Source organism: Cydia splendana, chromosome 26 (genome assembly GCF_910591565.1).
Source record: "Cydia splendana chromosome 26, ilCydSple1.2, whole genome shotgun sequence".
Taxonomy (NCBI): domain Eukaryota; kingdom Metazoa; phylum Arthropoda; class Insecta; order Lepidoptera; family Tortricidae; genus Cydia; species Cydia splendana.
Window position 1 is genome coordinate 7,494,014 of NC_085985.1, and position 72,089 is coordinate 7,566,102.

The 72,089-nt window shown below is 38.1% G+C and overlaps 1 protein-coding gene across 1 annotated transcript; it reads left to right on the forward strand.

Moving 5' to 3' along the window:
* The first annotated feature begins 28,882 nt into the window (after nucleotides 1–28,882).
* LOC134803073 (D site-binding protein-like) lies at nucleotides 28,883–33,071 on the forward strand. The gene is made up of 4 exons (XM_063775779.1): nucleotides 28,883–28,892; nucleotides 29,165–29,257; nucleotides 31,292–31,443; nucleotides 32,928–33,071. The coding sequence occupies exons 1-4, from the start codon at nucleotides 28,883–28,885 to the stop codon at nucleotides 33,069–33,071; spliced, it is 399 nt and encodes a 132-aa protein (XP_063631849.1).
* Nucleotides 33,072–72,089: the final 39,018 nt, after the last annotated feature.

The window sequence follows — 72,089 nt, forward strand, 5'->3', positions numbered from 1 at the left end:
GAAGTATAAACTGAATAAATTAAAACTAATAAAATAAATAAATAAAACTTACCCACCTACCTTAGGTCCCCCAGATCTGTACCCTGCGGAAGGGTGCCCATAAGGCTGGCTACATTCCCACGTTGAATAGCTATGCCTATTCTTTGGCCTAGAAATGAGCCAGCCCTAGGGTCACCCGAGGTTTTAAATCGTTTTTTTTTAGGCCCTTAAAAAGATTGTGAGCGTCACGACACCACGGCCCCAGGGTATCTACCGCGTTAATTATTAAGTACTTTCAGTTAAGGTGGGCAAGATGTTTGTGAACTCCATTGAACGCAGGCAACTTCCGAATTTCGATGTCTATAAAGTTAGACCAAGAAAAGTCTGCAGCGATTTTGATAGCCCACGCAGTAGGTACAAAGTGTTATTATAATACGTCATAATTTCATAGAAGTTTGACAGCTGAGCTGAGCTTAAAATAACACATGCACTGCATAGGCTATCAAAATCGCTGCAGACTTTTCTTGGTCTAACTCTATTAGCCCCCGATTTTATTTATCGGACCGTAGGAACAACCGTGTGTCGCCGAGCGGTTAAATAGTGATCAGCCAGCAATTACCGCGAACAAGAACAGGGGAGCTGGTGGACACCGCCTTGGATTTATAAGAGTTCAGTTTAAATAGGTCATATATTAAGCCTTTAATACGGTCACGCTCTTGGAGCATTTAGTAACTGGAGACCTCATGGCTGTCATTTCTTGTACAAAACAGTCTGCCGATTTATGCGGGGGAGAGGACGTCAAATGTATTGCTATTTCTACATGATTTGTACGTAAGCCATGTCAGTCCATAAAAAAGTTTGCACAATAGGGGATATTACTGCAATGTTATGCCGCCAGAGTGCAGCACTACCGACTCAGTAAATTCATAGACTAACTTATACATACTGTGCCGTAAACTGTTTTTTTGACAAGTTTTCACAGACAATAAAATATGACATTGATGTGCATCAAGGCGGTTTGTTAACAAGGGCCTACCGGTAAACGCGAAAATCGAAATTTAGTTATCTGCCTCTTTATCGCTCGAATATGCAAGAGTGATAGAGAGATTAGATAACGAAATTTCGATTTTCTCGTTTCGCGGTAGGCCATGTGATTGACGTGACGTGTGATGTGTCAATGTGGTTCGTTTACTGTATGTGCCACAAAGGTGCCACCTACGCAGTGCTTTGCCTAATATTCCCTATTGTGCAAAGTTTGCACAATTGGCATGTTGGCTACGCGGCCTGTGTCCTGTTTACCAAAAGCTTGTAACTTGTAATACAAGTGGAAGTCTCTTTTTGACAGCTTTTGTTAGAAAGGGACTTCCACTTGTATTAGAAGTTACAAGCTTTTGATAAACAGGGCACTGTATTTGGAAATAAAGAATCTCTTCACTTTCTGATCACTCATTAATTTAATCTAAAATCTGTGTCGTCTCCACAGGCGCCGCTGTGCTGTTACCCGCGCTCGGCGTCATTGCCACGCCGCCATATTGCCTTCGTTGGGTGTTTTATTGGACACACTTTGCTTTATAACCAATAACTCCATAAAAAGGTCAAAAATGTGACAATTACACCTTGAGGGTTTGTTCACATCTCAGACTTAACGCTACTTGCACCATTCCATTAACCGGGGTTTAAGCGGTTAAACCGTTAACCCAGTATCAAATTGTACTGGTAACCATGTCAACTCCAGGTTTAACCGGTTAACCCCGGGTTAGTGAGTGGTGCAAGTGGCCCTTAGTTAGGTTAGGTTAGAATTTTTTATATTTTACCATACTTAAGTCAAATAGACAGTATTTTAAGGGGACTAAGTTATTATTTGACCCCTCGTGCTAATATTGATTCCCGAGCAAGTTAATCATTCTAAAGTGGAATCTTGAGCGTTGCCAGTTCCAAGTCACGAGGGTTAAATAAAATTTGCTGCCGAGTGAAACACAACATTTTTCACCACATCAAGACAGTATTAGTATAAAAGCGACTATGTATAATCTATCATCTGTATCTTTAGATATTTAAATAAAAGTAAACAAAATCTACCCATAAATGGCTCCTTATGCCAGTTGAGGGTAGATGAAAACATTATATGATCAAATAATGTAGGTTAAAGTCAGGTCGTTCAGTGACAGATCCAGGCGATTTTGTATTTGGTTGGTTAACCAATAAATGTTATAAACAAAAATAAATCGAAAAAATTGTTTATTTCAGATATTTTTTAGGGTTCCGTACCCAAAGGGTAAAACGGGACCCTATCACTAAGACTTCGCTGTCCGTCCGTCCGTCCGTCTGTCACCAGGCTGTATCTCACGAACCGTGTATTAGCATTTTATATTCTGTACTAGTTTTATATTATATAGTATTATTCCAAGCTTAACAACGTAACGGCTTAATAAAACAATATGGCTAATACAGTGTACCAACATAAGATGATTGTAATATTAGTTCTAATGACAGTTATTGACAGCCCGCCAAAAGTATACTTTTTGAGCGTGTAGGGCTGATATATGTTATCTGTGACTTTTGACTTTGCCTATCAACTTGTGAAGGATTACCGCTAAAATGAGAAACCAGCTTTGTAAAACTAATATTAATTATAAACCTGTCAAGAAGAACATCGTCTTTATATTTGAAAGCAGTATATGAATCCCCAGAACGAGGCTCACAGGGTGGGCTATCAATTCAGAAGCCGGGATAAGTTGGAGAAGCTTGCTTTGAAACCGACGCCCGCCAGTTGGAAAAGACGCTATTTTTATAAATTGGGAGCCAGAGGTCTGATAATTCCAGTTATTTTCATCTGTTTTCACCGTAATTTGGCAGTCAGAGAAGTGATTGCTCACTAACAAATCTGGGAGTTGGAGAAAGTGATATCCGTTTAAGGAAAACTAACCTATCTGAACAAACTACGTAATAAAAGAATAAAATAACATAGCGCGTTTTGTGTCGTAAATCTACTAACAAGAGCATGTTTCATGTGTTTAGCGTTTGTTCGTGTGCGTAATTTCTTTTTTTTTGGTGATTGAAATGCTTACAGTAACTCCAATAGCTATAATAGTACCAAGTGATTAATAGTATGTGTTAGGCTTCTCGTGAGCGTATTGATTGTGAATGGAATTAAATTTTAAGGAAATTCTAGTTCATAATTGTTACTTTTGAATTTCACTCTGAATTACTGGTTGTAACTATTATGTTATGTTATGTTATGTGTAAGTATGTGGATTTGTTTTCATATTGTCAGTTTTAATAGTAAAAGTGAAAAATGAGAAGATTCCATGGTTGTAGTAGAAAGTGTGACAGAAGAAGTAAGGAAAAGTCAAGTGCAAGGCAGTATTATATCAAATATCAGTATACACCATAATATAGCCAAGTGAGTAGGTCTCTTGATATGGATTGTTGTAATGGTCATTCATGCCATTCACATAGATGGTACCGAGGCCTGCCATCAGTTATTTTCACATGGCATAGAAAATTATTATCACAATAAAATGGCATTAGTTAATAAGTGAGATATCCAGTAAAAAGGCTGGTTCAGGTAACGGGTAGTTAAAAAAATAGGTAATAATTACATGTTAATTTATATCAGCAGGGTACAATACTAGGCATATGTTGATTTTGATAACTTGAGCATCTAAGCATCCTGAGAGAGAGAGAGAGAACTGATGCTTGAAATTTACTCATGGACCCAGTCAGTCCATGTCAACTTAATAATTTTATTGTGGGGCTTTTGCAATTTGTTAGTTAAACATGTAGGTAGGAAAGTAGTGACCATAGAAGTAGACAATGTCAGAATGATAATTAAATTTTTTTAATTATTACTGTAGTATGTTATAGAATGTTGTTAAAATGATTGATGACTTATGTTTGTATGAAATTAGTAAAAATGTTTTCCTGTTCAAGTCCTGTAATGTTTATGTATGGACTGCAGCATTGTACACGGTTACTTCTGATGGATTATGTACAATTCATTGGGCTCACAAGCTATTGCAGGCACTTTAGTCGCAGTCAGTTAGCGCCTTATGAAAGTAAATTATACTCTACAAATTATTAAAACACGGACCGTTGTGTACTTGTATGTGTATGTGTCCTTTAGGATGATTTAGGAATATATAAACCTTGCTAGACCCTTAAGGTAATAAATGGTTGAATTGCCATTTGCAGCACAGTTAGTAAATATGATTTCATACCTAGAGTTGCGCAATGATATAATTTTATGTCCGGTACAAGTTGATGTAGAACTTAATAGAGAGGGTACTAAACTAATAAACAAGGTGTTAAGGCTTACAAGAAAATTTATGTGGGAGATAAGTGTTCTAGTATACATACATAGTGATTCAGAGTGAAGGCAAAAGGGTAAATATGTTTACTATGAAAGCAATTGATATATGTTAATAATGTTAAAGATGTTATTAAATAAAAAAAAAATAATGATGATATATGTGAAAAGTAAGCTTGAGTCAGTCATTAACTATAGGAACTAAAAGACCGAAATAGTTCTTTTGACCGAGAGCAGAGCGGTCTCTGTAGTGAACGAGCAGGCGCAAGCCTAGGGAAAATGTGTGATCATGATCAATTTGAGGTTTATTAATCATAATTTAAAATAAAGTAGTATTCATAGCTGTTGCAAAATATTAATGCTTAGCAAACTAATATTTGTGATAATAACTTGGTATTTGGAATTCAAGAGAGTCAAGAGATTAAAAAACTTAAATGTTGCATGTGACTGTTGAAGATATTAACTATTTATCTTTATGTTGAAATTGTGATGAGATTACTACTAGAGTAACAGTAATATGAATATAATGAAATTGTGAAAGATATATTCAATACATCTTGTTAAGAAGTGAAACACAGAAACCTATATTATTGAAAGAGATAATTACCTGATCTGTGTAAGATGTTCCCTAATATTTATTTATTTTATATATAGGTACTTATCCATGATCATTTTTTTAAAGTGAGTCAGAGTATTTTGTGACCTTAAAGAGAAAAGGTATTGTATAATAATAATTTGCAACACAGGAGTAATTATAAAAGCGAATTTATAAAGAGTAATATATTTTGTGACCTTAAAGAGAAAAGGTATTGTATAATAATTTGTAACACAGGAGTAATTATCAGAGCGAATTTATAAAGAATAATAAGTTTTGTGACCTTAAAGAGAAAAAGGTATTGTATCATAATTTGTAACACAGGAGTTATAAGAGCGAATTTATGAAGAATAATGTAGCAATTTGGTAATATTTCAAACAATAAAGAGTGATTTAGTATTAAAGACATGCAACTATTGAAATTGAGTGAGCTATAAATGGTACATACATTAACAGTGAGGCATTGCAGGTAAAGAGCTGCATTGAGGTAGTAAATGAATAACAGTGAGTCAATGATATGTAAATCCATGTATTTTTGTATTAAATGAGTAACAGTGAGGCAATGGCATGTATTATGTACTTATTGATATAGTAAATGAGTAACAGTGAAACCAATGACATGCGAGTCCAAGTATTGATGTATTAAGTCAGGAACAGTGAGTCAATGACATGTTTGTCCATGTATTGATGTAACAAGTAATAGTGAGCCAATGATATATGTGAATCCATGTATTTTAGTATGAAATGAGTAACAGTGAGTAACTGACATGAGTCCATGTATTGATATAGTAAATGAGTAACAGTGATTCAATGAAATGCAAGTCCATGTATTGATCTATTCAGTGAGTAACAGTGAGTCAATGACATGTTAGCCCATGTATTGATGTAAGGAGTAACAGTGAGACAATGATATATGTTAATCCATGTATTTTTGTAATCAATGAGTATCAGTGAGTAACTGACATGAGTCCATATATTGATATAGTAAATGAGTAACAGTGAGTCAAAGACATGTAAGTCCATGTATTGATGTATTAAGTGAGTAACAGTGAGTCAATGACATGTTAGTACATGTATTGATGTATTAAATGTTTAACAGTGAGTCCATGTAATGATGCATTTAGTGATTAACAGTGAGTGAATGACATGTGAATCCATGTATTGATGTATAAGTATCAGTGAGTCAATGACATGTGAACCCATGTATTGATGTATTAAATGAGTAAAAGTGAGTCAATGACATGTGAATTCATGTATTAAGTATCAGTGAGTCAATGACATGTGAATCCATGTATTGATGTATTAAATGAGTAACAGTGAGTCAATGACATGTGAATTTGAGTCCATGCATTGATGTCATTTATAAGTAACAGTGAGTCAATAACATGTGAATGCGTGTATTGATGTAACAGTGAGTCAATAACATGTGAATGCGTGTATTGATGTAACAGTGAGTCAGTGACATGTGAATGCATGCATTGATGTAGTTTGTAAGAAACAGTGAGTCAATAACATGTGAAGGCATGTATTGATGTAGTTTATAAGAGTGAGTCGTTGCAGGCATTGGAGAATGCCTGTAATGATGTAGTTCATAAGTTGAGTAATATTGATTCTATTGTTCTGTTGTGTATAATGTGGATTATTTATGTTTAACTCTTTAAAACGCAGAGACGCGTTGTACTCCAGGATTGGCCGAATATTAGCATTTTATATTCTGTACTAGTTTTATATTATATAGTATTATTCCAAGCTTAACAACGTAACGGCTTAATAAAACAATATGGCTAATACAGTGTACCAACATAAGATGATTGTAATATTAGTTCTAATGACAGTTATTGACAGCCCGCCAAAAGTATACTTTTTGAGCGTGTAGGGCTGATATATGTTATCTGTGACTTTTGACTTTGCCTATCAACTTGTGAAGGATTACCGCTAAAATGAGAAACCAGCTTTGTAAAACTAATATTAATTATAAACCTGTCAAGAAGAACATCGTCTTTATATTTGAAAGCAGTATATGAATCCCCAGAACGAGGCTCACAGGGTGGGCTATCACGTGATAGCTAGACAGTTGAAATTTTCACAGATGATGTATTTCTGTTGCCGCTATAACAACAAATACTAAAAACAGAATAAAATAAAGATTTAAATGGGGCTCCCATACAACAAACGTGATTTTTGACCAAAGTTAAGCAACGTCGGGAGTGGTCAGTATTTGGATGGGTGACCGTTTTTTTTTTGCTTTTTTTTTTTGTTTTTTTTTTTTGCATTATGGTACGGAACCCTTCGTGCGCGAAGTCCGACTCGCACTTGCCCGGTTTTTTTGTTTTGTATTTGGTTGGTTAATCAATAAATGTTATAAACAAAATAAAATATGTTTATTTCAGATTTTTTTTAACAATCCATATTTGTGTTAGTCTACTTATATCTAAACTTAAAACACTACATGTTAGTAAATTATATATTATACATAATTAAATTAGAATGCTATGCCCTACCCGTCACAATACTGACCCAATATTTTAATGTTGGACAGTCGAGGCGTCCAGCCACCATCCTCAGGATGTTGTTATTACTGTATCTCACTCGTCGCAGCAAAGAGGCAAAGAAAGTTATAACTACCCGAAAATGTACAATTTTTTTTTATTTTTATTTAAATACCGTAAAACGGGGTGAGTAGGTTTCCCGGGAAGAGGTGGGTTATGAATGGGGAGAGAAGGTTTGAGAGGGGGTGAGAAGGGATTTTAAGGCTACTGCTACAAAAATAATGTATTCCAATTTAAAATGGAGCTATAGTAATACGCATAATAATAAAAAAGATCGATCCAACAATCTTCCAAAATCACCTTTGTATGAAAAGCCCTCTCACCCCAAATACGAGGCACTACGGGGTGAAAGTTATGAAATGGTTATCAATTATATACACCATTCAGTTTTCATATGTAAAAATAAAATGTTATCGAGGTTTCAATTTCAGTTTTGACCCTACTCACCCCATTTTACGGTACCTAAAGATACAGAATATAGATTGATTCATATTAGATCATTTTGAAGATAGCTTTCCTTTCAATGGTCATATTTACTATCCTCTAAGTATTTACTTAATAAAGTACTTAAATCAACAAATTTATTTAAACCCTGCTCACACTGTTATAAAAGCAATCACACCAACAAATACCTTAACAAAAAAGGCAAATATTAGCAAAGTTCCCCCTACAAAGAACCCACACAAGCCGTTAATAACACTTCATTAACAATTCAAAATGATCGTTACATTCTATGACACCGCGTGTCATAAGGCGCGAGGGCGGGGCCACACGGGCCAATCAGCGCCCGGGAAATGATCTAATAATTAGCGTAATAGCCAATCGGAGGAGCCGTGAAAATTACCTAACGACTAGCTTTCCTTTTGTAATTTAGTTGGTGTGAATTTTAGTTCGGTGGTGGTGTTAAAGTGTGGATAAAAACTGTATCAAGTATCAAGAATATAAGGTAGCAGGTGTTATATATTGTTTACTTTCGGCAAACCAAACATTAAATAAAAACAAATAATATAAGACTATTAAAACTTTAATACTAATTATTAAGTTAAAACTACCAACGATATATATAGGTACTTTATGAAGCTTGCTTAAGGGGCCCACTGATTAACGGTCCGCCGGACGGTATCGGCCTGTCAGTTAAGCCGGCCACTGACTAACAGTCCGCCGGACGGTATCGGCCTGTCAGTTAAGCCGGCCACTGACTAACAGTCCGCCGGACGATATCGGCCGGTCAGTTGTTCGGAACTGTCAAATTTTTGTTCTAAAGCCGACCACTGACTAACAGGCCGCCGGACGATATCGGCCTGTCAGTTAGAACAAAAATTTGACAGTTCCGAACAACTGACCGGCCGATATCGTCCGGCGGACTGTTAGTCAGTGGGCGGCTTAACTGACAGGGCGATATCGTCCGGCGGCCTGTTAGTCAGTGGTCGGCTTTAGAACAAAATGTTGACAGTTCCGAACAACTGACATGCAGATACCATCCGGCGGACTGTTAATCAGTGGGCCCCTTTAGACTCTAATAGGACAGGAGTCTAATAGGTCAGGTATTAGTCTCCTTTATATTGAGCATGCAATCCCTTAAAAATTACAATCGATACCTACGCTTAAATTCACTACAATAGTTTGTTTAACTTAGAATCTTGAGCGTAGCGATAGACTCAAAAACTATGGAGTGCGAGGTAGGTAGAAGTTAGACCAATAAAAGTCTGCAGCGATTTTGATAGCCCATGCAGTGCATGTGTTATTCTTTGTAGGCGCGACTCTTTCCAAATGATATTACGTTCTCTTTCGGATAAGGGGGATCGAAACTAAATTGAATTACAATTAAGATAACTAAAGCTAAAAAATTAAAAATATCTATCAAAATTTTGCTCCCTTGGTAGGGTGCCCATCACGCATGCAGCATTCCCGCGCTGGATTGCTATGGCCAATCTTTGTGCGAGGGTCACCTCACCTGTGGCCTCCCTTAGGCGTTTGCTGAGCGCCTTATTGTGGAACCCCGGAGCCCCCCTACCCCATGGACCTAGTGTTTCGGATAATGTTCGGCGATACTTTTTCTAGTGTCTGACCGAATCGAATAACTTGCCGAAACGGAAGCCAAAGGTTTCGGCAAGGTTTCGGTTATCCTGTCATTTTTATTAGTCTAGTTTCAGTGTGTGAGTATGATGACTCCTCTATACGATGGGCCATGATATTGGCCCACAAAGATGGGCCAGCGTGTAGAGGGTAGTGGTGTCGGATGGCTTATGGCGCGGCGGGATGGCGATGGGATGGCCGCGGTGTCGGTTTTTCGTCCGCACATCAAAGTTAGTGGGCCTGAAATGGCGCGTACGCATCTACACGTGGCCCATTCCATTAGTGCGTGCTCTCAACCATCGCACCCTGGCCATCTAGTTGGTTCAGCTCTGGGGCATCGTGTAAAGGAGCCATAACTATCGCATGCCCGTCTCGCTGGTCCAGCGCTGGGCCATCGTGTAAAGGAGCCATAACCATTGCATGCCCGTCTCGCTGGTACAGCGCTGGGCCATCGTGTAAAGGAGCCATAACCATCGCATGGTCATCTAGCTGGTACAGCGCTGGGCCATCGTGTAAAGGAGCCATAACCATCGCATGGTCATCTCGCTGGTACAGCGCTGGGGCATCGTGTAAAGGAGCCATAACCATCGCATGGTCATCTAGCTGGTTCAGCGCTGGGCCATCGTGTAAAGGAGCCATAACCATCGCATGGTCATCTAGCTGGTTCAGCGCTGGGCCATCGTGTAAAGGAGCCATAACCATCGCATGGTCATCTCGCTGGTACAGCGCTGGGCCATCGTGTAAAGGAGCCATAACCATCGCATGGTCATCTAGCTAGTTCAGCGCTAGGGCATCGTGTAAAGGAGCCATAACCATCGCATGGTCATCTCGCTGGTACAGCGCTGGGCCATCGTGTAAAGGAGCCATCTCTATTGCATGCCCATCTCGCTGGTACAGCGCTGGGCCATCGTGTAAAGGAGCCATAACCATCGCATGCCCGTCTCGCTGGTCCAGCGCTGGGCCATCGTGTAAAGGAGCCATAACCATCGCATGCCCATCTCGCTGGTCCAGCGCTGGTCCATCGTATAGAGGAGCCAGACGGCGAACGGCGAGCGATGCGGTGGTAGAAAGCGGGCGTCAGAGCAAAGTCTTTCCTCCCTATATGTGCTGCTACGCTAAAATTTCCATAATATTCTTAAAAATATAACTAAGTGGATAGAGAGACCAAGATAAGTCTGCAGCGATTTTGATAGCCCAGACTGTGCAAGGGTTATTTTAAACGTCAAACTTGTATAAAATTATGATATATAAAAATAACACTTGCACAGTCTATGCTGTCAAAATTGTTCCAAGAGGTCTAACTTTAAAATGTCAGTTTTCCGTCAGGTTTTGAAGAATAATATCTGGGAGACCGAGCTTTGCTCGGAAAACGTATAAAAACTCAAAAATGCGCGTTTTCCCAGAGAAAAGAACTAGCTAGATCAATTTATCGCCCCCGAAAACCCCCATATAGCAAATTTCATCGAAATCGTTAGAGCCGTTACCGAGATCCCCAAAAAATATATATAAATAAACATACGGCAAACGGCTGAAGGAGGCAACGGGCGACCCCCGCGCGGGCAGCTTTCTCGCGCAGAGAATTTCAATCGCAATCCAGCGCGGGAACGCTGCCTGCGTGTTGGGCACCCTCCTGAGAGCACCAAATTTTGATAGGTATTTTTAATTTTTAGTTTTAGTTATTTTAATTGTAGTTAGTTTTAGTTTTATATTCCTGTTTATCTTTTAATAATAATTATTAATAAATATCATTTATGAACTAGAACTACTAGAATTAAAGTTGAATTTTATTAAACAAAAAAAACATATAAATAAATAAATAAACAAGAATTGCTCTTTTAAAGGTTTTAGATAGATTTAGATAGAGAGCCTTTACCCTGGCTCCAATTTCACCACGGTGACAGGTGCGACAATTGTAAAACATCACTGTTGCTGACGTCACAGGCATCCATGGGCTACGGTTACCGCTTACCATCGGGCGGGCCGTATTCCTGTTTGCCACCATCATTGTTTTATTTAAAAAAACTTTATTATATCGGAAAAAAACAGATATTTCTCTTGCTAAATTTATGACAATTGTCACAAGAAACACTACAATTGTCACGAAATTCCGACATATAACTCATTACCTGTCAAGAATTACCTACAATTCTTCTAAATCTTGACAATTGTCAGAAACTTCGCAAAAGAAATATCTGTTTTTTTCCGATATAATAAAGTTTTTTTTAATAAACCAATGATGGTGGCAAACAGGAATACGGACCGCCCGATGGTAAGTGGTAACCGTAGCCGATGGATGCCTGTGACGTCAGCAACAGTGATTTTACAATTGTCGCACCTGTCACCGTGGTGAAATTGGGGCCAGCTGGTGTGATGAAAATAGAGAGGATTTTGATTACGCCTATATTATCTGCCAAAAACTAAAACAGAAATTTCGGTCGGACTATACTTAATTCACTTTTTTTTTCATTCTCAAATACGCTACGAGCTCTACGCCGTAGCTCGTAGCACCTGTAGTGAGCAAAACTCCGTAAATGTTTGTGTAAATTCCATGAGAACAGTTTTATTTTTCAAGAACATGTTTTTAAGGTCTTAAAATAGGAAAAATTTGATCTTTTTGTAGTTTCGTCGTATCTGTCCGTCCCCTTTTCATACAACATGAAGGTCCTCATTTTCCTCTCTTGATAATAATATAAATTAATAAGCCTGACATCGTGCTGATAGACCGACAGCTTGTGAGGGCGAGTCACCGTCTGCCGGAAATAAAATTGCATACCGTTTTATTAGGCAGGCGTCCGGTTTTTTACCCCATAGCTCAGTACTTAGTCCATCGCTTTCACCCAATAACCTAGTTCATTTTAGATTCCATCAACTCTCAATAGCCCTTACACCCTGGCGGGTGCTGCCTCTGCGTGCGTCCCATGACACGGGCAAGGGCAGCATCCGCTCGGTGTACCCCTTACATTTCATTAAAGTGTCAAAAGGGCCTCTACGTGTTGGCTTCGGCTCCACGCACGCCTCTCAAAGGTCCGGAACACCATTGTTCCGTGATGGGAAAGACATATAAATTAATAATATCTGGGAGACCGAGCTTTGCTCGGAAAACATATAAAAACTCAGCAATGCGCGTTTTCCCAGAGATAAAACCTAGCTAGATCGATTTATCGCCCCCGAAAACCCCACCCCCAACCCCATATAGCAAATTTCATCGAAATCGTTAGAGCCGTTTCCGAGATCCCCGAAATATATACAACGTGTTACATCAGCCACTGAAAGTGGAGTGGGTACTCGTTGTACCTATATATATATATAGGTCATACTGAGCATCTTTTACTACGGGACTAACCCCGAAATTGCGATAAAAAAATTGACACTCCCATAGAAGATATCAACATCAGCCAGCCAAAATGTATGGGAGAGTCAATTTCTTTTTCGCGATGTCGGGGTTGGTTCCATAGCAAAAGTTGCTCAGTATGACCTATACAACGTGTGCCTATCCCACTTTCAGTGGCTGGTGTAACACCTTGTATATAAATAAACATATAAATAAATAAATAAACAAGAATTGCTTGTTTAAAATTACATACACTGTTAAAAATTATGTAATTTTAAATTAAATTATGTAATTTTACGTAATTCAATTTTTACGTAAATTTCCCAGATTTTTCGGGAATTTTACAGGATTATGTAATTTTTTTGCATGTAAAATTACATAATTTTTAACAGTGTAGATAAATTAAATACCAATTGATTGAATCGAGCCCTATTTTAAATAGAAATATACCTATGTACTTTTTAAAACTTTGAACTGAAGTGAACATTGAAAAGTGCCTTAGTGAAGTGAAGAAATGGACCAAAACATAAACAATATGAATATGAACCTGCCTCTCTACGACTTGGAGCCCTGTTCGGCGCAGCACAGCGGCGCGCTGGCTGCCCTCCGCCTACTACGGAGCTACAACCACTTCTTACCACCAGGTAAACATGAACAATATCAACATGAACCTGCCCCTCTACGACTTGGAGCCCTGTTCGGCGCAGCACAGCGGCGCGCTGGCTGCCCTCCGCCTACTACAGAGCTACAACCACTTCTTACCACCAGGTAAACATGAACAATATGAACATGAACCTGCCCCTCTACGACTTGGAGCCCTGTTCGGCGCAGCACAGCGGCGCGCTGGCTGCCCTCCGCCTACTACGGAGCTACAACCACTTCCTACCACCAGGTAAACATAAACAATATGAACATGAACCTGCCCCTCTACGACTTGGAGCCCTGTTCGGCGCAGCACAGCGGCGCGCTGGCTGCCCTCCGCCTACTACGGAGTTACAACCACTTCTTACCACCAGGTAAACATGAACAATATCAACATGAACCTGCCCCTCTACGACTTGGAGCCCTGTTCGGCGCAGCACAGCGGCGCGCTGGCTGCCCTCCGCCTACTACGGAGCTACAACCACTTCCTACCACCAGGTAAACATAAACAATATGAACATGAACCTGCCCCTCTACGACTTGGAGCCCTGTTCGGCGCAGCACAGCGGCGCGCTGGCTGCCCTCCGCCTACTACGGAGCTACAACCACTTCTTACCACCAGGCAAACATTGTTTTACAGTACAGTATTAATTATTAATAACGAAAACAAGATAAGAAAATAGGTATACTTTTATCAATAATCACGATACAATGTTAATTTGCCTTCTGCGAAGTGTTTTCGCTACAAAACCGAGCATGTCTATAGCTAACACCATAGTCTAATAAAACATGGTCTTCCATTCCCAGAGTGACACGGGGCTACGTCACAACAACATGGCCGCTATATATAGCGCTATCGCATATTATCATATAGCGCTGTCGCATGATGACGTAAGCCCGTGTCAGTTAGGTGACCTAGAAAAGACGGGAATGGAGTACCAGGCGGAGTATATATTATACCATGGCTAACACCATAAAGCTATCAGAGCATCTACGACCGCGACCGGAGCTACTTAAGCGTTGTGTACAAAATAAGTATGTCATTCGTATTTTTAGAGTAGTTGTTGCGTTCACTGTGGCAACACTTTGTCACAGTTAAAATTCAAATATTTAAAAAATAAACTGTCGCTCTGTCATACAGTTGACAGAACCAGTGTGTCAAAAACCTACCACCCATGGTATAATAATAATAATATTATGGAAGGTAGAGTGTTTACTTCTACACTCCATAAATAATATACTCCGCCTGGTATTCTCTTCCCGTCTTTTCGTGGTCACGTGACTGACACAAGCCTACGTCATCATGCGGCAGCGCTATATGATAATATGCGATAGCGCTATATATAGCGGCCATGTTATTGTGACGTATGCTTGTGTCACTCTGGGCAAAAGACGAATAAAGTCTAAGGAAAAAACGTGCCTCGGAATTCAAGTAAAAGTCATTCTCGAATAGACGCCGCACACACCTTTAGCCTATCCTCGGCTAGATGGCGTGATGACACCGTTTCATATTTAACAATTTTAACACATAGATATCAGTGAATGAACATGGATCAAAATGATATAAAAATAAAAAAATAATTTATCCATATACAGGGTGGAAAGGCACGACGATCCTTTCCGGAAATGGGAGATAGTTTAGCCTAAGCTCTATATTTTCTCCATAGAAACTATGTTAATATGGGCAACCGTTTCTAAATTATGACCTTTTAAACATCCACGCAAAAAACTACTTTGTTCTAACCCTAACAGGTGACAGGGTCAATGAACTTACTTGTAAACAATCAGTATTCGACAGGAAATTATGCTAATTTGTTGCCATCTAACCATTCTTAGGTCTGCTTACAGCACCGTAAGAATCATTGCAGGATTTTCGCTTTCTTAGTGGTTCCACTTGTTCAATACTTGAATGAAATAGTTATGTTATTCCTTAATATTAATAATACTAACCACAACATTGTTTACAACGACAGTTCAAATGGTGACATTGACAACCACTCAAAAGTACGCAATCGTCTTATAAATATCTCTGGTTTCCTTGACTGATAAAAAGGTTTTAGTTTCTTAACACGTTTCACAAAATTATTTTCGAATAATTGGAAACTATTTAAAATAATAAAAAATTACATGTAGGTTGTGTTAGTTGCACCAAATGAACTTGCAAAAATGAAATACTAAGAATAAATCAAGAATAAATACTTCTTCAATACCAAACTAACAAACCTTCTTGCGTGGTAGGAAATAGACAAGACGTCTGATGTTTGAAATTAAATTTTCATTGAACTATACTTATTGAATGTCATATTCTTCAAATAAAAATGTTAGATGCTCGTGGCTATTTAAATTTGTGGGGCTGTGTAAAAGATATGGTGTACCAAACCAAACGGAATGTGAAACTGCGGACGAAATGAGACAAAGGCTAATTGGTGCTTTCTGCGGAGGATAAATGACGAAGAGCATACACTATATCGCATGTGCATCGACATACTCGGGTACGGGCTGCGGCGGCGTTGTAATACACGGAGGTACATTTGAACACCGTATGTGAAAAGAAGATAGTATTAAATATTGGAAAAAAGTAATTATCTAAGAAAGTAATAAAATTGTTTGTAATATTTTTGCATGCATTTGATTTATTTGACATTTATGCGTCATTCATACATCATTGCGATACTGTCAACGATCGGAAAAAAGTGTAAAGTCCCGAGCTTTCCCGACGGAAATCCTTAATCTAGCCGTCATGTGCACATGCTATAGGGTTATCACCACAGTTAAAAAGTAGTATTTTTGCAATTTTTATTTTTTACTCAATTAACGATTCTTACCATTACCAATAGTCTCTGTATCACTTAAACGACCTAATACTTCCGGGAAGGATCGTCGTGCCTTTCCACCCTGTATATACATTTTTTGATAACTTTATACGTTTTCATTTTGAGTTTTAGTCGTGTGTCGATAGATGGCAGTAAATTTACAGTGACTACAAAATTTACAATGACAGGACCCCTCTATACTATCTATTCTTTTTGCTCTGGGAAGAGAAAACCATGTTTTATTAGACTATGCTACCACCAGTTCACATCCCCTTTCGTTGTTCTCGTCTATTTTCGCACCTTTCATTTAAAGCACCACTATACCAAAGATATATATAACTCCGTATATACCCTATATACTTTCTGACTATACTAAGTACCTTTATATTAGTACATTATTAAGATCAGTGTTGTGATCGGAGGACGCCGAACTCATCCGTGGAGTGGAAATCCGAGGTCTAAGTTGGGCGACTGCAGTACGGCTACCACCAGTTTTGACATTGACATAACGCTCACGTTTACGTAACTTACTTTCTATGCATCTCGCTCGTACTCGCATATGCGAGCAATAGTGCAAGCGAGATGTACATAAAGTAAATTACGTAGACGTGAGCGTTATGTCAATGTTAAAACTGATGGTAGAGGCTCTGGTAACGATTTTACGCTTCCTCTAGCTTGCGACAGAAAGCCAGAATCACCACCAGCGGTCTTCAACGGTGACCAACGGTTTGATTCCCACAATTTCCGGATCCAAGGTAACTTCGTCTACACCTATACACACTTTAGTTTTAATTTTCATTTTATTTATTCCGACTTATCCCAACTTTCTTGCTCGGCCCTAAATCTCACTTTTTCTTTCGCCCCTTTCTCGCTATACAGTCTACCTTCGCTATCGAACACGTTGATTTAATCATTTTGCCAATTTTATCCTTGTTCGTTACGTTATTTAATTGACTACATTTCATATCTTCGAAAGATTTGAATTACAAAACAATTTCAAGAAAAGTATTATGAAATGAACTCAAATAACATGGTATTGAATTTTATTATGCAATTTTGGAAAAGAGATTCCGGCGCATCGTTTCCTATAGAAAGCATAACGTGATCGCCTGTCATTGCATAGAAAAGTAAGCGCCGGAAGCTCCGGCCCGGTCTAACGTGAGTCATCCTTTACTTTGCACCCGGATGTTATTTTCTGACCTTTCATTTTGACACCATGCCTACTTACACTGCTTTCTATCACCGCACCGGCTCGCCGTCGGCAGGGCGTTTATCATCAAGCCTAACCACCATTTGGTCGTGTAATTATGCTGTTTCAAAGCAAGTTCCTTCCGCGTATACGCTCCGGCTCTGAATTTACTCCCTGCCGAGGTTTTCTCGAGGGATACAACAATGGGGTTCTTCAAAAATTGAGTGTAGTAGGTACGGTCTACGGTTTTCTAAAGTGTCGGCAACGCACTGATTTTTTTACCTATTTTAAAAATATATATGATATACAGGGTGGAAAGGCACGACGATCCTTTCCGGAAATGGGAGATAGTTTAGCCTAAGCTCTATATTTTCTCCATAGAAACTATGTTAATATGGGCAACCGTTTCTAAATTATGACCTTTTAAACATCCACGCAAAAAACTACTTTGTTCTAACCCTAACAGGTGACAGGGTCAATGAACTTACTTGTAAACAATCAGTATTCGACAGGAAATTATGCTAATTTGTTGCCATCTAACCGTTTTTAGGTCTGCTTACAGCACGGTAAGAATCATTGCAGGATTTTCGCTTTCTTAGTGGTTCCACTTGTTCAATACTTGAATGAAATAGTTATGTTATTCCTTAATATTAATAATACTAACCACAACATTGTTTACAACGACAGTTCAAATGGTGACATTGACAACCACTCAAAAGTACGCAATCGTCTTATAAATATCTCTGGTTTCCTTGACTGATAAAAAGGTTTTAGTTTCTTAACACGTTTCACAAAATTATTTTCGAATAATTGGAAACTATTTAAAATAATAAAAAATTACATGTAGGTTGTGTTAGTTGCACCAAATGAACTTGCAAAAATGAAATACTAAGAATAAATCAAGAATAAATACTTCTTCAATACCAAACTAACAAACCTTCTTGCGTGGTAGGAAATAGACAAGACGTCTGATGTTTGAAATTAAATTTTCATTGAACTATACTTATTGAATGTCATATTCTTCAAATAAAAATGTTAGATGCTCGTGGCTATTTAAATTTGTGGGGCTGTGTAAAAGATATGGTGTACCAAACCAAACGGAATGTGAAACTGCGGACGAAATGAGACAAAGGCTAATTGGTGCTTTCTGCGGAGGATAAATGACGAAGAGCATACACTATATCGCATGTGCATCGACATACTCGGGTACGGGCTGCGGCGGCGTTGTAATACACGGAGGTACATTTGAACACCGTATGTGAAAAGAAGATAGTATTAAATATTGGAAAAAAGTAATTATCTAAGAAAGTAATAAAATTGTTTGTAATATTTTTGCATGCATTTGATTTATTTGACATTTATGCGTCATTCATACATCATTGCGGTACTGTCAACGATCGGAAAAAAGTGTAAAGTCCCGAGCTTTCCCGACGGAGATCCTTAATCTAGCCGTCATGTGCACATGCTATAGGGTTATCACCACAGTTAAAAAGTAGTAGTATTCTTACCATTACCAATAGTCTCTGTATCACTTAAACGACCTAATACTTCCGGGAAGGATCGTCGTGCCTTTCCACCCTGTATAATATAAGATATACACGGTGACCTTAGCCATTGGACAAACCCTGAAATCGGTAATATTTTTTTAATTAGAACAAAAGAAAAAAAAATGATCAAACAAAAGTTATTTCCAATAATCGACAACAAAAAGAAACATACTGTGTTAATCATTGGCAGTGCTTTTGACAATTTGTTTGAAAATGTGCGGCAATGATGACATTTGTCAAAAGTCAGAATCTTATTAATGTCATAAATAAAAAAGATAATGGAAACGGTATCATGACGTCTCCAATTACAATAATTATGCTCTAAGTTATGTTACTTTTGTAATAAATTAATCTTGAACTTCAATTACATCAGCGAACTAAAACTTGGCACCCATATACTTATCTCATATTTATATATATGTATATCTTTTGTGGTGCACGTGCCGCGACCGCTGCAGGGGACCATCGAGTGCGCCGAATTCTGGCCGAAAGCGTGTCGTGTTTCGGAGGTTCCGGGGCAAACTGCCGAATCCGACACAAAAGCAGCCGATGCAACGGACCCACGCCGTTTTGTCGAATAAATAGTGTTTAGTTTTAAGTTTATAAAATACATATATGTATGTCTGTAAGGTATTTGTAATATGGGCCTTGTTGCCTGAATTAAATTTCTAAATTTCTAAATAAGTAATATAGATTTCAATTAGTTTACCGGCGGAGTCAAAAACGACGTAGGTATATTCTTAATATTGAACTTCGTTGGTTGACCTCGAGGCCTAGTCAAGATGACAATGTCAAAAATGTATCGGGATGACAGATGCTACCAAAACTCACGTGTTTTCTATCAAAGATTGTCATGTTGGCTAGGCATCCTGTGCTCTACAAGCATTTTCAACACCACCATTGCCGCCGCCGGACTCCTACCTGCCAGCGCCTGACTGACTCGCCTGCTCTCTAATAACACTTTAAGGCCTGTGCACATCGGCTTGCGTGTGCGTGACGTGCACATGTGCGTGCGCTAAAATGTTGGAGCCGCACACGCACACGTCACGCAAGCGGTGTGCCGTCTCTCAGAAGGATCTGTATACTACAAAGCCGCACGCGCACGTGCACGTCACACACATTAAACTTTAACGGGTAACTGCAATTTCTTTGTCTACCCCGAACATTTTTATAAACTAATTTCGGGTAGTTTAACGGTGTTTTATTTATATCTCCATCGACATTTGCGGGGACGTCAGTCTCTCCGTGACCACAGCTGGTGCAACTCAGCTGAAACGTCGGAATTTAAGGTAAAAACAATGAAACTATATCGCGGTAGACCCGCTTGTGTAATTCAATATGTCGCCTGCTCTCTGCAAGCAATCACAACAAGCCGTTTACCTCTGTTTTACACCGTCTCCCTTCCTAATTACGGGAGCGTCCAGGTGGCCACCGTAATGACAGGGCGCGTAATGACGCACTAATGGCTCGGGTCGGTAGCTTTGGTTACCTGCCACGGAGTTCAGAGGTCAAACATCACCCTAGCAGTGATTTTGCGGCAATGGAGCACTGTCTGTACAGTCACCTGCAATAATATATTACACAACGGAGGCCGCAAAAATATCTGACACGATCTTACTTGTAGAGCCATAAGAGCGTGTCACATATTTTTGCGGTCTTCGAAGACGTTACATATTATTGCAGGTGACTATGCCAAGAAAAGGGTGTGCTACTCTGCAGCGGCGCCACCATAATGAATACCAATGAATCATATGGTGAAATGATGTATCTAACTGCCAAACAGTCTCGTCTTGGTAACAATTCAACCAGTTAGAGTTAGACCAAGAAAAGTATGCAGCGATTTTGATAGCCCACGCAGTGCAAGTGTTATTTATATGTCATAATTTCACAGACGTTTGACCTACCTACTGACCTAGCCACATGTATGTAACCTCCTAGTCCCAGCGTACAATTTTTTGTACATATTTACAAAATCTATTTTGAACTTTTATTGTGTAAATAAGGGTTCCAATTTCAAAAACAAAACAATTGCTTCTGGGTCTCAGGAGATTAAATGTAGAACAATGGCTATAATACCTAATTACAGCCATTGGCTAAAAAATAAGTGCATTCCCGTTGCCAGGGAGGTTTTGGGATTATACTGTGCAACTTTTACTATGGGACGAACGTCGAAATCGCGACGTGAAAATTTACTCCCATAGAAAATGGACCAGCCAAAATGTATGAAACGGCCAATATTTTATTTCGTGATTTCCGGGTTGGTCCCATTGTAAAACTTCCCACCAAAAACATTTTCATGTAAAATGTTGCGAAGACGAAACCGTAAGGCTCGCACTGTCAAAAAGTTATCAGATCTCTCGGTGAGCCAAGCTTCTAACTCTACAAGCCCTAACTTCAGAAACTCTACACCTTAGCCAAAATATGTGGCTTAGCCGTTTCGTTACTACAAGAACTATTGTATAATAAAAAATAATGAACAGTGAATACATTTTTCACCTTACACCCATGTCACGGTATAGCCTCAGACAGTAAAACCTCCCTGGCAACGGGAATGCAGTTAAAACACGCACTGTAGAGATTTTGCTCTATTCTTCAGTTTTAAAGTTCAAACACTTATAGTTAGTAACAGTAGCAACACTTAGAATTTAGATAAAACCCTACAAGTACTTTCTTAAAACCACAAAGCAAAATTTATGTTTTTTAACCCTCTTGATCACTTGCGTCAAATATTTGTTAACAATTAATGAGTTCAAGTGATTGCCGTATCGTAGCGTCATCGCCGCGTGGCACAGGGCTCCGAGGGGCGTGGAGGGCTATTACGAACCCCTGACAGGGGGTAATGACGGCCTGTGCAAATGTTTAACCAACTTTTAAGGCAATTGTCGACTATCTATCTGTTTATTTATAAGGAGATGTATTTTATTTATAATAAAAATCATTTATTTACATACAAGATACATTTAATTACATCATACCTTTAGGTTAATTGGAAGAGATCCCTCTTAGGGATAAGTTCGCCCTTGTACTATATTTATGTTCTATCGGATGTACCTGTATTCCTCACATCGGTACAATAAAGTGTTACTTACTTAGGTACTTAAGTACAAGATAATCAAGATATACATAAATATACAGTGGTAAGACTACTAAACGAAATTAATAAGTTTAATAACTAGCTTTAAAAAATGTAAAATAGGCCCTTGAGGCATTGTACCAAGGATGCTGGCGGCATTTCCTCGCTGTACGCAATGCTGATACGTTGTGCGAGGTAGCCGCCAGCTCTTCGGTCACCAGTTACGTCAACGCGATTTCTGCGAACCATAAAATAAAAAACCGGACAAGTGCGAGTCGGACTCATTATCTATAAAAACGGTCACCCATCCAAGTACTGACCCCGCCCAACGTTGCTTAACTTCGGTCAAAAATCACGTTTGTTGTAGGTATGGGAGCCCCACTTAAATCTTTATTTTATTCTGTTTTTAGTATTTGTTGTTATAGCGGCAACAGAAATACATCATCTACTTATGAAAATTTCAACTGTCTAGCTATCACGGTTCATGAGATACAGCCTGGTAGGTAACAGACAGACGGACAGCTATACCCTTTGGGTACGGAACCCTAAAAAGGGCAACGGATGAAACTGCATGTTTGTATCATCACCTGTTACGGTACACGCTACAATCATGACACATGTTGGTTTAGGGATCCGGCCAGGTGCCGGTACCCACGGCCCGGTCAAAGGGTTGCCCATACACTGGAGTTAATGTCGCTTAACGAGTAGTCCGCTCAGACATACCAGCGTAAATAGATCTAAATAGGTTAGTTCGTTTTTTTAGCATTAGAAAGAAGGTAAGCGATCTTGACATGTCTTTTAATTGAAAACGCTTTTTAAAAATCAGTAACTATTGCTTATGAAAGCTGAAGAATATAAATGACCGTATTAGATTCATAATTGTTACATATTTGCCGTGACTTATTTTAAAACGTGTTTTTCAATTAAAAGACATGTCAAGATTGTTTACCTTTTTTCTAATGCTAAAAAAAATCAACTATAATACTTATACTCTGTATATTTAGGTAGGTAGGTACTTCAATAAAAGTTTGATAAAAGTAAACAAATAGTTTGTACATTTTCGGGTTCAAATCAAAATCAAATCAAAAATATTTATTTGCATAAATAAGGGTACAATGGGTGGTATACAAAGTTTTCAGTCTCATTCCTTATTTTACCATAATATGGCGTACAAATATTCAATACGTTACCCATAGAGCTATATTCTGGCTATATTTACATACATGCATTCTTATAATCTAAGTATATGGCACAATTTTACACAAAGTCAAAAAAATAATAATTTAAAATTAAATTGATAATTAATGTCTTACTTGGTAAAATGTCTAATAAATATAAAATAAATAATTTCATAATCAATAAATACTTTATCAGGCTTACAAATTACAATTTTTCAAAAACTCATCGATCGAATAATAGCAATGTTCAATTAAATGTGTATATATATATTTTTTTAAATAAACTAAATGTCAGTTCCTTAAAACTATCAGTAAAACAATTAAATATTTGTATTGCCATTCCATATACATTCTTCTTAGGTAGAGAAAGATTTGTTGTCGGCATGAAAAGTTTGTAAATGTAAATGTTTGGGTTGTAAATGTTATACATTTATTGATTAACCAACCAAATACAAAACCACCTGGATCTGTCAGTGAACGACCTGACTTTAACCTACATTATTTGATCATGTAATGTTTTCATCTACCCTCAACTGGCTAGTGGCTTAAGAAGCCATTTGAGGGTAGATTTTGTTTACTCTTTTTTAAATACCTACCTAAAGATACAGAGTAGGTATAGCTATATATACTCTTAAAAAATAAATAAAATAAAACCATCTTCTTCTTAAATAACTGACCATCCGTGGATGCGTGGATCCGGGGTTTACGAAATGTGAGTTACTACAGGACAGGTAGGTATCTTAGTCTTATAGAAATATAGACGATAGACAACTAACAATTAAATAAATATTTTTTCCATGAAGTATTTGTCAATGGGGTGGTAGGCCCCTATTTCACCACGGTGACAGGTGCGACAATTGTCGAAATCACTGTTACTGACGTCACAGGCCTCCATAGACTACGGTAACCGCTTACCATCGAACGGGCGGTGTGCTTGTTTGCCACCAACATATTAATTAAAAAAAGAAACTCCTTTATATCGCCAATAAATAAGTACCTACTTATTTTTCGAATGACAATTGTCACAAGATACACAACAATTGTCACGAATTCCGACACAGAACTCATTTCCTGTCAAGAATTACCGAAAGTTCTATTAAATGTGTGACAATTGTCATCATCATCATCATAAACTTCGCAAGGGAAATACCTGTTTTTTGCCGATATAATAAAGTTTTTTTAAATAATACAATGATGGTGGCAAACAGGAATACGGCCCGCCTGATGGTAAGCGATAACCGTACCCCATGGATGCCTGCATGTGACGTCAGCAACAGTGACATTTGTCGTATTGTCGCACCTGTCGCCGTGGTGGAATAGGGGCCGGTCGAAGTTTTTTAAAGATGGCGCTTTGATGGGTTTCTCCTATCAATCCTACGAATCCTTGTTTTTTTACTTTTAAGCGAAATCACATACAACAAATCTAAAAACACGGGAAATCTATTTTAGCGACATATATAGAAAAACTTTTGACAGCAGCCATCCACATTTAGTGAATGGATCGGAAAACCTTTTAGACCCATAATACCTTACGTGAGTATCTAATCAAATATAAGTTGAATTATCGAGAAGATGGAATTGCATTTGTAGTGGTTGTATGCTGATAGTACAAGAAAATAGAAAATTCAAATATAGAATGCCTGTAAACAAACAATACTACTACATATGCAATTCCACGCTCTCGATGATTCAACATACCTTTAAACGAGCAATTCTTGTTTATTTAATATATATCGACGGCGAAGTCCCATGAACTCCTAACTAACATTTTTAGTAATACACATTTTCATTCGTTTAGTAAAAATAGTTAGGAGTTCATACGAATACACATTTATTAATATAAATTACTAAAAGACATAAACAGGAATATAAAACTAAAAGTAACTACAATTAAAATTACTAGAACTAAAAATTAAATATACCTATCAAAATTTGGTGCCCTCGGGAGGGTGCCTAACACGCAGGCAGCGTTCCCGCGCTGGATTACTTGCGATTGAAAATCTCTGCGCGAGAAAGCTGCCCGCGCGGGGGTCGCCCGTGGCCTCCCTTAACGGTTTGCTAAGCGCTTTGTGGAGTTCATGGTACTTCGCCGTCGATAATATTTCGGGGATTTCGGAAACGGCTCTAACGATTTCATTGTGCTATATTATGGGGGTTTTCGGGGGCGATAAATCGATCTAGCTAGGTCTTATCTCTGGGAAAACGCGCATTTTTGAATTTTTATATGTTTTCCGGGCAAAGCTCGGTCTCCCAGATATTAGGGCGTTTCTCAGAGATGACCTTCGGTGCCTGACTTCGGTGCCAAATTTTTTTTTTAACTTATTTGATATGCGACTTTATTTCCTAAAATCTAGCCTTAATATAAAAAATATTGGTAGTGGAGGCCTCCATTAGAACCTTATAGTTTTTAAGATATTTGAGATTTAAAAAACACCGAAATCATGTGCAGGCACTGAAATCAATTGGCGTCACCGAATTCAATAATGCATACACAAAAATCACATTTCAATTTTATATCTCAACCATATTACATTTTAATCATATTTTTCATTCTTATTTGATTATAAGCGATGTAACAAGGCTAATGATGTCGAAAGCTTACATAAATGTAATAGATATAGACCCAAGATTTTAAAGTAATCTAATTACGACTTGTAAAACAACATCTCTAGAAGATATCCCACACTATTTGACTGTCCTCATATAATAGGGTGATGGGCGATGTATGGTCCTGGAACGAGTTTCAGACATGTCGACCACAAATTCGCACATTAGTGCCATAAAGGAGAAGGTGTTTGTTTCACACAATCCGACCGCACACGCATCAAAAAGAAACTTATGTTACCTACACCCGATAAACAAGAAACTTTTGATCAATGCTCAAAAAATATATAAAGCAATGTGATGCAATACGGAAAACAAGTATTTTTGAATAACAGAGTTTTAACGCGTGAACTCCATCAATTTAAAACTATTTGAAGTGGTCGACTAATGCCTGAAGATCTAATTACCCGTTACTTATTTGAGGGTGCTGGAGATCTCCAGCACCCTCAAACACTTGAGCTAATTTGTAACTCCTATATTTAGACATAAAGACATAAGACATTGAGGATTGTTAAAACATTTGCTATGTTCAATTTGGGTCTATGTCTAGGTCTCATTGCCTTTGAAGCGATCTCGACATTAGAAGGCCACTTTATTTTTAATCCCTTGTTCTGAACATCCTGTCCCTTGGGTGTGCATAGTACTTACATATACAAGTTATTGTAAAAGAAGTGGGATCTAATTGACTGCATTCATTTAACATGCCTGACACGTTTAAAGGTATCGAGGTGTAGGGCCTCAGGTGATACAGAGGACAATTAACATAATTTACTTCATTGGTTTGAAGAGAATATCAAGACAGAGAAAGAAACATTGGGTCTTCAAGTTTCAACACACGTCTGGTTTAAAAAACTACTCATAGTAAACTAGTGATCTTTTGTACCTATTATGACTTAATTTATTTACAAACATAATTTTACGTTTATACTACGTATCTTGCACTTTTTAAGTGTGATAAATTAGTACAACAAACTAGGTTACAAAGCAGGATTTGAATTCAGTGATCACTTTTTTGATATCGGTGGTCAAAAAATCCACCGAATCCAAGGAAATCAACACCAGCGATGTCAAAATTAATCGCTTTTTAGCAATTACAGAAATAGCATGAGTGATACAGAGGAGATGTAATAATGATGGATTTACGTACTTTCGAGGATTTCTTAATCACTTGCATAACGATAAATGCACTAAAACTTTCGGAGTAAATTGCACCACCGATCTCAAAAAAACATAGAACCAAACCCACCGAAGGACGGTGAAACCTTTAAAAAATCACTTTATTATACTGTGACTGTACCTCTGCTCTATTCAACGGTTAAGGCACAACTAAAGCATACTATGTTTGAGACACTGAGTTCCTGGTTTACAACTTTGAAGGAGTACCGACATGTTTTGCAAATTACACCGAAATCAGGCACTAGCCCGGGACACATCGTAAATTTGGTTTTATTCAATGAGTTGAGCAAACACATTATTGTGATATAAAGAATATGATAAGTTAACTAATACCCTATGCGTGAATACCCATAATAACTCCGATCTAATGCCCCATCTTGAGTAATAATTTTTTGTTTCATAAAATCTGGGTGCGGGACACTCCCACCGAACATCATTTTGGGCATTTGAATTTTTTTTTCTTGTATTATATAAATAATAAATAAATAATTTGATAGTGCCCCAGACAGAATATAGGCTGAAGATCATGCCTAAATTAATTCAGATTTATTGAACAGTAAATTCAATCATTGATTGCCCCGGACACGTAAAAATGGCCCTCCTGCGAAATGCCCATTAATAGTAATACGAGGTAATGCTTATACTGGTTTGTAATCATGGCTTAGTTAGTGTAACAAACGGGAATAGGGGAGGCCAGGGGTCGATGCCGCGGCGCTAACAATTAAAGGAGGGTTAATACAGGTGCATCATTGACAGACACTTTAGAACTGTATTGATTCTGTTCCAAAATTTGTTTTTGATTATGAGGATCTTCGAGCAACACGGAAGGGAGGCGGCATTCGCACAATTTCCCCTCTGCCGAGGTACAAGATTAGCGCGTCAATCTAATCTAGCGCGGGTAATAAAACTAGTTGCACTTGGATTTTTCACTAGACCGAGTCCAGACGCGCGCGTGAACACTGCTGCACAAAAATGCCTGTTTGCTCGGTTTTTTGTTATAAAAAGTGGTCGGGGACATCAAATTTACAAAAAGAAAGTGTTACATTTCACATGTAATATTTTTTTTTTACATATCATACGTTTAATTACATTCAAACACAATTATTATATTTTAGTCTCATATAATTGTTGGATTTATCGATTTTGCTCGCTCAGTACAAATTGCGGATCGGTCGAGCGACAAATCCGACTTCTCATCTCTCAGAATACAATAACATACTTCAACGAAAATGTGTTAGTGTGCGTGTTGTCACTCGTCCGTACACAAAAAGAGATCGAGGTTTGCAAGATTTGTCTTTGACGTGTGTCATTTTCTATGTATTTGTGTCGTCATTACAGATTGGATTTTGTATGTAAGTGCGTGAGAAGTGCGACTGTGTGCACCTTTCCCCCCGCGAAAAATGGCAGAAAGATTTGTACGGTGAGATATCGCTTGGGCCCCTCCCTTCCGATGTGTCGGAAGCCGGTGTTGCTCGAAGATGAGGATTCATTTATTAACATTAAAGATATAAGGTAAACGTGTGTGCCCAATAGATGACACCTTGCTGACACCTCTATTTTCAAGACGATTACGTAGTGACTGAGGAATTAGCTTCGTAAATGTCCCAATACTGGACACTAAAGAGAAGTACCTACTAAGCCGTCTTAAGATTCTAAAGAGAAGTACAGTTGGCAACAAAGCGAATTTGAAATAGAGGAATATTGTTAAAGTAAATTATATAGTCAGTACATTTACTGCCATCTTTTGACACAAATGATTAAAACGTTTAGAACGTCATTTGACTTTGATCCTTATTCTTTCATATGTGTTAAATTTGTTAAATGTCAAAAAGTATCGCCATCTACTCGAGGATAGGCCAAAGGTATGGCGCCATCGCTAGAATAGAGGGCGATAAAGACTTTAATTATATATATATTACATCGAATTTGCTTTTGACATAAACTTATGACTTTTTGGTAAAGGTCGCGGGAGTCCGCTGGATTTGGGTGACGCAAGACCGGTCATTGTGGCACTCTTTGGCGGAGGCCTATGTCCAGCAGTGGACGTCCTCTGGCTGATATGATGATGATGATGATAATGATGATAAACTTATATTGTTTTAGATGTGCCCAGCGTGGTGGGTCCCCTGCTAGCCGCGCTGCCGCCGCCGCCGTGCCTGCCCTACTGCCAGCACCTGCCCTTGCGCAGCCCGCCACGTAAGAAAAAGCTTACGGCTTGGCCACGACATTACGCAACTGGCGACGGCGGCAGCGACAACCATAGATGGGAACGAAAGGTCCGATCGCTGTGTCCCCAACTTACGGTTATCGCTGCCGCCGTCGCAAGTCGCTCAATATCGTGGCCGAGCCGAAGCGTATGCTGAGACGCAGGCGACGCAGTTCACACAGCGCAGCGCAGAGCAGATTTTGTAAAGTATGGAATCCTTGCGATGCAGCGTGCGTAGCTAAAGGACGTTCTATACTTTACAAAATCTGCTCTGCACTGAGCTGCGTTAAATGCGTCGCCTGCGTCCCAGCAAAGATAATTTAGTTAGACTAAAGGAATATTGTCAAAGTAAATTATGTAGTAGTCATAAGGTATTTACTGCCACCTTCGACACAAATGATTAACACTTTTAGAACGCCATTTGACTTTGATCCTTACTTTTTCACTGATAATACTGATATGTGTTAAAACTTGTTAAATATCAAAAAGTATCGCCATCTACTCGAGGATAGGCCAAAGATGGCCAAAGGTATGGTGCTATCTTTTCGAGCGATGGCGCCATACCTTTGGCCTACTGTCGAGTAGATGGCGATACTTTTTGACATTATGTGTCACTTGGTGTCACACACATGCTTTGGAGTCGGTTCGAACCAACTCCAAGCTCTGTTAGTTAATGAGCTAGAGTTAGACCATGAAAAGTCTGCAGAGATTTTGATAGCCCACGCAGTGCAAGTGTTATTTTAAACGTATAAATAACACTTGCTCTGCGTGGGCTATCAAAATCGCTGCAGACTTTTCTCGGTCTAACTCTATACATATATCTAGTTCGGGCCTATCGTGTCTTTTGACACTGCTGCCACAGAATAAATAACAGTACTGCCGTACAGAAAGAAAACTTCCTGCAAAACCGAAGTTTGACAGCGGTTCAGGGTCGAATCATGCTATCCCTTTCTAATATATGGCACTATCCTTTTCGGCTATTTAGGGTTGTCAAAATTCAAGTGATTGTCTTATCTGTGGTCGTGCACGCAAAAGGAAGTCAAGTGGTGCCAACCCTAATAATTGCTCGGAGCAATGCTGAGCCGAGCGGAGCCGAGTTTGGCCGAAGTCAGGAGTTTCGCACCCCTGCTGCTGCTATACTTCCTACTTAGGAAGGGTAGTATTCCAACTGTCCAATTTCTTTGTCCAATGTCAGTGCGTCTCACTCTCTCATTAAAGCAAAATGTGAGACGCAAGACGTTCTAGCGAGGGTCATCCTTCAGATCCCATTCACACGAGCGCTTTTTAAACGCGCGTTAAAAAAGCGCTTGATTCCGTCCGCACGCTAAATTCGATTTAACGGCCAACGCTTACAATCGAAAATCCAACAACGCTTGATAAAAAGCGCCACCGCCAATGAGTGAATAAATATTAGCTAATAAATACACATGTAATATCCATTTGTGTCGTTCTAACGTTCGCGAGTTGAACGAGCCTCGTGCCTATGGGCAGTGGGGAGACACTCCTCCTTTCGGGCAAACTCGGCTCCGTTCGGCTCAGCATTGCTCCTAGCAATTCTTAGGGTTCGCACCACTTGGCGTCCCTTTGCGTGCACGACCACAGATAAGATAATGACTTGAATTTTGACAACCCTAAATAGCCGAAAGGGATAGTGCCATACATTAAAAAGGGATAGCAATTATTCGACCCTGAATCGCTGTCAAACTTTGTTTTTGTAGGAAGTGTCCTTTCTGTACGGTAGCACAGAATAAATAATAGTACTAGATTCTTTTTGGTACTAGGTACAGAAGACTCACTCTCTAACAAAACGCGTCTGTTACGATCAGGATCAGGACAGATATGGCCGCTAGGTGGCGACAGCGCCACGCGCGGCTTATGGCTAACCATCAAAATTGGTGTGGAACGGATGTACTTGTAGCTACCTGTTGCAAAGCGACGAAATCGCGGGGTGAGCCACGCCTGACGGTAGTACTATTATTTATTCTGTGGTATGGGGCCTTAACGTATCCCTGTTTTTATCCAAGCGCTCCACGGACTGTCAGAAGAGGCCCGTCGTCGCGGCGAGAAGCGACCAATCCCCGCCGAGCTAAAGGACGAGAAGTACTTCGAGCGGCGCCGCCGCAACAACCAGGCCGCCAAGAAGTCACGAGACGCGCGCCGAGTGCGAGAGGACCAGGTAATGTGTCTCTCTATTATAAGTGTCTATGTCTAATTTTATCACAGACTAAATACGTTCTAATGTCACTGACACCCAACAGTACATCTGCTGGCTTGAAATACTTGAAGTATTCAATGGTATAGTCACAAAATTTCCTTCTTACCATTGTTAATATATAGTTAGGGCCAATACGAGTAAGTGGTGGCACAGGAGCAAGATGTGGTTAGTGGTAAATGTATGAATTCGCAATAAACACTAAACAATGTGTAAACAGACCCAATGTGAGGGCCATGCAGTTACGCTTATCCTGGAGCCCACTGATCAGTTAAACGCAAAATTTGAAAGCTCCGAACAACTGACAGGCTGATATTGTCCGGCGAACTGAGTCTATGGGCCCCTTTACTCTTACTTAAGAGCCAACAGGAGTGGTAATTTCTCCATACAAACGTACTCGACTGTTTCCTCCGTGGTTTTTGAAGCTAGAGCAATGATTTTTTCAACACAGATTAATATTGTCAATATCTGTGTCGGACCGTTTTGCTTTTTTCGATATTTTTGTTTTTTAAGGCGCTAGACCCCTTCAAAAATGGCCAAAATGGCCTAATTGATTATGCCGCAATGAGAGGCGTGGTATTCAAAACTGATATCAATTAGCCAAAAAAGCAAAACGGTCCGACATAGACAATTTCATAACCATTTAGATTTCCAAATTTGGTTACGATTGGTTAAGTTTTGGAGGAGGAAACAGTCGAGTACGAAACCTCGATTTTTGAGATTTTTACGCAGGATTTTTCGCCTAAGCTGCAGTTGTCCCTATCGCACTAATTTTAGGGGCGGAGTCAAGTTTCTAAATACACAGACAGAAATGTGATGGGCAATAGTCGACATTTAATGTCGATAATCTAGTGATGTAAGAAGTTATCGATAAACGAAAATATCGTTGAAAATATCTAGATCCTCCTAAGACACAAGGGGTTTTGGGTTGAGAGTGAACACATTTTTGTAGTTACAATATATGTACAATCTATTTTGAACTTTTTGATTCTAATATTTCAAATTAGAAATCAAAATCAAAAATATATTGCATGGTTATGGGCAGTCTTGGCCGTAATGGTTAATTCTAATTAACAATTAATCAATTGCATTAACCATTAATTTCGCAATTAATAAATTGCATTACGCATCAATTTAATTAAAGTTAGTTAGAATTGAATTTTGAGTCGTTTAATTACATTGATAGTGAATCTAATTGCTTATTTAATGGCATTAAAGTTTCAAAATATGTATTAAAATTACTCCGAATTGCATTAACGTGTAATGGAATTAAATATTTTTACTTTTTTTATAGAGAAAGAAGAGAAATGAATAGAGAAAAAGAGACTTTTTTTAGAGAGAAATTTTATAGTTTCTGCTTCTCAGCTGAGTGTCACGGAATCATAATCAATTGTCATTGGTGCAACTAGCCCTAAGTATTACAATTTTGACAGAAAAATCTTTTTCAGATTGCATGGCGAGCCTGTCTTCTCGAGCAAGAAAACGCGTCATTGCGCGCACATGTGGCGGCGCTCAGACAAGAGACGTTAGCGCTGAGGGCGCTACTAGCGGCTGATGAGCCCGCCGTACCTACTAGCACCACCGCTGACTAGCGCTAGCAACCCCGCCGTGACCACTACCATCAAAGCTGAAAATGCCCCTACTACTGATACTGATACCTACAGGATGCAGACAAGAGGCGTTAGCGCTGAGGGCGCTGCTAGCGGCTGATGAGCCCGCCGTACCTACTAGCACCACCGCTGACTAGCGCTAGCAACCCCGCCGTGACCACTACCATCAAAGCTGAAAATGCCCCTACTACTGATACCTATAGACAAGAAGCGATAGCGCTGAGGGCGCTGCTAGCGGCTGATGAGCCCGCCGTCCCTACTAGCACCACGGCTGACTAGCGCTAGCAACCCCGCCGTGACCACTACCATCAAAACAAAAACGCCCCTACTACTGATACCTATAGACAAGAAGCGATAGCGCTGAGGGCGCTGCTAGCGGCTGATGAGCCCGCCGAACCTACTAGCACCACGGCTGACTAGCGCTAGCAACCCCGCCGTGACCACTACCATCAAACCAAAAACGCCCCTACTACTTACACCTACAGACAAGAAGCGTTAGCGCTGAGGGCGCTGCTAGCGGCTGATGAGTCCGCCGTACCTACTAGCACCACCGCTGACTAGCGCTAGCAACCCCGCCGTAACCACAACCATCAAAACAAAAATGACTTCAGCACGAAATACCTATAGTGTCCAGCAAGTGTCCAGTTAATTTTGAACACCTAGCCCTATTAGCAACTGCGGCTGACTCTTGAGCGCTTCAGGCCGGCCGATGCTCTGCCTTCCAAGGAGACTTGTAATTAATTTAATTACTTATTTAATATAACTTTAAAGTGTTTTGACTAGTCCGTCCTAATTGTGATCTCGTTAGATAATTATTATTACCTAGTACTTAAGTAAAATGAAGTAAGTATATTAATAGCAATAAATAAGATAAATACCGTGTGTACCTATATGTAGACTAACTTTTTTTTTCTTTTTAACAACACGAAATGTGAACCTAAGATGTCACGTAATGGTGAAACTGCGTTTTATCAATAATAGCCAAGCGACCAAGCGTGAAATCGACATCGGCTCTAAGATAGAGAGGTACCTAGATTTAGAAATTTCGCTTTTCGCGGTAGGACTTTTGGGGGCCTAGCCAAGCTCGATTGTCAGCCATCTTCCATATAGTGAGATATAAAGGCGTATCCAAACTAGTCATTTTTTCGCCAATCTGATTAAATTGTCCGATCGAATCAGGACGTGCGAACGCACACGCCAATTTGGCTCGCCGAATTCAACCGCCGATAATGACCGATATTACCGATAAAATGAGGCGCGGGCGCAAGAATACCAATTTGTGACGCCAGTATTTTCGTTCTGGGGCATTTTTTCAATTTAGAGGGCTCTAATATCACCATAAATCTAAAATTGGTGATCGAATTGGAGATTAACGCCAACTTCATTTCTGTTCTGATCAAATCGGTCGATTTGATCAGCCCGTCTGGATACCGCTTAAGGACAGACAGCGTTTCGTTGTCGTAGCGCAAACGATTGTTCATCTTGGCTAGCCCCTTGGCTAGAGGCAAACGATGGTCTACTCTGCAAACATTTGACTCATTTATCCATGATACGATGCTATTCTAGCAGTACCGTCTTTACCATAAGGGCACAAGGGGCCCATGCCCAGGGCCCCCATCCTCAGGGGGCCCCGAAGGACAGACATTAACAGTATATTTGATTACCCATAATAAATAGAAGACCATGGTAGAAAAATTTTAGTTTTAATTCGCCTTCTATACTTTCCAAAAGGGGCCCCAAATTCTTATGTGTCCAAGAGCCCCAGCATAGTTTAAGACGGCCCTGTATTCTAGTTTTGCTTATGAGTAAGTTATGAGTTCATGACATCATTTATTTATTTATTTATTTGGAAAGCAAACAGAAATAAGTGAGCAGGAGATAAGTTTACAGAGACACACTAAGGACATTTCACTTATTTCCTTAACAGCTCTATCATCATGAGCAATACAAGAATGTGTTATGGAAATGCACTTTACAGATAATCTATTAATGCAATATAACATCACTAATAGCACAGGTGTTTACAATAGGTATTTTAATGAGCAATTTTTAAATATTTTGCGCAATTTTTGAATAATTATAAGTAGCACGTACTCGTCGTACTCTATACTACCTATTTTTTTGAGTGTTAATAAATTGTTATAATTATTAATACAACGGTTAAAATCTTATTTTATTGTAAATAAAAGCAATCAACATTCATTACATTTGCATTTTTATTTTGATATATAATTAATTATTTTAGCGCCCTCTGTTGACAACTTTTAAAGTTGTGACTTTAATAATAAGACCAGATTAATAGCGCCATCTTCTAAAAATATTGTGAACTATGAAAAATATCAAAACGCTAGTATACAAAAAGTTTAATACCGCCATCTATACACAGTTTTCTGAACCTTAACGACCACTGAAAGTTGAGAAAACAATGTCATCAACCGTTTCAGCTCCAAATCGCTAGATGGTGTTCTAATTAGAAGTTGCGGCACCTGTTGAACATCCTAGAAAAGGTTGTCATCAGTTTCATTGTGAAATCGCTAGATGGCGTTTATAATCATCCATCACAATTATTACGTAAAAAATAAAAAATAAACCGGCTAAGTACGAGTCGGACTCGCGCACTAAGGGTTCCGTACCATTACGCAAAAAAACGGCAAATAAAACACGTTTCTTGTATGGGAGCCCCTTACATTTATTTTATTTTGTTTTTACTTATTTGTTGTTATAGCGGCAACAGAAATACATCATCTGTGAAAATTTCATGCTATGCAGTTATGGGGCTATTCATAAATTACGTCATTTCAAATTAGGTGGGGGGGGTCTGGATCGGATGATGGTAGCATGACGTAGGAGGAAACGGGGTCATTCGAAGCATGATTTTTGGATGATTTTAGGGGGGGAGGGGTCAAAAATCGTCAAAAATCGATGACGTAATTTATGGACAGCCCTGTGGCGTCTAGGTTCTGTTGTATTACAAGGTGATAAATAAAACTCAGTTGGTCAGTCAGGTGTGCTCCGCGACCCGCCTGTACGCCATGACAGTTGACAACAGAATGTCGACTTGCAGGTAGTTCGCATTGCACTTTTATTGTATAAACGTCACATCTCTTCCTTTTTATAATGATTTATTTATTTTATTTTATGCGTTAGCCATGCAACAATAGTTCAGTCATCTCACATCTGTTTATCTTATAACTGCTAGGTTAATTTAGATTCTAATTCCGACATACTACCACCGGTTCGGAAAACAGCGTTAACCTCAGACCCGAGAAGAACCGGCGGAAGAAACTCGGCGAGGTGTGGATATATTCATTTCTCAACCGTTCAACAATAAACATTTTTTAACAATATAACCTTGGAATATTTACACTATTCCTAGTATCTCTCTCAGTTGCTTAGCGGTCAGCTGGAAGAGATCCTTTAAAGGGATGAGTTCGCCTTTGTACACATTTATTCTATTCTCTTATTGTTATGTACTTGTTTAGCGTAATAAAGTGTTTTAATACAATTATGGTTTTACTTTTACAATATCAGTCTCTCTCCTTCTCCTTTTTTCAGTTTTGAATTTTGAGTCTGCTTTCTTTTATTCAAAATGATAATAACTCGAGGTTTAAATATCTTACGAGTTTAACCTTAATTGATACATATTTTCTTTGGATGCTTACACTTTTCTAGGTATTTTCATTAGCGTTCAAGCTATATACACGTTTCACACAATTAATACCTATTTCGTGAATTTCCAATAAAATTGTAACATACAGGTCGCTTTCCAATAACATCTCGTACATGTACATTATTTATTGGCAACAACTGATTTCCTCAGTTTTACTTGGCTGTTTGATAGGTAATATAGTATAATATATAGATATAATGCAATTTCTAATATACGTAAATGGTCCAATGTTAAGTAAGGTAAAAAGTCATACCAGATATCACAACCTATTTAGTTTTACTTGTGTACTGGTATGTTATTTACGCAAACCATGATCTATACAAATAGATTTCTATTACTCGGGTAAAATGATGTAAGTACCTACATATTTGACCGTTATTATTATAAATTGCATTGGATACATTATTTTATTACCGTTTTTTAATTATAATACTTGCTGAATACACTCAATTATATTCAAGTATGGTATATCGACCTACTGTTAATCTAGCAACTTAATGTTACTTATACAATGAATGATATTATTTATGTTATGAAAACAACTTTAATCCCTGCTTACAATTGGAAGTTGATTTTAGCCTTGACTATAGTCTACAGTAGCCCTTGACTACAATATACACAGCCTTAATTTGACCATGGTTACAGTCACATTAATATTTTTTTTTTAGACATTTTGCTTCCCTTAGGTTCAATTACTTACAGATATATTATAGAGCAAAACTAGCACCTGTGTATGTTCATTTTGATGGTGGCATATATTGTTTAACTCTAATTATGTATATTTTACAAGGAACCAATGGAATTTCATTACCATGAACACGGTTTCACCGAGTACATTGTTCGAAAATTTACTTTATTATTATTCCGTTGCTTTAATAAAACCCTAGGCCATTTGGGGTCATCCATTAATTACGTCACACGAATTTCTAGGTTTTTTGACCCCTCCCCCCCCCCTTGTCACATTTGGTCACATTTTGGCAAACCCCTCCCCCCTAGTGTGACGTCACATTTTTTCTACGAAATCGCCAAATCGAATTAAGTAAGTACCTAAGTATTATTAATATTTTTTCAAAATATTTTTCGACGATATAAATATTAGTAATTTTATAAGTTTTATAACCCAAAACTGCTTAGGAAAGAAAATTAAAAGAATAAAAACGATTATCGTTTTAAAAACTTGTTATTTAAATGTACAGCGAATAAAATAATAAAAAAAAAATTTCGGTTACTGATGAAGTTAAAGTGACGTCACAAAATTTGTGTCTCCCCCCTCCCCCATGTCACAATATGTCACATTTTCTTGACCCCTCCCTCCCCCTAAGCGTGTGACGTAATTAATGGATGACCCCTTTTGGGTTTTAGTTCATACTTGGTACTTAGTACCTGTACGATAATTAAACAACGACTTAAGTAAATAACTCTTTAATAATATATATGTACTCTTGCAAATATAGAGGCTCGATCTGCAACCTCAATTTACAAGGTTTGTTTGATTTTGTTAGTTTCAACCTCAACTAAGCAAACTGCAATTTGGTGCAATCAAGATCACGTCTGGTCCTTACGTTTTTATACGTACACAGTATAAATTTCCCACTAACGTGCCTTTTTATTACACTTAATTAAAACTCATCTCTATCTGGGTAACTGTCCGATATTGACGCCATCGCTTGGCCGTCCATTTTACGGATTTGGTTACTATGTTCGTATGTGTATGTTTTCACTATTAGGAACAAGTCATATATAAAGTAGCGCAGTGGGAGTGCAAGGTTTCACGCATCGTCACTGATTGGTACTTTGTATTCTTTTCAGCATTTACTTTAGATACCTACACAATGTGTGGCATTGTGACGGACCCAGCGTCTATTTATTTACCTTAAATTGACCTTTAACCTGATTGTAAATTTATAGAATTACTATTGTGTTCTTTTGGCACTAAAATTAGTTGATTGGCTTTAGGTAATTTATTTATTTTTGGACTTTAATTTAGTCGGCCCGTCGACTTTTATCGGTACTCATTTAGTCCTAGTGCAGCTTTGCATTTTGAATTGGCCTTTGTAGGCACATTTATCACATGCCGGCACATTTTATCTTTTAGGGGGAAGGCGGCGCCATTATCGCAATCCTGTCTACCTGTTTGTTATGTTTGCCCAAAAACTCTTTCAGTTGCCTCCTAACATTTTATCAAATTTGTTCCCATAATCACTTGTTTATTGTAACTGAAACCCCTAGATTCAATATTTTCCTTTAGATCGGCGGAGGCTCAATTTTCCGCATTGAAATCACATTTAGAATCATTAGGAATAGATTAGATTAGAAATTTCCAAAGTACAATTCTTGTTGCATCAGTCGAAACACGAATCGTTCATACAAACTCTGTTTTTGCGAAAAGTATTCTTATAATTTGTCGACAGCAACTTTAAAAATGTCCATTTCGCTAGCTTCTGAAACGTGCGTACTTGGAAGAGTGCTCGCAGTTAGCAGGCACACGACACTCAGGCACATTCTAAAGCGGACAATTAAGACATCATTGTAATACTATCGGTAAGTAAGCACGGAACATGTGCGTTAGGTAAGTACCTTCTAACTACCGAGTTTCTGTACTTAAGGAGTTATCGAAGTAACCTAACGTGTAACAAACAGAACAGGTAGACACATATACATAGGATTGGACCCCAAGACATACATTAAAGTTCAACGAGTCTTTGTGACAATAACCTGAGTTTCACTCCTTAACGTTAATTATAGTCACAATTACTAACAATTTAAATTTTATGGAATTTTTCCTGAGCTATATTTATTTTTAATTCTGAAGAACTTATCATTTGCACTACATGGGCCGATATCCCATGCAGCACTCGCGGAGTTTTCACTCCAATGGTATTTCCTTATTCGGACTTAGGTTCCACTCACGGAGTCTTCACTCCAATTGTAGGTATTTATTTATACGGAACTCGTATCTTGCATAAACTATACATTAATACCATTGTCTTTTCAGCCTATGAAACTCGACTTTTCTAGTTTTCATATTTATAGACAAGGTTGTGTCAATGTCTAGTTAGTTATTTTAAATACACCATAGTCGGCATCAGCAACCCCGCCCCACCACCATAACCGCGGTACTTGCATTTGAAAACTCGTTTAAATAATTAAATAAAGAACTTATTTAAGGAGGACAAGGTAAGCATTTCATGAGTTTCCAAATGTAATCGATCACCGCGCAATCATTGCTGGCGCGGCAGAATTATTAAGCATAGCCATACCTTCCCAAGGCCCACGGTCCTACCAGCTGTAGTAGGTACTTTCTAAGTTCGGTGGAAGATTTTTTTACATTTATTCGGAAAATGGTTTTTTTTATTATAATTATTTTCAACAAAATCTGTTTACTGCACACATGTACGACTCTAGATTCTTCAGACTCTGAATACCCTTAGACCCTTTAGACTTCCTTAGACTATTTAAACTCTTACAATCTTTAGACTCTAACTTAGATTCTGTAGTCTCCTTAGACTCTTTAGACTATTTAGACTATTAAGACTATTTAGACTCTTTACTTTTTAGACTATTTAGACTCTTTACTCTTTAATCTCTTGAGACTCTTTAGACTCTTTAGACTTTTTAGACTATTTAGACTCTTTAAACGCTTTAGACTCTTTAGACTATTTAGACTATTTAGACTCTTTAGACTCTTTAGATTCTTTAGACTCTAGACTATTTAGACTATTTAGTCTCTTTAGGCTCTTTAGACTATTTACTCTTTAGACTCTTTAGACTCTTTAGACTCTTTAGACTCTTTAGACTCTTTAGACTCTTTAGACTCTTTAGACTCTTTAGACTCTTTAGACTATTTAGACTCTTTAGACTATTTAGACTCTTTAGACTCTTTAGACTCTTTACTCTTTTAACTCTTTAGACTTTTCAGACTCTTTTCACTCTTTAACTCTTTAAACTCTTAAGACTCTTAATAAGACTCTTTAGGTTCTTTAATCTAACTTATTTTTATTTTTTATTTCCTTATACATATATTATGTGATGTGAAAAGCAGTATGGGTCACATGGTAGCAAAATTATTTTCACTTTGGGCGTTAACACTTGAATCCCTCACTACGCTCAGTATTCCATTTAATACCTCGCTTCGTTCAGGATTCAATGTTCGCCGTCGCCGTAACCATGACATTTTGCTCCTTAGCGACACAACCTAATGTTTAATTGAAGCAGAGTTGCATCTGTTTTGCTTCGTTCCATTTTAAACAAAACAAAATCAACCCTGAATCCTACACTATAGATTCAAATTTCAATAGCAAATTTCAGACTTTTTCCTTGTATGGCTGGGCCCCAGGAGGGTGAGTGCAATATTAACACAACAACATTTACAACCATAAAAGTATTCCATTTTTGGAGAATACTCGTATTAAGCTTAAGCTTTACGACAAATTTCACCGACAGTATCAGTTTGTTTACTTATTTTTCCTTTTGCATTATAGAAACAAGACCCAGATAATATTATGCTAATTTGGATAAATAATTTAAATGCATATCTAACTAGCACACGTAAGCTAAGTAGCACCATGTTGTATAGCAGATGATCTGTTGATTTTTATTGAGTCTGACGCTAAATAAAGCGTACACTTATTATTTATTTAGGTAGATAACTTCTGGTTAAAAGTGTTAACCCTATTATGTGAACTATTATTAAGGATTTGTCGTTAATTTGATACATTTGTGAGCTAATAATAAACTACAGCGCACCCAGATATTGTTTCAACAACCGTTAACGCAGAGAGCACCACGTTGGTATACTTAGTTACCTGTAGTAAATTACCGGTGAACAGACATATTCAGCACTATACAGCAATATGCGCGACAGTATATTTATTATACGTATAACTTAATTATAGTTTTACACGCCTCCTTAAATACACAGTCGCTATAAAAGTTTTATTTCTATTTTATAATAACTTATTTTACTGTATTTGGCTTCACTTCTGTTCACCGACCCGTTTTTTGGAAAGGTAAAAGCATTTAATAGTATTTAAACTGAATAAGACGTTGAAATGTGCCCTATAGTAATAATATTAGCGTAAAAATAGTTCTTTTCTCGATCAAAATATAGTTTAAATACCAGAAGTGTACCTTATAAAGATGTTTATGTGCTCAGAGCTATAAATTAAGTCCACAATGGGTCCATCATACCTGTGCTATTTGGGTCATTCGTCTCCCTCCCTTTTATTGAAAAAATAATTTCAAACTGATAACTTTTTGTCGGTTATTTAGCAACTACATCGATTTTTTGTTTTTTCTTACGTTCTTTATCCTCGTCGCCATTGTGGCGTCTAGGTTCTGTTGTATTACAAGGTGATAAATAAAACTCAGTTGGTCAGTCAGGTGTGCTCCGCGACCCGCCTGTACGCCATGACAGTTGACAACAGAATGTCGACTTGCAGGTAGTTCGCATTGCACTTTTATTGTATAAACGTCACAAGCCCCTATCACGGTTCATGAGTTACAGCCTGGTGACAGACAGACAGACAGACGGACGGACGGACAGACGGACAGTGGAGTCTTAGTAATAGGGTCCCCTTTTTACCCTTTGGGCAATTTGGGTACGGAACCAAGGCCTGTTCACTTCCTAAGAAAGTTATGTCCCCAAATAATTGCGCATGTGTGCGCCTTAATCTTCTATGTGTGCGTTGGCCTCCGGGAAAAAGTTGCGAGTAATAAAAATAAAAACATTTTTCTACAGCAACATTGCTCCCAACTCTGATTTAAATTATCACGAATTTTATACAATATTAATCATAAAACGGGACTTAAAACGCTTAAAACTTAATTACATGCGATTAAGTTTTATAATGAATATTTGCTTCCAACTGTCTTTATCAATGTTCATAAAATATATGGAGGGTAGGTACGTCTACCCACCATAATAAAAAATATATTTGTCAATGACTCTGTCCAACTGCTGTGGTTAAAGTTCATAACGAAAATTTTATTTATTAACTCTTTAAATAATACATACAACGTGTACCGCTACGTACCACTTAAGACTGTAAGTCTGTACCTACATGGATTACAGCAATGCACATAGAAAATGTGCTAAATGCGGAGCAACGGCTGTTGAAGCAGCCAGAGTGAAATTTACAACTTTAGTGGGTTCAGAAGGAACCGAGTCATAACGCATCTGGAAAGCGTATTAATTAACCGTGAAGAAATGTATGAATACAAGTTGGAAATCTGTGTAAAATGCCGTATTTAAAGTGTAGTGTATCTGTGTGTAAAGTGTAATAGGTAGGCATGCCTAATGTTATTTGTATAAAAGGTACTGAAAACTTTGTGAATGCGCTTTATTAATGTCTATTTTTTTATTAAGTTGCCAGTTGCCAGTTTTCAGTGTATATTTTTATATGTAAAACATTTTTTAATAAATAATATATATAATGTTATAAACATAAACATGCCTTTTATTTAAATCAATTGATAATACCACAAACAAGGGGATTTGCATCTTGCATATATTTCGTGATATGAAGATAACAAATATGTTTATCAACAGAATTACTACCTACCAATACCCGCCAGGCTAAACCGGTTGTCAACTTTAGTTCCATTGGTACACAAAGACGGCGCCACTAGTATAAACGTATAAACGGTTGGGGACATTTTTTTGTATGGAGTTACCGTTCTTCTCCTAGTGAGTATTATATTCTTTGTACGGAACCCTAAAAAACCTCTTACAGTTCGATAAAGGTGCAAAGCTCACGACCACCTCACGACTTTTTTACTTAGTCTATTTAAGGTAAGGGCTCATTTACACAATGCGAGTTTCATTACATTGCGGTATTTGATCGGCCGCTGAATTGGATGTAACCTTCGAGCAACACGGAAGGGAGGCGGCATTCGCACTATTTCCCCTCTGCCGAGGTACAAGATTAGCGCGTCAATCTAATCTAGCGCGGGTAATAAAACTAGTTGCACTTGGATTTTTCACTAGACCGAGTCTAGACGCGCGCGTGAACACTGCTGCACAAAAATGCCTGTTTGCTCGGTTTTTTGTTGTAAAAAGAGGTCGGGGACATCAAATTTACAAAAAGAAAGTGTTACATTTCACATGTAATATTTTTTTTACATATCATACGTTTAATTACATTCAAACACAATTATTATATTTTAGTCTCATGTAATTGTTGGATTTATCGATTTTGCTCGCTCAGTACAAATTGCGTATCGGTCGAGCGACAAATCCGACTTCTCATCTCTCAGAATACAATAACATACTTCAACGAAAATGTGTTAGTGTGCGTGTTGTGACACTTGTCACTCGTCCGTACACAAAAAGAGATCGAGGTTTGCAAGATTTGTCTTTGACGTGTGTCATTTTCTATGTATTTGTGTCTTCGAGCAACACCGGCTTCCGATACATCGGAAGGGAGGGGCCCAAGCGATATCTCACCGTACAAATCTTTCTGCCATTTTTCGCGGGGGGAAAGGTGCACACAGTCGCACTTCTCACACACTTACATACAAAATCCAATCTGTAATGACGACACAAATACATAGAAAATGACACACGTCAAAGACAAATCTTGCAAACCTCGATCTCTTTTTGTGTACGGACGAGTGACAAGTGTCACAACACGCACACTAACACATTTTTCTTGAAGTATGTTATTGTATTCTGAGAGATGAGAAGTCGGATTTGTCGCTCGACCGATCCGCAATTTGTACTGAGCGAGCAAAATCGATAAATCCAACAATTACATGAGACTAAAATATAATAATTGTGTTTGAATGTAATTAAACGTATGATAAGTAAAAAAAATATTACATGTGAAATGTAACACTTTCTTTTTGTAAATTTGATGTCCCCGACCTCTTTTTATAACAAAAAACCGAGCAAACAGGCATTTTTGTGCAGCAGTGTTCACGCGCGCGTCTGGACTCGGTCTAGTGAAAAATCCAAGTGCAACTAGTTTTATTACCCGCGCTAGATTAGATTGACGCGCTAATCTTGTACCTCGGCAGAGGGGAAATAGTGCGAATGCCGCCTCCCTTCCGTGTTGCTCGAAGATTTGTGTCGTCATTACAGATTGGATTTTGTATGTAAGTGTGTGAGAAGTGCGACTATGTGCACCTTTCCCCCCGCGAAAAATGGCAGAAAGATTTGTACGGTGAGATATCGCTTGGGCCCCTCCCTTCCGATGTGTCGGAAGCCGGTGTTGCTCGAAGGATGTAACCAATAGTTCGCAATGTAACTAAACTCGCATGCGAGTTCGCGCGTCGTCTATATGAGCCCTTAAACTAAGGCCAAGTTCAAGAAACACGGCTCAATTTATATTGGGTAAATGTAAATTTATAAATTACAATCAAGAGTTACGTAGGTACCTATTAGATAATTCTTCAAGACAACCTTTTTCATCATTTTGTATTGCATAAAATACAAAAACTATAAAGAGTATTGACTGACTTGAAATCTTTTGCATCTAATTAAGTAAAAAAGTTTTGAATAAGTAGGTAGGTACCTATCATATTTATTAAATGCAAGTGCATTTTGAAACTAACACTAATTTTATTCAAATATAATAGAGTGTATTCTCTTAGTTGTAATGTAAAATGATATTTGGACTACTTTTGACGTCTACAACGGGGCCACCAATAAAATGTTAATTGTACGAGAATAACTTTAGCAAACTCGCTAAACAAATTAATAACGTTAAATTCATAATTTCTTCTAATGCAATGTGTACCTTGATGCGTAGCAACAAAGTTAAAACTGCAAATACAATGCATGTAGAGTTACGTCTTTATAGTTCTGAGTTGTTCACGCTAAAGTTTTTTCAAGTTGTTTTCGATATGACAACTATTCGAGCAAAACGAATTAACTCGCATCAAAATCGCGATGATATCTCAATTCTAACTCATTGTATAAAAAATCATTTATTTACATACAATATATATACAGTGGTACTACTAAACGAAATTAATAACTAGCTTAAATCTAAAATAGGCCCTTGAGGCATTGTACCAAGGATGCTGGCGGCATTTCCTCGCTGTATCGCAATGCTGATACGTTGTGCGAGGTAGCCGCCAGCTCTTCGGTCACCAGTTACGTCAACCAGACGCTTCGCGATTTCTGCGAACAACTTATGCGCGCTGGGACCCCATGGACCTAGAGTTTCAACACCAAATGGTACAAAATGGTACTCTCTACCGAGGCTCTTATATTTGTTACGTTTTAGAATTTCGGCGCTTTCCGCCGCTCCGCCCGCTTTTACAGTAGTCCGTTGGAGGTGGGACGGTGCCAGTGTGTCTACGCAGGTAGCATCCCACACCAACATCCGTCCCAAGCTCCAAGGAACTAAGGACACTCCATCGGGCCTCTTGCCATCATCTCTGATAATGCCAGTCGGCTCAAGAAGAGCAGGCACATTGATGGTGGCAAGAGACCGACGGACTATGTCATTAAGCGACGCATGTCTCGAAAAACGGCCTGCACTTTTTTGACAAGATAATCCGTGGTGTCCCAGTCGGTCCACGTCCGTGCCACAAGAGCATATGTGTGGCGTACACACCGAAACCCCGAGTCGCAAACCAGTCGCCAGTCTAAGGGAGGCCGGATCCAAGAAAGTACCAGTATTGGGCGAAGGATGGGCATGTAGCCAGTAACCGGCTTCCCGGGCTCCGACCGCCAAAAGCCTCGCGCGGTCTGGACCTGTACAGTTGTTTAGGAGAGTATTGTAAGTTAAATCACAGTAAACATTATCCCAACTCCTTTGTGAATTTGGGTTGTCTGGAAATTGTTTGCCTGGGCAAGCAATTTTAAAAGCATTTTTGGCGTCCTCAAAGCCCGCAATCTCACAGTTTGTGGGCAAAGCCCTTAAGATATTTCCTATGAGACCAGACGTGCTATGAGTGGACGCCAAAAAGGCTGGGGAAGCCACACTGGAAATTTTGCGAATTCCTAAACCTCCAAACCGAATGGGGAGGGACGCTTGAGACCAGGAAGGCTCACTTAGCTGAATGTTTAGAATCGTCTCTAAACTAATTTTGATCAAATCATCTATGGGCGACAATAAATTTTGATGTTTCCAGAAAGGACAACAGCGGAGCACATACGTAAATTTAGGGACAAAAAGGCAGAATTTAAGAATCACAAGAGCATAATGAGGGCTAATTTCGAGTAAGCGATCCGTGTGACTTTTGAATTTAGTTATGGAGTTAGAAATATAATCGGGAAAAGATTCTTCGAATATAGGAGAACCCAGGAGGCAAAGAGAATACTTGTCTACTGATTTGATATTGGGAGTCAGATCGTCAAATTTGGGTTGTAAGTTGGTCAAAGTACAAGAAGATTTTTGAATAAAGAGTTCGCATTTACTGAAATTCAGTTCTAAACCAATATTTTCGAAACTACTCTTAATAAAAGACAAATCAGAGAGTACAGTATTCACGTCACCTCCTAGGGTTCCGTCATCTAAGTACCACACATTGAATTTTGATTTTAAATTTTTGATAATTGGATTTATAGCCAAACTAAAAATTGCTGGCCCGAGAGGGTCACCCTGCTGACAGCCAACCTCGGAAGATAATTCATGTGACTTGTACATTAATTTAGATGAGTCTGAATAGCAAAAGAAAAGGTAATTGTATAGTTCCGGAATTTTGTCCTTAACTTCTGTCAGCAAGGTGTCTCTACTAACCGAATTAAAAGCATTTTTAACGTCAATTTTGACAACAATTTCGCAATCATCGAGTGAAAGGTAGGTCCTTAGGGCATGGACGGCTGCCTCGCACCCACCTTTCGTGCCGAAACCTAGCTGTATTGGTTCAAAAAGGGATTGTAATTTTGATCTAATGTGTCTAACCGCAATTTTTGATGCCAGACGTCGTAAAGTGGACCCCACCGCAATGGGTCTCACCCCTCCGTCCTTTTTGGTTAGGGCGATCAGGTTTGCCCCGTATAGAATCGGGACGATATCAGTGTTAATTTTGCCTGAAAACATAAAATTTATTAATTTAGTAAGGGAACAGACAAGCTGCTCCCCTGCAACGCCCACGGAATGAGAAATAAGATCTTTCAAATGTTGGGGCGAGATCCCATCCAGGCCGGCCGCCGAACCGGTTTTGAAAGAAAATATGGCGTCAATAACGTCTTTGCCTTCGATTTGGAGGCAGGCCTGGTCAGCTGTAGGTGGGGCAAACGAGTGTGGTACTGAAGGAGCCGGGGGATGTTTAGATCGTAAGGCCGAGAGGGTATCGGTACTATACTCATTGTATTAAAGTTAAAAATTAATTGAATCGATTGTGGTTTTACATCGATTCATTGTATTGTAGATTGCAGATTTTTTGACTATAAAATGGCGGATTTTTATAGGTCTTTCTAATTTGGTCGCTAGCGTTTAAAAATAGCAGCCACGCGTTATCTTATTATTTTGTAAGGTTATTCGCTCCGGCACACGTGCGCCGTACGCTGGCCTAAACTAGGCTAATCACAACAGAACAAACCACTACACCTCGTATACTGGCCTCTGAAGGCTCTGATCGCGTATTGTTATAACGAATTTTGGGGTCAAGTTATATTAGAGTTGAATGAACAGGAGGGATTTGTGAACTGAGCACTATGTAAGGGTTAGTGCTTAGGATTCGGTGAGGAAATACTCGATTTCGTGCTGTTAATGTCACTGAAATACGGATCTTTACATGCTTTTTAGGGTTCCGTACCTAAAGGGTAAAACGGGACCCTATTACTAAGATTTCGCTGTCCGTCCGTCCGTCCGTCCGTCCGTCCGTCCGTCCGTCCGTCCGTCCGTCCGTCCGTCTGTCACCAGGCTGTATCTCACGAACCGAGACAGTTGAAATTTTCACAGATGATGTATTTCTGTTGCCGCTATAACAACAAATACTAAAAACAGAATAAAATAAAGATTTAAATGGGGCTCCCATACAACAAACGTGATTTTTGACCAAAGTTAAGCAACGTCGGGAGTGGTCAGTATTTGGATGGGTGACCGTTTTTTTTTGCTTTTTTTTTTTGTTTTTTTTTTGCATTATGGTACGGAACCCTTCTTGCGCGAGTCCGACTCGCACTTGCCCGGTTTTTGTAAGTTGATTTGTCCTGCGACCCAGGTATAAATATAAACATGTAGTAATATCAGTAAAGCACGTTATACTTAATTATAGCATAGTAGAATACAATAATTAATGTGCACAATAGATATGACTAAGACCAACTTACTCTCTTTCAGCTAACCTTGAATTTAAAATTTAAAGTTTTAAACTGCATAACATAAACAAATATACCAAATCATCAGTGTTAGTTTTGTATAAGGCCTTTTTCAACACGGAACTACAATTTTGTCTCAAAATTGTCCGTCCCCGCGGGGTCAACGGCCGGATTTTCGCCGCGTCATTTTGGAAAATCTCCATACTTTCTCTACCGCACGCTCATGTTTAATCGGTCTATTTTTATTTTAAACCTTATTTATATATTATTAAAATAGCTTTTTGTATTCATGCTTTCAGGGCTTAGTCAAAAAGCAATATGTAAAGACATAATTATGCATGAATATTTAAAATGTTTCCATTAAACTTGGCCAATGTTTTTAAAACCCTAACACCTAAATATATAATAGTAATAGTCTATTAGAAGTAAGTAATTTAATACTAAACTAATTTACGACTTTCCACGACATATTTTATGGTGTATTCAGGTAATTCGGAACACTGAGAATTCAGGTAATTCCGAAAATAGTCTTTAATATGAATAAGTAGAATAAAATTATGGGTTATTATCGGAATTAGTCGACATTATGAAGCATTGAAAATAAGAAATACTTACCTAAATTTGAGGTAGGTAGTCGAATAAAATAAATACCTGCGGTCGGATTGATAATTTTCTCCTTTTTTGACGTTGGAAAAAATCAGAAAATCTTCAATGGGGCTGTCCATAAATTACGTCATCGATTTTTGACGATTTTTGACCCCCCCCCCCCTATAATCATCCAAAAATCATGCTTAAAATGACCCCTTTTCCTCCTACTTCATGCTACCGTCATCCGATGTCCAGACCCCCCCCCCCTAATTTGAAATGACGTAATTTATGAATAGCCCCAATGAAACAGGGTGGACTGGTCACTAAAGCCCCTTTTCGCTTAATCCTTTAAACCCTTGAGCCAAAACCCCACTTTTCCCATCGTGGCGAAAACTCTTTCCATTTTGCTGTATCTTGGCGGGGGGTTCCCCCCGCAGGGTAGTAAAATTTTTTATATCTCGCGTCTGCGTGGAAGGCAAAAAATAATTTTGAATCGATACACGATGGGTGTCTAGAAGTCTGCTTTGCCTTTTTTATGAAGGCAGGAAAGTGGCTTACCTAATTTTTGTATAGTCAAGTGTAAAAATATGGTGCATATACCTAACTGACACAAAAATATGTCCCATAATTCTTGATTCAGTGACATGGGACATCTTTTTACAAGCTTTTATTTACTTTCACCTGACCGTTGTCTGTCTGTCTGTAATCAAATCTTGCAAGTTAAATTTGACCCACTTCCCGGTTTCCGATTGAGCTGAAATTTTGCATGCATGTATAAAGTATAAATCGGATGACAATGCAATATTATGGTACCATCGAGCTGATCTGATGATGGAAACAGGAGGCGGCCATAGGAACTCTGTGATGAAACAACGCAACCTAATTTGTGTTAGGGGTTTTTAGAATTGTCTCGATGAGTAATTAGTTGCCTGTCGTAAGAAAAGTACCTACAGTCGGCGATAAAAACTTGTACCAAAAATGAAATTTTTTCCAAAAACTTATTGAGTATGATGTGTGCACCCCTGAGGTGCACCCATATTATTACACTTGGCTGTACCTAATATTGTACAATACATACTATATGTTATGAGCACGTCCGTGATGGATAAACTGTTGGTTCATAATTGTAGTATTGTCAACATCTAAAAAAAAAAAAAAAAAAAAATTAAAATTTAAACTGTTTATTTAAAAAAAAAAAGAATAAATATACAGGCAACTTAGAACTAATCTTACATTTTTAAGATTATTAGAACTAAGGGACATGGGGAGCAACCCCTTCACACACCTTTGTCCACAGTCCCTTCATCTTTGTACACAGTTATACGATAAACTATTATCTTATCTTATCAGATCATGTGTTATATAATGATTTAATACCTGGGAGACCGAGCTTTGCTCGGAAAACATATGAAAACTCAAAAATGCGCGTTTTTCCAGAGATAAGACCTAGCTAGATCGATTTATCGCCCCCAAAAACCCTCCTATAGCAAATTCCATGGAAATCGTTAGAGCCGTTTCCGATATCCCCGAAATATATATAAATAAATAAACAAGAATTGCTCGTTTAAAGGTATTAGATACATTAGTTAGATGAGACTTAATGAGAACCGATTTTTATTAGTGTCGTCGTTATTTTTTTGGCTGCTTTGAGCAAAATTTGGTTGGTTTGAGGAAACTCCTCATTCTTGGACGGTTAATACGAAAGTTCCGAAAAAAATGCACATACAATTTCCGATGAGTGACGTAAATAACATGATTTCTCGATTACCTATATCTTGTAACTCAGTGAAATCTCGTAGAGTCAGTCCATGAAAAGTCTGCAGCGGATTTGATAGCCCACGCAGTGCACGTGTTATTATAAACGTCAAACTTCTATGAAATTATGACGTATAAATGACACTTGCACTGCGTGGGCTATCAAATCCGCTGCAGACTTTTCTTGGTCCGACTCTAACTTTAGTTAGACGTCCCGTATCGTCATAGTATCAAAATTTAACTAAATTTTATACAAAGAAAGTAGAGCGAAAAAGCGTTGGTGTGGTGAAATATTTTGTGTTACACTCGGTAGCAAAGTTTCGCCTTCAAACTCTCGCAACGCTCAAGATTCCACTCTCTCGCTACGCTCGTAGTTCAATTTTGGAATCTTTCGCTTGCTCAGGTATTAAAGCCCGAAGAGTTAATAACGACGTTGTTACCTGTTAAACAAGTAAATAGGTATTGAGAAGTCATTTTAATTAATGTTCTTCTTCTTCCTCGCGTTATCCCGGCATTTTGCCCCGGCTCATTGGAGCCTGGGGTCCGCTTGACAACTAAACCCAAGAATTGACGTAGGCACTAGTTTTTACGAAAGCGACTGGCATATGACCTTCCAACTCAGACGGGAAACTAGGCCTTTTAATAAGTCGTTTTAATTAATCTCAACTTTAATTCAGTTTTAGGAAGCTCTATAAATTTAGGTGCATTCAAAGAATTTCATTTCAATGCCATTTTCGTACCTTGTCAAAGTGACAATCAATATGAAAGATAAAAGTCGCTATAAGTAATAGCCCAGAATAGGCACAGAAGAGTCACTCTCTCTCTAACACAGACCAACATCAGGTCAGATATGGCCGCTAGGTGGCGACAGCGCCACGCGCGGCTTATAGCTAGCCACCAAAATAAAATTGGTGTGGAACGGATATACTTGTAGCTGTTACAAAGTGTAGTGTAGTGTAGCTGTTACTGTTGCAAAGCGACGAAATCGCGGAGTGAGCCACGCCTGGTAAAAGTACTACCGTACATGGTATAATAATATACTCCGCCTGGTACTCTCTTCCCGTCTTTTCTAGGTCACCTGACTGACACAAGCCTACGTCATCATGCGACAGCGCTATATGATAATATGCGATAGCGCTATATATAGCTTAGACGTAGGCTTGTGTCACTCTGGGAAGAGAAGACCATGTTTTATTAGATTATGCTACCGTACAGAAAGGACACTTCCTACAAAACCTAAGCTTGACAGCGATTCAGGGTCAAATCATGATATCCCTTTGTAATGTATGGCACTATCCCTTTCGGCTATTTAGGGTTGTCAAAATTCAAGTGATTATCTTATCTGTGGTCGTGCACGCAAAGGGACGTCAAGTTGTGTCAACCGTAATAATTGCTCGGAGCAATGCTGAGCCGAGCGGAGCCGAGTTTGCCCGAAGTCAGGAGTGTCTCCCCACTCCTATTTTCACTGTGAAAAGGTGCGAAATGGTTTTGAAATTAAATTCATTGACCGTACCTCAACATCTTCCCAGCGTTGTCCCGGCTCACTTGGGGAGCCTGGGGTCCGCTCGGCAACCCAATCACAAGGATTGGCACAGGCAGTAGTTTTGCACCTGGTCTTTTAAGGTTCCGTCACACGGGCGCGTTTTCCGGGCGGGGCGTGAGCGCGGCGTGAGCGTTTTATATGTAAAAGCGGCGCGCCCCGCTCACGCGCCGCCCGCAAAACGCGCCTGTGTGACGGAGCCTTTAGAGGGATATCTAGACTAGACCTCCTTGTTGGGACTAGCCCGGTTTCCGCGCGATGTTTTCTTTCAATGAAAAGCGATCGGTAAAATATTATATGATATAGAAATTCATGAAGCAATCAAATGTAGCTTTGATAGGGGTCATCCATTAATTACGTCACACGAATTTCTAGGTTTTTTGACCCCTCCCCCCCCCTTGTCACATTTGGTCACATTTTGGCAAACCCCTCCCCCCTAGTGTGACGTCACATTTTTTCTACGAAATCGCCAAATCGAATTAAGTAAGTACCTAAGTATTATTAATATTTTTTCAAAATATTTTTCGACGATATAAATATTAGTAATTTTATAAGTTTTATAACCCAAAACTGCTTAGGAAAGAAAATTAAAAGAATAAAAACGATTATCGTTTTAAAAACTTGTTATTTAAATGTACAGCGAATAAAATAATAAAAAAAAAATTTCGGTTACTGATGAAGTTAAAGTGACGTCACAAAATTTGTGTCTCCCCCCTCCCCCATGTCACAATATGTCACATTTTCTTGACCCCTCCCTCCCCCTAAGCGTGTGACGTAATTAATGGATGACCCCTAATATGAAGTAATTGGTACAGCATCGAAAGTAGCGTATCAGACTATGCGTCAAAAGTATCTACCGTTCTCTAATAACAGTAATAACTTAACAAAAACAGTAAGAACCATTAAAAGATTCTAGATTAGGTAGGTAGTATTGAAAGCGAACTGTAGAGATAAATCTCTATTTGGAAAAGTATTCCAGGGTGGGGTGGCAGATACTATTGGCAGTTTTATCCGTTATTTTGATGCCGACTGTGACTGTACGAGCCGTGGTTCGAACTCGTGACTTTCAAAGCCGCATGCCTCACCGCTAGCACAGTATAATAAATAGTACCCGCTAGGCTACTACCCTACCCACGCCCTTATAGGTACTACACCTACCTACTTCAAAAGCAAAACATTCTACTCAGGTGTTACTCAGAATGAAAATCCAGAGCAACATAATCGCTAAAAGCTTCTAGAACTTACCAATAGCAAACTCAAATAAACCTAAAAAGAACGTAAAAACCCAAGTATAAATTTCGAAGAAATCTATGCCTGGCTGGAAGACGTAAAAATATAAAAAATAAACGTTGGCCCGGCCCGAACTGACGTCTTGAAGAAAAATGCAGTATCTTAATATAAAGTACACAGAGTTATTACGTTTTGGATTTGGAAGACCACCGCGGGGCGCGGGGCGCTTCAACCGCCATTTCGAAAATCGATCAGACGGCGCGTGTGTGACTCTTTTGGATTTCGAACTGAGCTATACAAAATTGTACAAAACTTTTTCATACAAGGTGAATGATACTCTATTATCAACGCGTGAAGACTGACTTCCGCTCGGTTTTCGAATCTGTCTATGTGTGCGTGACCCCACACATACTTTGCCGTCGACCAAAATATTAATGTCGGGGCCGCCAAAATAGATTTTTTGTAAGTATTTCGATACGAAGTTATACCGGTGGATATGGATAATAAAATTGGACCTTTTTAGGCAACTATGTTTAAAATATAGTTCACTTTACTTATAGCTTAATTTTCTCATACGACGCAATAAATAGTGATGCGATAGTTTTTTCAGAATGTGCACGGACGCGTTAAGGCCAAGTCTTTGAAAAAGTGTTTGTCGTTTTTGTAGAGTAGTACCTAATGCGGCACGTGTAATGAACAGTAACTGTCATTGGATATTTTTAGACGCGATGTGGTTTGTGGCTTTATAAAATTAGACATAATTTTGTGGAAACTGCTTTTATGTTGCGAATTATATGTTTTGTATTTAGACATATGTTGTTATTGATATATGCTATATTTTTTATTGTATATTGATTATGATAATACATATATAACTAGTAGGCGGTTTTGAAGTAACCGGTGAGCGTGTCCTTGACAAGCTAAAAACCTTTCTAATTTATAATATACATATTTGTTTTTTGATTAAACATGTAGACTATTATTACATAGTATTTTTTTATTACATGTTTTGCCCCGGGATTTTGTCCATATGAAAACAAATAAAATTAATCCATAGCATTATGTACATCGGTTTAGCGGATGTGAAGAGGTATCTAACAATGATAGATGAATGAGAAATGAATGATGCGCCTCCCTGACATAATATACCTCCATGCATATTTCTAAGTATTCCATAATAAATAGATAATATTGCAATTTGGTATCAGAGACTTTCTAGACCTTGGAATATGAGCTTATAACACATATAGCTCATATTATATACGTAGGTACAATAAATATAGGTTTGTCGTCGTGTGTACCACACAACACACAATACTCTAATTTTCACATGCCTAACGGCCGAATGTATTAAGGTTCAGTATCATTATTGTAACATCTCATGTACCATATGTTCTTGTGAATAAATGACAATTCAATTCAATTCAATTCAATTCAATTCAATACCTTTCCATTTGTGGTCTTTGTGGAATATGTTACATCTGGTAAATCTAATGTAAGAATTATAAGTTCTAATTTTGGAGGATGGAATAGTTAAGATAAGATCAAGACGTTAAAGATTGATAAGTAATCATTATTAAACTCGTTACATAATTGCCGTATATTTGACCTGTAATACAAATCATTTAATAATACGAGATGAATTTTGTTACTTACGGTAACGAGTATTCTCTAAACTAAAAGTCTTTCAATACAACATAATCTTGCAACAATTCAATGCCTATTACCACTATGTCATCCCAAACTTGCTTTAGAACATCGTTTGTCGGCCCACAATTGGTGTTAAAACGACAAAGTACCTCAGTTATTTCCCATACGTGTTAATTATTCATCGCCTCCGAAATAAACAGAACGAAGGGCAAAGAACTTGACTTTTTTGGACTCTAGCTGAACCATTAATGTAATACCTTTGAGATCATTCTTATGTCACTGGAATAAAGTTCATATTGGCTTGATTGGCTTATAATATAGATTTAAATTAGGTATTTGTATAATGGCGTGATGACGTCATTCTCCTGTATAATACCAAAATGAGATAGATTAATCAAAATCTTAACTGACCATTACATCATGTAGCTTTGAGATTTTATGATGTCACAATGTATAATTGTATACCCAACCCATAACGCAGGGGATTTTGTTATGTCCCTATATTCCTATATATGGGTAGGTATGTGATGTTCCACGGGTAAAGGTACCTTATGGCGGTTGGCTCTTACGTCTTGTAGCAGTGCAATTGTATTGGAGAGTCATTAATAACGGCATAAGCGCCAACCGCCATAAAGAACCTTTAACCGTGGAACATCACATATTTATTGTATTTACAGTGTTTATACTGATAAATTATAACTATTATAGTATTTATGTATACATGTAGTTATATTTTGATCATAATTTAGATATTTTTTCTCACTTTGACGCTTTTCTGTTTAACCATAGGGCTGGTAGAGAATAAATGTAGAGAAATAAATTTCGTATCGTAATGACATTCCAAAAAGTAACAGTCAAATTGACACTCTTTTCCTACTTTAAAAATAAAAAATAACGCCTTTCTAAACTGACGTTCCAAAAAATTCCACTATGAATGACTGAGCCAAAAAACCGACTCAAACCTGTTATCTATTTATAGCAACTAAAATCGAATTATATTAATGATATGGTAATTAAATTTGGAAATAGCTGCCTAGTAAATTTTCATACTAGTTACTTAGTAACATACAGCATTTTGACTTTACATGTCAAAATAAAAATATGTAGGTTAGACCAAGATAAGTCTGCAACGATTTTGATTGCACGCACAGTGCAAGTGTTATTTATACGTCACAATTTCATAGAAGTTTGACGTTTAAAATAACATTTGCACTGCGTGTGTCATCAAAATTGTTGCAGACTTGTCTTGGTCTAACTCTAGAAGAATACGAAGACTAGAAATAGACTAGATGCTATGTGGAGTACCTACCTAAAGTATTCATTAATACTTAATGCGTCTATTTGTCATATTAGCCCGATGGTCTCGGAAACTGGTTGTGATTTTGACCCGTGAGATTTTTTCGATATGAAATGTTTGAATAATGATATGCAGATTGACACGGAGCACTCGTTCTTCTTTTTAGGGTTCCGTATCTCAAAAGGAAAAATCGGAACCCTTATAAGATCAATTTATTGTCCGTCCGTTTATACTACGTCCTACAAATACAGGAAAAAATTTGAGAACAGTAAATTTCAAAATAATAAAATAAAAAGTTAAATTTGTACGGAACCGTCGGTGGGCGAGTCCGACTCGCACCTGGCCAGTCCTTCTCATCATTTATGATAAGGTAAAGAAATATACATCTAAGGATAAAGTGTAAGTACCTTTAAAACAACACATACATCACACACACTACATGTTCTGTGTTTGGCCCGAGGGTTAACTGGTAGAGAATGCCTTCTGGCATTAAGTTCGCTTTTTTACAATTATTACTGCGTAATAAAGTTTAAATAAATAAATAAATAATAAAACAACGTGTAATTGAAATGGTTTTAACAGAGAAGTCGTTGAACGACACAGATTTAAATGCCGGCCAAGTTGTCATGGCAATGAACGCAATTGCCCTAGCCGTTCTGTTTGACCCTTCCAAATTTGTTTGATTTGCGCTTTTTATTAAGAGAAATTGTCAATTCTTAATTAGGCCTTGAATAGGTAGCTGTAAAACCAATTAAAGAGAAAACAGCTTAGGAAAACTATAATGATGTTACGACACGCCGATGAGTGTATTATATCTGTAAAAAATAAAATTCTAAACCAAATATTGTACACAAAAGTATTACCCCGCATTATAAATCTTTATTCATAAATAATTTCAAAACTTCATTTTTAATATTGACACTTGGTCGGTTTTTTACAATTATATTTGTAGGTTCTCAGATACCCATGGCAAAGCGTCAGATAACGGCAACTATGAGTTTTTGGAGCAACGGTTTACGACACACTCTTAAAAGAAAAAGGTACCAAGTTTATATAATATTGTGTGCAGTTATTGTTTTCCTTCTCTAAGAATACGACATTCCTTGTAGTCTGGGTCTAAATCTTAATGGTTGTGATTATAATTTTAATTTATACGAATATAGTAATTTGGTTTTATTATTTTGCATATTTAGATTATTCTATAAAAGTAATATTTTAACGTCAAAGAAAGAAATATCTATCTAATATTTTGTCTATTTAATACATACGTTTAATAAAGTTGTACAACAATAAACTTGGGATTATTTAAAATAAATGAAATTTAAGAATTATCTATGAAAGATAATTAAGTTTATCAGCCACAATTATAATATTTATAATAAAAAAAATACTTTTAGGCGGTTTACAGTTACAAGAAGTACCTAAAGTCGCACCAATAAAGGTCTGCAGCGGATTTGATAGCCCACGCAGTGTAAGTGTTATTTATACGTCATAATTTCATAGAAGTTTGACGTTTAAAATGACACTTACACTGCGTGGGCTATCAAATCCGCTGCAGACTTTTCACGGTCTGACTATACCTAGTAATCATTCGGGCATCTATTCAAGTAACAAAAAAAATTGAAACTTTTTTGAAATCGGTTGAGGGTGTTTATCGGCTTTGACCAGTGAAGGTCTCGGCGGACATTTATTACGCAAGTGTGAAATAGCGGAAAAAATCAGGTCAGCCTGTAATTTGTCACGGTGCTGCGCCGCGGGACCATTCACAAGAGCTTCACGCCGGGACAGGGCAACACCACTATAACTCTGATCCCTGATAACGCATAATTTCTACTTATACAAAGGTCAGTATAATCTATTACCCCTCTGCATTGACGGGCTGATATATTTTTCTGAATAGTTATAAAGCTCAAGTCTTATGCCAAAAGGATGTAAAGTTATATGGAACGCGTTTAAAGATATGACGGTCTGGTTTAGGAATACGGTGCAGCTGCACTTCTTACTTACCTTTCCGAAATAGGAAAATTATCTAAAAGTCAACCTTTTTTTGATGAGGGACTTTTGTTATTGGATTTCCTGTGAAAATGCATATGTACGCACTGAAGGTAAATTTCAAGTTTAATTAATTTGTATGATATTTTCAGGTAAATTTATATGCCATTTTCGATTGCCTATAAGGTTTATTATTAAATGATTTTTTTATAAGATGCATTTGCCGATACATTTGTCTACGGCGAACCACATACATACATAGTTAGGTCATATCAATCACTAGAGTTACTTACTACATTTTAGATATTTAGGGGTGCACAGATTACCAGTTTGCCTGACGATTTCAGCCTGTCAGTTAAACGCAAAAGGTGACAGTTTCAAACAACTGACAGGCTGATATCGTCAAAATGGTAATCTATGGGTTCCCTTTAACCTTGTTGGGTTATATAGTATATCATAGGTAATTGGAACGAGCACACGTAGAACTGGTGCAATTAGGGCAACTTTGATTAGAGAAAATTGTTATACTTAACGTAAATTATACTCGTATAAAATTATACTCCCATAAACATCAATTTACTTAAGCTAATTAAAAATTCAACTTTATGAAGATATTAAACAAATAATATCCAGCGAGGCGAGACTTACAAGAAAATAAAATTACATACCTTTTGTCGTAACATTGGAAGATAAACCAAAAAGCGTGTGAATTATAGATGCGCTAGATTTTTTCTTAATAATACTAAATGAATATAAATACTAGTAATGCTTATAAAAACTAGTTATTATCTATAACAACTACAATAAAAACAAGTTTTGTACCTAGTATTGTATGACATAAATGGGGGACATTGTGTGAATCCAGTTAACCAGTTATTTTCCCACCTTTCTCCTCAAGTACGTGAGGAGGCTGCAAACGCGACTAATCTCAGAATAATACAAGTATGTTGTCTAATTAAATAAAACAATAGTATTTAAGTATTTATGTTTTAACGGTTTTCCATAAAGCTACATTTTCTAGTCAGAAGCTTAATTTAACCGGGGTAATTTATAGAAATGAATACACGAATGAATAATTAGTAGCATGATTTACCCCTTTTTGGGGTACAAAACTCCATATGGCTACTTGCATATGTTGAGTAACGCAACCCCTCGTCATGACAATAAATTCCGTATCAAAATAACTGTTGAATGCAGGAGGTCAAACTGGTGTAGTACCTATACCTACTTGGAAATTTCCCCTGCGTTTTATTTCTTTCCGATATTTTAATTTCCTACCATTTGCAATAGAAGCGTCAAAAAACTGCGAAAATTTCCAATTAAAGTGTCAAGTTCAGACGCAGTTCATTTATTTAACGTATATTTTCAAAAAGGAAACAAATAGACGTTGCCAACGTCCTTTTTAAGTGATAAAACAAAAAAAAGGATAGGTGGCTAGAAGATCCAGTTATGGGGGGTTTTATGTAGGTATTGTAAGTCTGAGCGGTAGTTACCTCTTTTTTGCTCTATTCAGTCCACCCACGGATAAGTGGATTTAAGTAGGTAGCCGGTGAGATAGCAATTTCCAGAATGAGACGAGATGATTTAGTATCGTTTTAACTTTAACGTACCCAATTGACACCTTTGCTATGCTATGTGTACTTTTTGTGGAGTAGGTATAGTAGAGGCGGAGCATATAATATAACTATAAAATTTATTCATACTAACTGATTTATCTTGTTTGAGGCATTACTTGCAATTTTATTTATACTTACTTTATACTTTACAAAAAATGTAGGAAAATTGGGTCTCATTATTTTTTATGATGCCCCAGTGCCCCACCAGCATAGTAGATCAATGTAATCACGGAATACGAGATGAATTTGATTCTAGTAGACAATTGTGGCTTTCCATCACTGAACATAAATTCTGGTAGAATGGTCCTTATTGCACATGAAGCATGGAAAGCCACAAATTGCTACCTACGTGTTTGTTTAATTCCAGACTTATTTTAAGCAAATATTACACTCTTATCTGCGGTATTTGTAAAAATATGTTTTTGTATCCGTTTTCCTCAAATTTACACAAAAGTACAAATTAGATTATATAGTGCACTCGAATGGGAATAGGTACATTCCGTACACTTTTTGAAGTTAAACCGACATTAATCATTATAGTAACTTAGGCAAAGTCTAATGTCTAATAACACAACAATAACATTCAAGTACACATACATAAAGGCAACGCGTATGTGAAACCTTTGGTTGGAGTAATGCCCGGAATCAATTACTGTCAAACTAGCAGTGTTGCCAACTCGAATTTTGAAAAAATGCTAGACTAATGTCTAGATCAGTGGTGGACAAAGTACGGCCCGCGGGCCAAGTGCGGCCCGCGATAGGATTTATCTGGCCCGCCGCCGGTCATTTAAAAAAATGTATAATATGGCCAGCAATATAATAAAAATACATTTTTGCTGTAAATCTGGCCCTCCTCTGAAATTCCTTCAAGTTTTGGCCCCTCATGAAGAAAGTTTGCCCACCACTGGTCTAGATTCTGCCAACGTTATTTGAAATATGCTAAAATGTAACTTGAACATAGACACTTTAAAATAATATGGTGTCTAAAAATATTGACTAAAATGCCGACTGCTGTCCCATCCCAGCAAAATAGCAAAACAGAGATTTGGCTAAATTTATGCAAGTACCTAAATACAAGATCAGAGAAGGCCATTCCAGATGGGGCAATTTTCGCCCAACCTGATTAAATTGTCTGATGAATTCTGCAAAATGGAACTCAAATATGTCAATCCACGAAAAAATCAGAGGTCAATTTAACTGAATTTAGTTGCCATTTAAAAAAATATACATATATAGTCCGCCGACGACGCCGACGTCCATCCGCCCACAAAAGTCAAAATTCATATGAAAATAAATTAAATAGGCTTAGACTAAATTATGCATAAAAATTATATGCCAGATGCTTAATGGAAAATTTTGGTGCCAATGCCAAAGCGAGTGAAAATATGCCAGATCTTGCATCATTTATGCCAAGTTGGCAACACTGCAAACTAGCAAGCGTGCCTTTGCAGTTGTAAGTAACTGAATTATCACTGCTTGAACCCTAAACGGCTTAATAATTAAAGTTCGTTAATTGGCTATTTCATAAGTACATTTTGGATGCCTGACCTTGACATTTTCTATGGGAGAGTTTTTTTTCGCCAATTCAAGGTTGGTCCCATCGTAAAAGTTGCTCAGTAGGTATGACCTATATATTCAGCCAGTAAATTATTGCAGGTGACTAAATAAACACACTAAACAACGTAATCGATGCGTAATAAAATACCTACCCGCACCCGCACTAAATACCACAGTAAATTATAAGTAACTTAACCAACGCTCTTTAAATAACTTACTGACAAGCATAACTGCTTACTTCCTACTTATATCAACATATACTTACTTAGCTATCATACGCAACCATATATACTTACTTCCTTAATTTAAGAACTTGGCTGAGCGCGCTACGATCGAAAATAAAAATGAATTTTTAGTTTATTGATTCTATAAGACCGCTTAAGGCCGTCCCTATACATTCAAATTTTTATGTAATACAAAACGCACACTAAAGCAAATTTTATCATACGATAACTACACGTACGGGAAGTAACGCACACAGGCGCAAGTATACATAGAAAAACAGCTATTCTCCTAGCTGTGTAACTAACATTCTATCTATAAGCAAGTAATATAGAAAAAACTTCAAAATAGTATGGCTTCCCTCACTTTCCAACAACATTACGGGACAATAGCACGAAAATGTATACGACTACCTCGACGTTAACGTCGAATTTCGTTCGAAGTTACCGGCGCTCCGTCTCTTTCTCGCAACCGAACGGTTTCGAGTTTTCCCGTTCACGATCCAACTCAAAATACGCCAAAAATGACGTCGTGCCGAGCCAATGTTTCGAAAACAGTGTCTCGCGTTTCTGTCCACGGATACAGACACCGCGCGCTCGCTCGCTTCATTTATTTGGAATTTTCCAATCCACTGATTACTGCTTGTTGTAAGTTTTACAAAACAAATTCATATCCGTTTCGTATTTTTCGCGATTAGCGCCAAGTAGGAAAGTCGTAAGTGGTACAAGCGTTACGGTCGAATATCGCTCGGCAAGCATGGTAAGCCGGCCGATTGCAAGGGTCGCTGTCGCGGTGCTGTCATCGCGCTGACGGAGTGTCAATCAAATCGGTGGGGGTTATACATAGAAAATTCTGACAGCTAGGAACCGTCACAAGAAAATAATGTCGTTTTTATTACATTTTTTGATAAAATATTATTCCAGTTTAGAACCGGCGACGACCCAACGGCACCATCGATTTTCTTATTTGGCGCGCGACTATATTTTGTACTTTTTCGAAAGGTCCACGGCCGTGCGTCTAGGCGCTTTCGAAAAACGTTTTATTAGTATTTTCTCAGCGGCGAACGGACGTCGAGCGCGGTGCCGTAAATTGGTAATAATTCCGTTGATTACACAGTAATACGACGCCCGAATATGGGTTAGTGCTCCGCGAGGAATTCAGAGTCCGCGCGACATTGGACTTTTGATAGATAAATTGTTTTGAAATGTTCGGTGATGATAGTGTGGTGCACAGTTTCTCTATTTTGTTTGTTTGATAGTTGTGTGTAGTGCATTCTTGTCGTGAAAGTGCGCGGTTGAATTGTGTTATTGTGGTGTATTGCCGCTTTTGGCGGCGTTACTGTGAGCTGGTGGATTGGATGCAAGGACTTCGTCGGCGCGAGCCAGTAAGTATCGTCCCGTTCGCGTTCTAAACTCAAACTCGTTCACTTTTAGTACACCACAGGTGGCCAAGGCAGCATGACATTCAGCCAGCCAGTAAACAAACTTCTAGTGCTCATAACTAGTTGTACAATACATTACATAGACTCCTGAACTTATCTAATTATAAAAGTTGTTTATTACTGAGATAACACTATCTGCCGCATAATAAGTGTAATATTTAAACAGTGTACAAGAACTTCTATATTTGAATGAGATACTTACTTGCCTTGTGTCCAAATATGGCAAACTCATTGTAAAAACAGTGTCCAGGTTAAGGCACAGTCACAGTACATTTTAGGCATTCTTGTGTCTTGTGACTCATATGTGTATGTTTTATAACCTTGGTTAGACCTAAGCAATCAGCTGAGACAACTTTTTACATTCTTAGCCATTTAGGAAGTTAAATTACATTTGGCAAATGCAATATAAGATTGTCTATCTACCTTCTAATTTTATTTATTAAATAAAGTAGGCAATTAATAAACCAACACACCTAAGAATATGCTTGAAACAATATACAAATAACTTTATTTTGCATGAAATATATGTAGTACAAAAGGTGGTCAGACGATATTATACTTAACACATATTTCACCAGCATCTGACATGCAAAAAACTAAACTTACTACTAAAACTAAGTTTAAATAATTATAGTCAAGGCCTATATCATAATATTATCACCTACCTCAGCCAAAAGATGCCATGTATTCCTCGATGGAATAGACAGGGCCGTCTTAAACTATGCTGGGGCCCTTGGGCACATAAGAATTTGGGGCCATTTTGGAAAGTAAAGAAAGCGAATGAAACTAACATTTTTCTACTATGATCTTCTATTTAGTATGGGTAATCAAATATACTGTTACTGTCTATTCTTCGGGGCCCCCTAAGGATGGGGGCCCTGGGCACGGGCCCCGTGTGCCCTTATGGTAAAGACGGTACTGGGAATAGAAGGCCTTTTGTATGAGCCATGATTATAGTCTCCCTTTAAACATTTTCGAAGGCAACTGTTGGCTATAAGCTCACTAATGAAGTTATTAATAACTTAAGTACAAGTAGTCATTTGTCCAAACCAAATAGGTAGTTCAAAAAGTCAATAGTTTTTTCCTCAAAAGAAAAAAATTGAGGATACATTTTAAAATGCGCCTAATTAAAGTTAATGCCAAAAATCAAACTTGTAAACTAAAAAATGTGTTAATTTTCACTGAAAAACTGATTTAAGTTAATGAAAGTTAGGTAAAATCAATAAGAACCAATCATTTTTGGTTAAAAAAGGTTATTGGGTTCGGAGTATGAAATATGACAAATTTTTCATTTATTTGTTAAGAAAGTTTTACAACCCATTTCTTTGTAACAAAATTGTACATCTGAATCTCTTTATAGACTCATCTGATTCTCTTGAGAGTATGTAGCAGTGGCCAAGCGTACAACTTGTTCAAAATGTCCTGAACAGATCAGGTTCAGTGTGAAATAAATATAAATATTAGGGAACATCTTACACAGATTAACCTAGCCCAAAACAAAGCAAAGCTTGTACTATGGCTGCCAGGTGACGATATACATACCTGTATAGATAAATACATACTTATATACAGAGAAAACACCCAGTTCATCACACAAATAAATGCCCTTACCGGGATTCAAACCCAGGACCATCAGCTTCACAGGCAGGGTCACTACCCACTAGGCCAGACGGGTCGTCATGTGTCATATTGAACACTTCTCCTGCTTAGAGATGCCTGCTGCTGACTAACCTAAGTGCACGTTTTAATGTCTCATGGTTGGTACTAGTTTTTATTGCCAAACTATTCTGTGGACAGTCAAAACTCATCAAAATTTTGCCCGCAATCAAAGAGGTTTTGAAGTGTTACTAAAATCATAGTTCAATAGTATCCAATATTGTACTGTCACTAGATTTCCATACATCCCCACTCCACACTACAAATTATTAAAAAGAAATTAGAAAAAGTGAAGTTAACCTTTCATGGGTGTGGTAGTAAAAAGTTGTGGATTCAAAACTTGGTTGTGCTGTATACAAGAACAGAAAAATCGTTTTTAAAAAAAATACAAAGAGAAGACTAAAAATTCAGTCAGGATCCTTAAAATATAATATAGAAGAGAGGTTAATTAACATGAAAAATACTAACAAATACTTTACTTTAAAATACTTTTACATTACTGGCACAGTTGAATGTTGTTTGTCATTACTATGAGTTTCCTCTTTCGGTGTTTCCCTAAATTTGTCCTATTTTGGTGCCCATTCCGAACCTGTATGCAGGGTTTTAAAAATTATCAGTTAAATCCGGGACTGGCTGGACATTTTCAGTCATAGTAAACCCTACTAAAACTCGTGTAATCACTACACCTTATAAAACAAAGTCCCCCGCCGCGTCTGTCTGTTTGTGTGTTTGTTTGCCATAAACTCTAAAACTACTGAACGGATTATTATGCGGTTTTCACCTATGAATAGAGTGATTCTTGGGGAAGGTTTAGGTGTATAATTTGCTAACCCGTGTGAAGCCGGGGCGGGTCCTAGTATAGCATAAAAATTTTACCCAACAAATTGTGTTTTATCCAAATATTTCCAAAATTTAAATACCTATAATTAAAGTTGATTTATTATGAGCAGCATCAGTGTACCTTAAGAAGTGACACTAGCAATTATCAACCTTATTGTATTGAATTAAGGTTTATTATGTTTGATTTTATTGATACTTATTGCAGTCAGCTATGTCACTTATCAGAACACTTGAGACTTTTCTGACTCGAGCACTGTACAGTCGCCATCAGATATATCGGAGCGGCCAAGGTGTTCACAATATCTGAACACGCACTCTAACGCCTTAACAATAGAGGCGTTTTCAGATATTTGTGTACCTTAGCCGCTCCGATATATCTGATGGCAGCTGTACCTATCTAAGATGTCCATTGACACCCAAAACAGTAGGCAGTAATTTTCAGGGACCTTACAAAAAAAAAATCCTGATGATGCGTATTCCTGATGATATTTAGAGACTAAAATGTCCTATAAACTTTTTTGTAATTCGCCTAGTTTCAGAGTTAATACCGATTTAAAAAAAAACAAGTTTTTATTGTTACATAGCGCAAAACGCCTTTTTGATGGCGATGTTGCTACTATGGGACGTAGTCTAAATATCCTTATTGATAGATGTCAAAAAGTGACAAGTAACACTTTGCAAAAACTAAGTTTTACGAAAAAAAAAGCGAAAATCCATTTTAAGTGACAAGTTTACCAATAATATTTACTTTTTATGCACAAATACATTCAAAAACGTGAAAAAACCTAACAAAAATAAAATTTTATTTTTTTGGCGAAATTGACCTTAACTCATATTACATTTTTTCCTTATTTTGACCTCAGAAATGCGTGGTTAAAATCTTTCGCATTCCTCGTGAACACCTTGTATAAGATAGGTACAGTCAGCAGCAGAAGTTGCTAAGCGGGCGAGGTGTTCAAAATTACCTTGACGCGCTCTTATTCTCTTGACAATAAAGTCGCGTCAAGATCATTTTGAACACCTGGCCCGCTTAGCAACTTCTGCTGCTGACTGTACATTGTGGCACAGAATAAATAATTGACCGGAGCGTAGCGAAGGTCTACGTTTCGACTGGAGCATTTTGCTTTTGTATGTCCGGATGTTCTCCTCTACAGGTCGTAATTCTTAACCGAATCTCGTGAAATTTTGTGACTGGATTCTATGTCTAAATAACATTTTTTTGTCCGTCCGGTTTTTTGATTTTTTTTTAAATGGCGGAGTTGTGATAGCTCGCGCCTAAACATATAGTGGTATCGGTACCATACGAGTGTTTTCTTTTTGAGATATGTTTATAGATTAAATGGCCAAAACTACAGAAAATTTATTTCGCTGGTTTCGAAGGTATGGAGATATTTAATTTTAACTAATTTTAATTTGAGAAGGAGTAGCTAAATTTCGTCAACCCACACTGAGAGAAAAATCACCACCAGGAATTAATAAACAGTTCTGTACTGGGGGAAAAAATGAAGTTTTAGTAGTAATCATGGAAGTTTCACTATTTCTGTAAAATTTATTTATTTCTACAAACAGCTCAGTAATACTAAATCTAATTTCAGCAAACAGACTTTAGTAAATGGAGCATTAAACAAAGTTCAGTATTTGTTACAATCCATTTTTATTACTACTAAAATTCTCCGATTTTTACTAGTAAAGTTTGTGATTTTTGGAAAAAAAGCATCTGTGATTTCAAGTTATGATTTTAGTAAATGTCTCACTTACATAGTTTTGTAATATCTAAAAAACGAGTTCGCGGGAATAACATTACCCCATTTAAAATAACAATTCAGTTGTTACTATAGCGACATTACAAAGTTTACTGGTATTTAATAGATAGACTTGTTGTGTTTATGTTCATTGTTGTACCAATCACTAAACGAGTTTTGTAATACCAACACAGCTACTTGCTACGTTCATTTGGTTAGAGTTAGTATTGTGTCGGATGTCGGGCGGGCGTGTCTCGTGTCTTCTTTGTTTAAAACATACTTAAGTTAAATAATAAATTTAGGATATATTGTGGGCCATGGACATATTAACCCGCGACCTACTGTGTAGTTGGGGTCTACAGGAATATATTGTTCTGCAACTTCGAGCTAGCTGTTGTTATTCTAGTGATAATGACATCAAAGGTAAATCTAAACTGTTTGCAATTCCAACCTCCCTAGCACAGGTGCGCCGCGAGAGCATGTTGTGCGCGTAATAACTACTAGTCTCTTTCTGACTGTATGAATAAGAAAGGAATGGGTAGAATATCTCGACAGGCTTTTATAGTGCCTCTTCAGTACAGAGATATACTACCAAATGCTTTTTTATTCATACAGACAGAAATAGAGACGGGTAGCTACCACGCGCGCGACATGCTCTCGCGGCGCCCGTTTGCTAGGGGCGGAGGAATTGCAAACAGTTTAGTTTTTGCCTGTGACGTCATTATCTCTAGAATAACAACAGCTAGCTTGGAATCGCAGTACAGTTTAGTAAAACCTATGACGTCATCGTCTCCGATATTGCTAAAGCACGCTTAGAATTACAAAACGGCTAGTTTTCACCCATGACGTCATCACCTCCGATATTGCTAAAGCACCTCTCGGAATAACAAAACCAAATTTCTGAAATTACTCTAGCATACTTCAAATTACAAATATAGAAGTTGTATTTCCTACTAAATGGAAATTGCAAAAGTCAATTTGTTCCTATTAGTTGACTCTCCTTGTCCCCGGATTAAGTTTTATTTTTGTAATTCTAAGTGTGTTTTTGTTAGTTTTTTCTCTCAGTGCATCTAAGAACTATTTGGCTCAGTTTGTAAACGTTCGCTTTTTCTGTTTGCACAGAGGGTCTGGGTTCGATCCCCAGTAATTGTATGCTGGGATATTATTATAACTTTTTGTATTTTTTTACACATACATTTCGCATTGTTTTTTTTTTTAATTTACTATATTTAAAGCTCTTAGTACCATGTTATTTAAAGCTCTGCTCGCGAGGTCTACAGCTCACAGAGCCACTAGTAGTATTAGGTACAGAAGTCTCATTCTCTAACAAAACGCGTCTGTTACGATCAGCACAGATATGGCCGCTAGGTGGCGACAGCGCCACGCGCGGCTTATGGCATTCCCCAAAATTGGGGCGGAACGGATGTACTTTTAGCTACCTGTAGCAAAGCGACGAAATCGCGGAGTGAGCCACGCCTGATTGTGGTGACATTGAAAGCGGGGTAATTTTGATAATGGCAAATGTCTACTAAACTAGAACCCTGACCCTGACCCACCCTGACCCGACCCTGAGCGTTGGGAGGAGCTTGCTCTTGCTGCAGACAGGTCATCCTGGCGGTCCACCATCTTTAACCACATCAAATCGTTTGAGGATATCCGCCTACCTTATATCGGGTGTACACACTCGTCGAGACACCCCGGGACAGGCCGAGAGCGAGTGTGTACAGGCTACTCTCGTCTTGTCTCGTCTCGCCGTTCTCCGCTTCTCCGATTGCGGTCGGTTTTTGGGACCGAGTCAAAGGATCTCGCTGCCCTCGCGACTTGACTAATATTTTCCTATCAAATTATCCTCCTACTATACATACACAATAATCTAGGAATACCTACTCTAATCACTAAGATTATAAAAGCGGAAGTAACTGTCCGTCTGTCTGTTTGGTAGACACAAGGGCGTCATGAACAGCTGCGAGGTCGATGACCTTTAGGTTTCGTTTTCGTTATAGCACAGAATAAATAATAGTATCCGTACAGAAAGGACACTTCCTACAAAACCGAAGTTTGACAGCGGTTCAGGGACGAATCATGGTGTACCTTTCTAATGTATGGCAGTATATAGGGTTGTCAAAATTCAAGTTATTTTCTTATCTGTGGTCGTGCACGCAAAGGGACGTCAAGTTTTGCCTACCCGAATAATCACTGAGCAATGCTGAGCCGAACGGAGCCGAGAATGCCCGAAAGGAGGAGTGTCGCCCCACTGGTAAAACTAGTAATCTATAAAACTAGTGGCTCTGTGAACTTTGGTCATCGCTAGCTAACTCTCATGCTCATGACACAGAGTAATTAATAGTACTACCGTTACAGAAAGGAAACTTCCTACAAAACCGAAGTTTGACAGCGGTTCAGGGTCGAATCATGATATCCCTTTCAAACTTATGGCAGTATCCCTATCGGCTATTTAGGGTTGTCAAAATTCAAGTCATTATCTTATCTGTGGTCGTGCACGCAAAGGACGTCAAGTTGTGCCAACCATAATTGCTCGGAGCAATGCTGAGCCGAACGGAGCCGAGTTTGCCCGAAGTCAGGAGCGTCTCCCCACTGACACAGTCTCTTCTTCCTCGCGTTATCCCGGCAGTTTGCCACGGCTCAGTTTAGTCTAGTTTTTACGAAAGCGACTGCCATCTGACCTTCCAACCCAGAGGGGAAACAAGGCCTTATTGGGATTAGTCCGGTTTCCTCACGATGTTTTCCTTCACTGAAAAGCGACTGGCAAGTGTCAAATGATCCCCAATGACAGAGTATAGGCCTAGACTAGATTATATCGTAACAGAGGTTAAAGACGCACCCGGAAGGACTGTGATTCAAATTTGCATGATCCATTGTACTATTTGTGCTGCACTGAATGGGCATAAAATACCTACGAACAAACTGTATTGCGCAGTTGTACTGACATGAATCAAATATATAGGCACTGTTAAAATTCCTTTACCTTTTGTTAAATATACAGCCCGATTCGAACTAAGATACGTCAATTAATAGATCTAGAAACGATCGCAAATCACCCCAAATTGTCCTTTCCGGGTCATCACGTTTTAATAATATTAGTATGTGCGTGACGCTCCGGAAACTCAAACAACCATACAACATTATTCCACTTTTTATTAATTGCCTAGATCTACACGGTGTAAAATGAGGAAACCGAATAATTTTAACAGCGTATTCCTGATCATATTTAGAGACAAAAATGTCCTATAAACTTTTTTGAAATTCGCCTAGTTTCAGAGATAATATTAATAAAAAAAAATAAAACAAGTATTTATTGTTACATAGTGTAAAAGGCCTTTTTGATGGTGATGTTGCTGCTATGGGACGTAGTCTAAATATCCTTATTGATAGATGTCAAAAAGTGGCAAGTAACACTTTGCAAAAAGTAGGTTTGACGAAAAAAAAATTAAAATATCAATTTTAAGTGACAAGTTTACCAATAACATTTATTTTTTATGTACACATTCAAAAAACTGAAAATACAAAACAAAACAAAATTTTTTTTTGCGAAATTGACCTAAACTTATATTACATGTTTTCCTTCTTTTGACCTCAGAAATGCGTGGTTAAAATTATTCGGTTCCTCATGTTACACCGTGTATATGCCTAGTATACATAATGCTGTAATCATTCTGATTTACAGTCAAAGAATTTGTATATCAGTACCATTTCGTACCTTGTCACAGTGACAAATAGCAGGGGTGCGAAACTCGTCCCTTCGGGCAAACTCGGCTCCTTTCGGCTCAGCATTGCTCCGAGCCATTATTAGGCCGGCGCCCCACTGCTGCGCACGCTACATCCACGGCCCACGTTTTAATACAAACCGTGGGCAAGCCCACGAAATTTTGTATAGGAACGTGGGTCGTGTACATAGCGTGCGCAGCAGTGGGGCGCCGGCCTTATGTTGACACAACTTGGCGTCTCTTTGCGTGCACGACCACAGAT

What these genes read in the sequence shown, in the direction of transcription:
- LOC134803073 (XM_063775779.1), top strand. An exon ending in GCCCTTGCGCAGCCCGCCAC is followed by an intron (nt 29,258 to 31,291) that starts GTAAGAAAAAGC and finishes TTTTTATCCAAG; the next exon opens with CGCTCCACGGACTGTCAGAA. An exon ending in GCCGAGTGCGAGAGGACCAG is followed by an intron (nt 31,444 to 32,927) that starts GTAATGTGTCTC and finishes AATCTTTTTCAG; the next exon opens with ATTGCATGGCGAGCCTGTCT.